Source organism: Amia ocellicauda, chromosome 5 (genome assembly GCF_036373705.1).
Source record: "Amia ocellicauda isolate fAmiCal2 chromosome 5, fAmiCal2.hap1, whole genome shotgun sequence".
Classification (NCBI taxonomy): domain Eukaryota; kingdom Metazoa; phylum Chordata; class Actinopteri; order Amiiformes; family Amiidae; genus Amia; species Amia ocellicauda.
In genome coordinates, this window is record NC_089854.1 from 15,063,741 (window position 1) to 15,124,688 (window position 60,948).

At 39.1% G+C, this 60,948-nt stretch overlaps 3 protein-coding genes and 1 long non-coding RNA gene across 4 annotated transcripts; 2 read left to right on the forward strand and 2 right to left on the reverse strand.

Moving 5' to 3' along the window:
• Positions 1-4,527: 4,527 nt before the first annotated feature.
• LOC136749563 (uncharacterized) lies at positions 4,528-33,213 on the forward strand. Its single transcript, XR_010816764.1, has 3 exons — positions 4,528-4,614; positions 6,872-7,089; positions 32,069-33,213. It is a non-coding gene; the product is annotated as an uncharacterized LOC136749563 (long non-coding RNA).
• Positions 33,214-40,806: 7,593 nt separating this feature from the next.
• med29 (mediator complex subunit 29) lies at positions 40,807-45,478 on the reverse strand. Its single transcript, XM_066703982.1, has 4 exons — positions 45,194-45,478; positions 44,070-44,128; positions 43,845-43,929; positions 40,807-41,715 (listed from the first exon to the last, which is right to left on the reverse strand). The coding sequence occupies exons 1-4, from the start codon at positions 45,404-45,406 to the stop codon at positions 41,488-41,490; spliced, it is 585 nt and encodes a 194-aa protein (XP_066560079.1). The 5' UTR covers positions 45,407-45,478; the 3' UTR covers positions 40,807-41,487.
• A 397-nt stretch (positions 45,479-45,875) lies between these two features.
• Positions 45,876-53,086, forward strand: paf1 (PAF1 homolog, Paf1/RNA polymerase II complex component). The gene is made up of 14 exons (XM_066703983.1): positions 45,876-46,086; positions 46,467-46,496; positions 46,749-46,841; positions 47,180-47,301; positions 47,672-47,738; positions 47,993-48,094; positions 48,925-49,030; positions 49,499-49,567; positions 49,708-49,811; positions 50,168-50,284; positions 50,566-50,694; positions 50,780-50,885; positions 51,010-51,115; positions 51,823-53,086. The coding sequence occupies exons 1-14, from the start codon at positions 46,040-46,042 to the stop codon at positions 52,317-52,319; spliced, it is 1,695 nt and encodes a 564-aa protein (XP_066560080.1). The 5' UTR covers positions 45,876-46,039; the 3' UTR covers positions 52,320-53,086.
• Positions 53,087-54,173: 1,087 nt separating this feature from the next.
• Positions 54,174-59,121, reverse strand: gmfg (glia maturation factor, gamma). The gene is made up of 7 exons (XM_066703984.1): positions 58,992-59,121; positions 57,912-58,008; positions 57,337-57,386; positions 56,861-56,912; positions 55,723-55,803; positions 55,011-55,084; positions 54,174-54,424 (listed from the first exon to the last, which is right to left on the reverse strand). Exons 1-7 carry the CDS (start codon positions 58,992-58,994, stop codon positions 54,353-54,355), a joined length of 429 nt encoding a protein of 142 aa, XP_066560081.1. The 5' UTR covers positions 58,995-59,121; the 3' UTR covers positions 54,174-54,352.
• Between the last annotated feature and the right edge of the window lie 1,827 nt (positions 59,122-60,948).

Below are 60,948 nucleotides of genomic sequence, written 5' to 3' on the forward strand. Positions count from 1 at the left end.
AAGGAATGTGAAGAATCCCGTTCTCTTACTAGCTGAAATTAGGATTTGATCTGCCAGTTAACGAGTGAAGCTTTTCTGAAATACTGTAAAATACACCCCCCCTTTTTAAAATATAAAATAAAGTCCTAGACCAAATCTTTGCGTTACCCCCAAATTACAAACTCCACACTTGTACCCAGTATTTTTGATTACCTATCCTGGGCTGGACAATAATCCTCAGTATGGACAATGCCCCCCCATTTCGAATAAAGACTATCAGACTGCCTACCGGACTTGAACGTCTGCTGTGAGATTTATTCAGGAATCTGGGTAGTGGCCGAACGACAGATAGGGAAATAGAAGCAAAGTGTACTCAATGCCCTTAACTCGTGCTTGGAGTTTATTTTGAGTGGCACAGCCTCCAATCCATGGCGATGGTGTTTGCAGATTGACACGTCCCCAGATTGACACGTACAATGCCCCCGCACTGTGTCACAATATTTATAACTGCTTTTGGAGCTGAACGCTGCCAGTCTGTGGAGGAGTTTGAATAATCTTTCCTATTATTTCACTGAAGCCTTAATTCTATCATGCAGTGTTGTTACTTCTATCCGTCTATTACTGCAAAACCACAGTCAAGTGTAGGAATTAGAAATTAAATCTTGTTAAAGAATGAAGAGGTATGATAAACCCAATGTTACACACCATGAAATATCATGTAAAATTGATAGCTGGTGAGACCATAGAAAACCATCTGAAAACCTGCCAAATACAGTGAGGGAAAAAAGTATTTGATCCCCTGCTGATTATGTACGTTTGCCCACTGACAAAGAAATGATCAGTCTATAATTTTAATGGTAGGTGTATTTTAACAGTGAGAGACAGAATAACAACAAAAAAATCCAGAAAAACGCATTTAAAAAAAGTTATAAATTGATTTGCATGTTAATGAGGGAAATAAGTATTTGATCCCCTATCAATCAGCAATATTTCTGGCTCCCAGGTGTCTTTTATACAGATAACGTGCTGAGATTAGGAGCACTCTCTTAAAGAGAGTGCTCCTAATCTCAGTTCGTTACCTGTATAAAAGACACCTGTCAACAGAAGCAATCAATCAATCAGATTCCAAACTCTCCACCATGGCCAAGACCAAAGAGCTGTCCAAGGATGTCAGGGACAAGATTGTAGACCTACACAAGGCTGGAATGGGCTACAAGGTGACAACAGTTGGTGCGATTATTCACAAATGGATGAAACACAAAATAACTGTCAGTCTCCCTCGGTCTGGGGCTCCATGCAAGATCTCACCTCGTGGAGTTTCAATGATCATGAGAACGGTGAGGAATCAGCCCAGAACTACACGGGAGGATCTTGTTAATGATCTCAAGGCAGCTGGGACCATAGTCACCAAGAAAACAATTGGTAACACACTACGCCGTGAAGGACTGAAATCCTGCAGCGCCCGCAAGGTCCCCCTGCTCAAGAAAGCACATGTACAGGCCCATCTGAAGTTTGCCAACATCTGAATGATTCAGAGGAGAACTGGGTGAAAGTGTTGTGGTCAGATGAGACCAAAATCGAGCTCTTTGGCATCAACACAACTCACCGTGTTTGGAGGAGGAGGAATGACCCCAAGAACACCATCCCCACCGTCAAACATGGAGGTAGAAACATTATGCTTTGGGGGTGTTTTTCTGCTAAGGGGACAGGACAACTGCACCGCATCAAAGGGACGATAGACGGGGCCATGTACCGTCAAATCTTGGGTGAAAACCTCCTTCCCTCAGCCCGGTACATTGAAAATGGGTCGTGGATGGGTATTCCAGCATGACAATGTCCCAAAACACACAGCCAAGGCAACAAAGGAGTGGCTCAAGAAGAAGCACATTAAGGTCCTGGAGTGGCCTAGCCAGTCTCCAGACCTTAATCCCATAGAAAATCTGTGGAGGGAGCTGAAGGTTCGAGTTGCCAAACGTCAGCCTCGAAACCTTAATGACTTGGAGAGGATCTGCAAAGAGGAGTGGGACAAAATCCCTCCTGAGATGTGTGCAAACCTGGTGGCCAACTACAAGAAATGTCTGACCTCTGTGATTGCCAACAAGGGTTTTGCCACCAAGCACTAAGTCGAAGGGGTCAAATACTTATTTCCCCCCTTAACATGCAAATCAATTTATAACTTTTTTGAAATGCGTTTTTCTGGATTTTTTTGTTGTTATTCTGTCTCTCACTGTTAAAATACACCTACCATTAAAATTATAGACTGATCATTTCTTTGTCAGTGGGCAAACGTACAAAATCAGCAGGGGATCAAATACTTTTTTCCCTCACTGTAGCCATGCAAATGTATTGTGTGTACCTTAAGGTTATATAGATTTTAGGCAAAGAGCTCCTCTCTTTGTAACAAGTATAACCACAAAACCAAGCACCACATTTCAGGAAACAAACATTTATCCTAAACTTCACATAGTTGTAGAGAAGCCCTCCTTGCCAAACAAGGCCATCAGATCCCTGCGACTTTTTCACATAGGCGCTTTGAGTAGCATATTTGTCCTGAAAACATTTGGGATATATTGTTTAAATAAAGCCGGGACTTCGCAAGCAATGAGTCAGGCCCGCCATAACTTATTACAGTTTGCTTCCACAAACCTGGTGTCAGAGCAGCAGCTGTTGAAGACCTGAAACTCATAGTATCATAGTTTTGTCGTTCCTCAGCTGCATATCACTCCATAGTGGATGATGATACAGGATGCAGTGAATAGTGCGTCACTGGTTTAAGAACTGTGCTGTATTAAATCAAATCGAATCCAAACTGCATGGTTTCATACACATAATGGATCAGGTACAGTAAATATAAGTCTTATATAAGCTTGTGAGAGTGTTATAGATGATCTCATACAGTCCCTTGAACTCTTTTAAGCACGGTTTTGCTTTGATGAAACTTAAAGTTACTAGCACACATCAAATAAGATATTTTAGGGGTTTGTTTTAGTTATAATTGGCCGCCATTTCCAGTGAAAGATGTCAGCTGATGTTTGCAGCAATACTTCATTGACTAAAACAATTCTGCCATTGACAGAGCAAGGTCCTTAATTTCCATTTACCATTTACCCATAACTGCCAAGAAATGGGAAACGGAGCTAATGTGTGCAGGACTCTGTATTCAGCACCGCTGAGAACATGTTTGAAAATGAGAACAACCCCTCGTTTATAAATATGGACTTTATAGTGTTTATGTTAGTTTCTTACACAACCGATCATAAAAATGTATAATACAAACATTATTTTAAGAACATGGAAGGAAGGAAAATTGATAAAGAAAAGGCAATATGTTAGTCAGACAGCCTTCATCATTTTGAACTGGGCAGATACCTCTGTCTAAGTTGAATTGTATACCTGTCACAGGCAGAAAAAAAGTTTGATTTGAAAAAAACATTGATTTGGTTCAACAACTATAAGAGACGCAGTTCAACCTTTACATCCTCCTCTAAAGAAAGGTCTCTTTCCTCTCTGACTGTGAACCCATGTAATATTCCATGTTTGTGGTGCCGTGGATTTCAGTCAGTGAATCGCACAGCTGTTGAAACAGGTTGTTACATAACATTTGCTGTAGCAGTTCAGCATAGGAACTGCCTGATATTTCAAAAGGATAAAATTGGTCATCCTGTGGGTGTTTCTGTACTCATCTTTCCAAGTGTTGGAAGTGTGCTTGCTGGCACATTGCTTCATAACAATAGCAAAGCAGCAATTTAGAACTATACAGTGAATTGTGTCTCTCGGTTGGCATGCACGACAGTTATCAAGGAACTACAAAATATATGTTTTCACTCACTGAAAATACCGAACTACACGGTGGTTAATTCGAAACAGTGTAAAAGAAAGGAAAGAAAGATGGGTCAAGGGACATGAGATATAATCAGTCTTTTTTAAAGGAATGTTTTCATTTTTGTGTGGAGAAATAAAAAATAGATAGATATGGGTTTGAAGTGAACTTGTTTAATTTTATTAAACAAGGTGGATTTACATGATCTTACTCTTGATGTTAAGTGATAAAAAATGTAATTGTTTTTGTTGGTTTGAGGGAAAAAGGTCATCCAGGGGGTTAGAAATGTACCTTATTCTAATTGCTCCCCCCACCCTCCAAGATTTTTAAATTAAAAATGAACTTTTAAATTAAATGATGTAGCTCACTGTTGGTGGGTTTGTTCATTTGTTTGTTTATTTATTTAATCATAATGACGTAGCTTTCTATATCTGAAAGTCATGCTAAGTTATCTGGTTACATATTGCCGCCCAGGGTCAAAATCAATGGGAACTGCATTTGCGTCACATGAGGAGAGCTGCATCATGCTTGTAGTGAGGAGAGTTTCATGCTAGTTAGTTGTTAACGATGAGTGTTAATGGTCTCGATTGAGAAAGCAGGGAGGTACATTCATGGCCAGGCGGTTAATAATCAACCAGACCTCTATCTCTGTTGGTCCGCCTGATTAAATTGTCTCCTGATAGTAGGCCATGGTAAAGATACACCTGATTTAAAGTCTCTAGTCGCTCTTTCTAGCAAGCATAATGAAGTCGATGGACACAGTGATCGTGCACAGCTTGTAAATGTGTCCTTCACCTGGGGTTGTTTGCCCTGACGTGAGTGCTATCAGTTCCATTTTATTTGCATTGCGTTTATCTGAAAGCACTCTGCTGGTCCTGCTGGGACTCTTGTCTTGCACAGTCGCAAACCTGGCCTGTTGAGCTGTTGTTTACAGTGCAGTGGTGCTGTATGAAATGAAAATAGTGCTTGCTTCATTGATATTGCTTACCAATTACTTCACATCCTGTGCAGCATGTTTTTCCTCTGGGGACTCTTTAAAAAAACAGCAGGTGAATAGAATGATGTTATTAATTCGTTTATCTATTGTGATTGATGTTTTTATTGCCATGGAACACCTTAAACCTAATCTCTAAACCTTAAAGAACCTCAAAAAGTCACAGCAATTAATAACACTTATCTAGTCTCCTTATCTTTTTATCTTAATAACGCAATTCATGGCTGCTTTAACAGGCAGGCCACAAAATATCATAATCTATTTTAATTTTGGAAAGGGGATTTTTTTGGTCTTAATTGGTTGGTCAATCTCCTCTGTGACCTTTAAAGTGAGTCCAGTTGCAGCTACAAACAGAGTAACATGGAGGTAATATCAAAAGTGCAATTAAGTTTCAGCAGTGAATTTGCAAATGAAATAAAGCATAGGTAAAATATTCGACAAGAAAGTTCTTTATCATTCACGGGTTTACAGGAAGTGTATGTGTTTAGACAATGTAAAGGCAGAGCTGCCGTTCAGAATGAACACAGGATGGATATGTTAGGTGTGAAAAGTGCACTGATATGAATCTGTGCAGGTGGGTAAGTGCTGGGACATGTATTCTGCGGATAAAGATGATGGATTATTGTACATTTAAAACTGGTCTATACCACATTCCTGCTGTAGTCTGGTTGAAGATTAGGGCTAGTGTCTCATTCCAGATTATAGTTAAAACTAAGGCCTGGACCAGAATAAAAAAAGTGGATCGATACCTGAATCACAAATTATGAACCTATTCTACTTATGTACCCAATCACAGTTCATTTTATTATGAGAGACCCTGCTGTACAAGTTTGTACAAGGCCAAATCAGTCAACAATATACATCAAGGATAGGACTGCTGTTGTAAATGCACCTAATGAGATTTTTAAGCATTGACTTACATATAATAATCTGTCTCACCGCTCTTATGATATTTGTGCCCGGTATAGGAAACAAATTGTACATTACTTGTTGTTATGATTATTTTCTGCAGGCGTAAAATGGAAACAGGGAAGTATAGTTGCAGCAAATGTAATTTTCTTATGTAATATAAGGAAAATTACACAATCTTATCAGAAGGTGCTGCTTATAGATATTGTGACAGAGTAAATGTAAGAATGTCTTGTCCCGTCAGCTTATTTAGTCAGGCATGTTTTCAAATAAAATCATAGTTATTTATGGATGGATGTCATTATTCAATAGCTATCAAACCAAACAAACAAGACATAGTTGCCTTTTGCTACTAGTAACAAGGGCTCAGTGATCGCCTGCAATGTCTCTTCTCATCTCACGATGGGCTCAAACTGATATTAGTATTTCAGTTGTTAACTAAAGCAAATTACTTTTTTTTTTCTCCTTTCTTCCAATTATAATCATAGGCCACATTTTTTTTTTTTTCCTGTCTCAAAATAGCCCTATCTCTCCGAACCCTGTTCTGGCATTCAAGCTGACAGGCTTGATTGCCAGGCTTTGACAGCCAGAAATGTACTTTAAACAGGATGTTGACAGAATGTTTATCGCTCACATTTTGATCGCTGGGGTGCCGTTTTTTTTTTTTTTTAACTGCAAGACTGGTGTTGATTAGTCCATTATCTCATTCATCTTGTATATTTTCATAGATATACCTTTAATCTTTTGTATGTGTGAAGAAACATATATTAATACTGCTGCTGTTTTTAATGTTTTTAACTTTTTTTTTCTTTTTTTTTTCCTATGCATGGGTCACAAATAAATATACAATGTGGGCAATAGAACTGAACTGAAATAAACCTGGGTGTAATTGTAATGCCACCATACCTCTTCTTATCACTGTTTATTATTAGTTTATTATTATTGCCCACTTCTTCTATTTTGATTGCCTCCTTGACGTCAGTGTCTAGCCCTATCTTCCGAGGGCGTTTATCAATCGCTTGTGCCCTGTTTGAAGTGGCATGGAAGAAATAAGGGGCCGAGTTTCAGCACCTATTGCTTTTTTGATTTATAAGGAACATGTGAAATTATCTGAAAGGTGAACGTAATAATTAACATGTCGTTTTATTATGTTTTTCCACAAATTGCAGGAGGTGGACAACAGTCATCAAGCTTTTGCCCAACACTGCGCTTAGACGTCCTCCATAACAGGCCCACACAGTGTTTTTAACTGACTTACCATGGTGTCTGGAAAATGTGGCGCTGTTGCAAATCTTCAAGATCTCGGTCAAGTCCTTGGGGGGTGGGTGGAAAGATGCCCAAAGCCCTCCTAATACTGTACTCTCCCCCAACTGACTCTCAACTGGTGGTAAGTTTGCTGCACAGTCAAACGGAAAAACACAACATCCTGTCCAAGCTATTTATAATGTCTGAGTGCTGAAACCAACAAGCAGAATAACCCGATATGTATTCGACCACTCAACCTGCCCTCAGTGGGAGTGACATATAAGGAACACAAACAAACAAACAAACATAAAAAGGAACAAAATATCTGATAAACAAACACTTTTTCTCCGCCCTTATGCAACTGAATTGAATGGCAGGAATTTCTACTATGTTTCCGTGATGTTTTTGTTTTCTTTTATGCGTTGATACTCTTGACGTGTATTCTTTTCAGCTTCCTTTTTTACATTCTGAGTTCGAAGTTAGCTACAGAGGACAGCTGTACCACCGTTGAAAGCTTGGAAGGTCCTAATTATGTGCTCACAAGTCTACCATTAAAGAATTCCTTCAGCGAGGAATGTTGATGAGGCGCAGAGAGTGAGAAACGTATTGTGGGCCCAGTTTGATGAGGTCCACCTGGCGCCAGAGAATAAGAGTGGGTCGAATGGGTATTGACATTTAAATACTTCCTTATTGGTTGTGCGTGTGTCTTTTTATATCCTGTGTTGCGTTTGCAAAGCATTGTATTCTAGGATTTATAACCGTGCAAGAGTCTTTACAATCAAATGTCCGTGGCATATCGTCAAACAAGTAGGAATGGCTGTGGAAGTATACATATTTCAACATGTCCCACTGTGTAGCCTTAAGTAGAATGAGCTCCCGTCTGAAAAAGGGTGGATTTTGGATTTTGAGCTGAATTTACACAGCATTCTCAGTACGAGACTTGATTTATGAGTTAGCTTATCAGTTATTGTGAAATGGTGGTGAACACAGTTGGTGGTAGGAATGGATACAGTGTTAATTGGGCTGTGAAGGTGAGCACTTTGCCCCAAGTTCAAACTCAACCCTAGTCTCTGGCAGGCAGGGACAAGTTCACCCTGGCTTCAGAGTTTTATTTCGGGTTGAAAATGACAACGTGAAAGCGTTTGATTTTTGACCTGGGATTGCTCCGTGTTCAACTAACTAACGTGAAAGCAGCTTAGTTTTGGCATGTAAATGACATAAAGGACAATATTACTCTGTGACTGCATTATTTTAAAATTACATCATACTTAAAAGAGGTTAGAGCTATACAAAACAGGGACACTGAGCTGGGGTTGTGCAGCTATTAGGATACTCTTAGGCAGCCTGCTTGTAGCTAATTAGTTCAAGGCAGTAAAGCAACTGATCAGTCTCATGGTTCGTCAGAGCCATGGGTTTGGGTGTGGGTGTGGGTATGGGCCAGTCATCATTCATTGCTCAGCTCGTTGCCAGGATCGGGGACCATTTCCTGTCTCATCTGTCTATCTCTCACCATTCCCATGACCCTTTCCATGGAGGGGCCCGACGACAGCGATGAGGGGAAATCCAGCGCCTGGCTCTGGGATTTGGAAATGGAAAACGGAAAATGGAGGAGGCCGTCTAATTCCCAGCAGGAATACTGTAAAGAGGAGGAAACAGTATAATTATAAAAAAAAACTAAAAACAAATCCAGGCTTTATTTAATGACTGCAGAGCTGAGCTACTATTGAAGTCATCTTTTTTTTTGTAGTTTTTTGTGATTTGGAAACCATTGGCCATTTATTTAAACTATATTTAATAATTAATCATCTTTATAGTTTTATAGTCTGATTCAGTGTTTCACAATCTCAGAACTGAACTTATTAAGCTAAATAAACAGAATAACATTTCAAATGAAAGGGGTGACCACTTTCAACTATATCTGTAGTCTGAAAGCAACATAAAGAAGAATGGGAAGATGTATGCTTGGAATAACTAGAAAAGAAAGAGGAGCAAAGTGCATGGATCCGAGAACAAACAAAATGTGTGACCGCTGAAAGTGAAGATGTTAACCCTTTACACTCCGGCCAATGTTTCCTGTTATGTTCCTGTTTATTTACTTGTGTGTAGCTCCTTGATAGTTTGTGTCAGATGCATTTATCTTGCACCAAATGAAAGAGAAACTGGTTGCCTTTCGTACTATAAGCTGCAAAAACACAAGCATACGCAAATTAGTCCTGTACCCCAACAGTTGGCTGATTGCACGATTGTGCAGCTCAGGCTTGGAAGACCCTACATACGCGAGTAAGACGTTGTATGAAAGCTCCCAGTCATTAGTTCCTAACAAGTCATGGACCACATCTGTCTATTTTGTAGTTTTGATAAAAATACTATGTCTTTCTCAGAAAGCCGATGATCTGAAAATAATGGGGTGGAGTGTAAAGGGTTAATGTGGCAATGGGCCAGAAACATTGCAAGAAGGACAGACCAAAGATGGACAAAGAAGCTATTGAATGGATCCCCAAAGGATGGATAAACACCAGAAAGAAAGACCACATAAAATATGGGAATCTTAAATCACAAGCTTTCCTGGAGTGAAAAGAGGTGCTGTAAATCAAAACAAGTGGGAAACATCTTAGGGAGGCATTCATCCAGTGCTGGATTGACAATGGCTCATGATGCCGATGCAGTATATATACACACACACTAGCACCATATTCAGGAGTTACAGAAAGTCAATGTTTGAAATGTCACTCATAAAAAAAAAACTAAAGTTTTCATCCTATCAAGGGCTGGGAATCAAAGGGAGTCACGGACTTGACATTTCAGATTAATCTTTCAGAATATTTTGGATCCTTATCGGTATGTTAATATTTTTTCCAGCGCCGAAGAAATCTACTGAATCATTAAAGTCCAGTTACGTGCCATTTCAGACCAACAGATTGCTATCCCACCCCAACGTCACGAAATATATCTGACGTTGGAATGTTTTCGGTGGCACGTTTCTCATCTCTCAGCGTCTGGAAATGCTACAACACTAAATGTACAACAAATATTTAGGTTGATTTTATTTTCTAATTAGTGTCCCCCTAGTGACATGTTCTCATTAGACATGCCTCAGACTAAACACAGCTGTATATATGAAGTTGAGAAATTAAGAGGAAATGACTGTGAAAAAACTACGCCATGAAAGAACTGTAACAAAATATTGGACAGACAATATGCCTAACATATTATTATTATTATTATTATTATTATTATTATTATTATTATTATTATTATTATTATTAGTTTTAGTTTTAGTATTGTAGTGGTACTAGTAGTTTTGTAGTTATAATGTATGATAACTCAATTTAAATTGTTTTTCTTGGCAGAAGCCAAAAAAGGGTTAGAATGAATATGACAAAATTGCAGTTTATATGGGTGTGAAGGTCATATTAATGTGTTGTGTATTAAGAACTTCACAGGGTAACTGTAGTACACCCTGTAAAAAAAATAGGAGGTTTAAGATTCCTTCTGTCGTTTTTTTTTTCCACCAGAATAATTTATTAGAGTTCCAACACACATGAATGAGACAAACTCCAGTCCCGTCCTCCACATATCTTTCTGTCTGTGGACTGTGTGTGTGTGTTTGTGTAGCAACATAGCAGATGAGATGAAATATGATCCATCCCTACTCCCCTCTCCCCCTATTGAGAGAGCATCTGTGCTGATGTCACACTTCAGGAATGAAATTCTCTTATCGTGAGGAAAGCAGAGAGAGAGGAGTGGAGTGGGATAGATTGGGAGAGAAGTAAAAAGATCTACCTGACTTTCTTCCTACTTTGGACTTTCCTCTGGACAGACAGGGTCAAACAAGGGAATCCTAACAGCACATGACATCCAGTCCTCCAGGAGCTTGCTTGTGTGTCGGCTATATGGATTTCTGGCAAATTATATAAATTACGTTGATGACAAATGCCTTATTCATCAACAAAATGGAATTTAACATGCTGGAATATGACATTTATCTCGTTTCTAAATGTATTCCTGCCACAAACTGACTTACAGGTGCTTCAGTGTTGTGTTGTCACTGAGGGACTTGCAAAACCATAACCAAATTAAAAACAGAATAATCATTTTGTAAATTAGACAATAACATTGGATTAATTTAAGGTCTGAGTGAAAGTCAAACATTGTGTGTGATGTTTTCACCACTGATGGACTGATTCCTTTCAAAGGGATTGATTTGGGGGTGTTATTTCAGTATTCTGTGAGGTACTTTTTGTTCTTTGGATATATAAGGGAATTGACAATAATGCCAAGATTATTTGTTTGGTTGGTCTGTGTAGCAGCTAAAGACTTGTTACGAGTACATGCTTGTCATTAGACTATCATAACAAATATATGATGAAGGCCTCAGGCTAATCTGGAAAAGGTCCCCCAGTTTGGAAATGAGGTTGAAGTACATACACTAGGAAACTGTATAGAAAGCAGCAGTTGTACCTATGTTTTTTTTTTTTTTTAAGAAACATGTAGGTTACATATCATACCACAGTAGCTGGAGAGTTAAAATAGAAATTACAAATGTCATGCCCACAGCAGAAAGAGGAAACTGATGATAATCACGTTGTGTAGCCAAAGCACCCAAACTCTTTTCAAGATTGGAGGTTTGAGCATTTTTAATTGACCTTCACGTTCCTCTGAGTTCAGCAATTACAGCCTGCGACAGAGCCGCCAATCCGAGAGCCCAGCATTCTCCTCTTTTAAAGGGATGGTCTACGCGTGTTTCCTGTTGTTCTTGAGAGCAGCTTTCCCTTTAAAAACCCTGCGGTCGGAAAGCGAGGATTTGGCCCGTCCCTGCCATTCCCCACATGTGCTGAATCTGTGCTGAATCTAGGCATCGCTGCGGATGCTAAAATAAAAGTTTCCTGAGAAGCAGCTGGAGCTAGATTCAGGAGACGAATGTGGTGTGGCCAAAATCAAGGGATCAATTCTTAAAGGCCTCAGATACAGGAGTACATAATCTCTGTATAAGTGATGCACCTTACATATGACAGGAAGTAGCAGAGACAAGCCAAGATCTGTGCTTATTTGTTCTCAACTTTCTTACACGGTTTTTTGATAGTCTTACACCACAAGTGCACTATTTTAAAAAAAGAGAAGAGAAACTGAAACCTAATCAAAAAGAAACATTTAAGCACCCTGCACTCCTCAGTCAAATTTGAGACAATTTGTCTTTATTTGTGTGGTTTTCCTGATAAAGTAAATAGGTGGAATCTTAGTAGGATGGCAAATGTTTCATACATTTTGGTGTAAGATTATCTACTCAAAGAGCGCCTCTGTCTAAGGAGAGTGAAACCGTTGAAGGACAAGGCGCAGATTTTAAAATTTGAGCAGAAAAAATATACAGCATCAATACATCTCTGAAAGAACCTTTGTGTGAGCAGTAAATATCAGACTGTAAACACTGGAAAATAAAATTAAGTGCAGGGCCTGAAAAACGATGCATAGAGAAATACCCTTAGCTCTGTCCCTGTACAAAATGACATTGAAATTGAGTGGGTTCACTAATTATTTGTTGTTTTACTTATGGTTATTACTGCTTTTGTATAGCTAAACATTAGTCACAATGTAGGCTAATGCAACCTAAAAGTGTTTGCCCATGTGTCATTTGCCATGATTTCATTATATTTCGTTTTTTGGGGCTCTTGCTATACAAAAATACAGTTAAAAAAATGTCAAACCACAATTTCCCTGCTTGACTGAACTGAATGTATTTGCTCCTGGTTTTGGGAAAAAAATGACAAACAAAGAGACAACCTGCTGAACTCTTGCTCTCTGGACTTGATCTGGGTGGCTAAAGGTTTAAAACAGTAAATAAACTGGATCGCTTGGCTTTTCAGGATAAGCTTTGTAAATAGCACTCCTCAGTTTAATATTTAATATGCAAACCATATTGCTGCACATAGTAGCTTCTTATCATCTTTCATCTTTACGTTCGTTGCTGATGTTTCTGATTAGCTAAGAAATAAGCATTGAACCAAATGGCAACTGAAACTGAAATTTTGTCACCCTCCTCCAGGAAAAAGAACTGAAGTAGCTCAAATGTTACGGCTGTTGTAAAACAAATGAAGTGAACCGCAATCCCTCTCTGACTGACTAATTTCACTCGACCTAAGAGTTGGCTTTCACAGACCACAGTGTTCTTGCTCTTGTCTTCTTCAGGGCTGGCAAGACTCGCAACTGATTCATTCTGAGATTATGTGTCAGGAGAGTTAAGCAGACTTTTTACATGCACGTTTCCAAGAGGCAGGGTGGAGTGAGATCGGATAACTCGAAAAACAGCAGACCGTGCTGAGAGTCCTTGTCTGCAGCTGTTCTATCATGGATTGTAATCTTGTTCCGTCCCAAATGTCATGCACTTGGAGATGTTCACAGATAACATTGCAGAGGAAAGAAGCACACACATCTGCAAGATAGGAGCGTTTCCAAATCAACAAAATGCATATTACTAAAACCAGTAAATTTTATATATATATATATATATATATATATATATATATATATATATATATATATATATACCATTAGCAATGCACTGGTGGCTTACAAATTTAAGGGTTAAAATTACTATTTTAAGGGAGCAGAGTCTGGAAAGTTTTAAGCAGGTGTGAAAAAAAGTAAGAATGCTTTCAAAAATAGACATGTTAATAAATTATATTTATCAATTAACTAAATGCAAAGTGAGTGAACAGAAGAAAAATCTAAACGAAATCCATATTTAGTGTGACCACCCTTTGCCTTCAAAACAGATCAATTCTTCTAGGTACACTTGCACACAGTCAGGGATTTTGTAGGCATATAGTCAGGTGTGTGATTAAACAATTATACCAAACAGGTGCTAATGATCATCAATTCAATATGTAGGTTGAAACACAATCATTAACTGAAACAGAAACAGCTGTGTAGGAGGAATAAAACTGGGTGAGGAACAGCCAAACTCAGCTAACAAGGTGAGGTTGCTGAAGACAGTTTACTGTCAAAAGTCATACTCCATGGCAAGACTGAGCACAGCAACAAGACACAAGGTAGTTATACTGCATCAGCAAGGTCTCTCCCAGGCAGACATTTCAAGGCAGGCAGGGGTTTCCAGATGTGCTGTCCAAGCTCTTTTGAAGAAGCACAAAGAAACGGGCAACGTTGAGGACCGTAGACACAGTGGTCGGCCAAGGAAACTTACTGCAGCAGATGAAAGACACATCATGCTTACTTCCCTTCACAATCGGAAGATGTCCAGCAGTGCCATCAGCTCAGAGTTGGCAGAAAACAGTGTGACCCTGGTACACCCATCTACTGTATGGAGAAGTCTGGTCAGAAGTGGTCTTCATGAAAGACTTGCAGCCAAAAAGCCATACCTCTGACATGGCAACAAGGCCAAGCGACCCAACTATGCATGGAAAAACAGGAACTGGGGTGCAGAAAAATGACAGCAGGTGCTCTGGACTGATGAGTCAAAATTTGAAATATTTGGCTGTAGCAGAAGGCAGTTTGTTCGCCGAAGGGCTGGAGAGCGGTACACGAATGAGTGTCTGCAGGCAACAGTGAAGCATGGTGGAGGTTCCTTGCAAGTTTGAGGCTGCATTTCTGCAAATGTAGTTGGGGATTTGGTCAGAATTAAAGGTTTCCTCAATGCTGAGAAGTACAGGCAGATACTTATCCATCATGCAATACCATCAGGGAGGCATCTGATTGGGCCCAAATGTATTCTGCAGCATGAAAACAACCCCAAATTCACAGCAAAAGTCATTAAGAACTATCTTTAGTGTAAAGAAGAACGAGGAGTCCTGGAAGTGATGGTTTGGCCCCTACAGAGCCCTGATCTCAACATTGAGTCTGTCTGGGATTACATGAAGAGAGAGAAGCAACTGAGGCTGCCTAAATCCACAGAGGAACTGTGGTTAGTTCTCCAAGATGTTTGGGCCAACCTACCTGCCGAGTTCCTTCAAAAACTGTGTGCAAGTTTACCTAGAAGAATTGATGCTGTTTTGAAGGTAAAGGGTGGTCACACCAAATATGGATTTGATGTAGATTTTTCTTCTGTTCACTCACTTTGCATTTAGTTATTTGATAAATGTAATCCATTAACATGTCTATTTTTGAAAGCATTCTTACTTTACAGCATTTTTTTACACCTGCCTAAAACTTTTGCACAGTACTATATATGTATATAAAATAACTGATTATAGGATGTTTCGGGCCAAGGCCTTCGTCAGCTGTGTAGAAAGAAATCATGGTTCAGAAAACTTATTTATGTATGTTAAATTCCCAGGGCAAAGCTGGGAAATCATATGTGTGTTTAAGTAAATGTCACAGGCTTGATTCTGCCCTGGACAACTGGTATCTCTTTATTACAGAGTTGAACAAAATCAAAATGGGGTTTAAAGGACAAAATAAAAAAAAATGCTTTCTGAAAATGGCAATTCAGCCCAAACAGGGAGGGGCTGCTGTGATTATGGAGTGATACGAGATGAGTAAAAGGAACAATTACAATGTACTATTTTTTTAAATTACTATTCACCTAAAGTTTCCTTTTCTGACCATTCAGAGCTGTGTACCCAATACATCTTTGAGGGAAACAAAAAGACAAAATGGTGTGAATTCCATCCTGACACTGTACAGACACTGTGATGAAAAGTTCCACCTTCAGTTTATCACTTGCACGCTTGTATGGGAAGTGTATGCCCTTTGCTCACCTCTTCCTGTTAAAATGCAGATTCTTAATATTCTTTTCACTTGACCTTTATATAAATGACAGTATAACACAGTGTACAGTATTCTGATGTTTTGCTCTCACACGTTATGTACATTTTGTACTACTTTCTGGGTTACAGTAGCTAGTTTTTTTTTCTTTTCTTTCTTTTTTTTTTTTTTTTTAAACCAGTGTCTGCAGCTGGGGGCTTGTTTTCAATGCTAAAAATATAACTCTGGTTAACTGTTTCCAAACCAAGAAGCCTTGACACAGGCTCACAGTGCTGTGTGCCCACATCACACAAGTGGAATGTACTGTAACTGTTAATAACCAGACACATACTGGGAAATCAAATGTAAGATGAAGTAAAGTGATTATAAAATGTGCTGGACATTGTTATTGAATCCTGTGGTAAACATTTTCATTTTATGATAGTACATAATTTGAAAAATAAATAGGACATTTATTCTTCATCATTTTCTTCAAAAATACATACACAAAGAGAAACACTTTTGAATTTTGTGGGTCTCATGACTATGTGTAAAAGGAACTGTACCGGAACTGAACTGTAGAAAGAGTGTCGTTTTTAATTGACTAATTAGTCTATAGTACATCCTATGTCACGTGCTTTGGCATTACACTGAAACAAAATGCATGACATTCACAATGATTGTGAAAACATGCTGTGCTGGCTGGTATTAATGATAACTAATGTAGGGGTGTAATGGTTTTATTTGTGGATTTGAGAGCAAGCATATTGTCCAGGTGTTTTACAGCAAAGCACAGTTCTATAAATATAATCAGATGAAAAGGTAAATGATATCTAAATTGATACTGTGAACCAGTTCCATGCAATTCCAATTGCACTTTGTATTGCTCTTGTGTTTTGTAAGTCGCCCTGGACAAGGGCGTCTGCTAAGATAATAATAATAATAATAATAATAATAATAATAATAATAATAATAATAATAATAATAATAATAATAATAATGGCAGACAAAAACTACTTTCAATGTATTGGAATTTGATCTCATGTACTAACATGACCACTTTTTTTGTTTGAAATCAGTATTTAACTCCAAATAGAACAAAAACCTTTAAGTTCTTCAGTTGTCTTTATGTCTGTGTGTATTTATCAATTTTCAAGGCACAGTGATTTGAGAATTAGGGCTTTTGTCGGAAAAGTGAATTTAAAAAAACAATCGACAGGATCCACTTCTTTGAAATCACTGGGCAGTTTCAGTAAGGGTGCTGGTTTTGGTGTTTCTAAAATTAACAGTTAACTAAAATATATATATATATAGCTGGTGTTTTCATTGCTGTCCCTTACTGGAATTTGACCTGAGAGTCAAAAAGCAAAATCCATTTTGGGATTGTTTAGCTTGGAAATGTTGGTAAATGGAAAAATTACATGTAGACACCGACTCCTTTACATACATACACCCACACACACGCAGTATACAGAAAAGACCAGATATTGGTTTCAGTTTGACCCATTGTTTGCAAATGTGTGTGTGTGCCTGTGTGTGTAGGTGTGTAGGTGTGTGTATATGTGTGTGTGTGTGTGTATGTGTATGTGTGTGTATGTGTTTTCACTGTGCTAGAGTGGAAATCTGTTCATGTCGGTGTCATAGGAACGATTACAGTGCTATCTGTACATAGAAGTGACCTGCAGTATTGAAAACAGAACTACATTGTTCTGTGGTAAAACTTACTATCATAGGAAGACACAGCATGAGGTGAAACATTACAGTAAACCAAGATAAAGAATTATGAGTCGAACAAGGAACATTTGAATAAATCTCTATAGGATGGATCAAAGGTAGAAACATTCACCCCCTCCCCCCCCTCATTTTAATCAGTTAAGAATGACTATTGCAAGTGACAATGACTTTCTCATAGATGTCACAGAGCAGGTGATCATTTCCAGTCTGCTTTATAAAACCTTAGTGCTCCGTATTAAAATGCATTCCGTAAGTTTTGATTTATATTAACAATCCATCACAAAGGGATTGAACGGCGTATCTATCACTTTAAGAGTTCCTAGCTACTCACTGATATAAAATATGTTAGGTATACCCCTTATTTTCATGACTGTCCTGTAAGTTGTTTTCCGTGGCAGGCTCAGGGCGAATGCACATATTGCGATTGACTTTGAAAAAAACTAGTTCCCGGAACCGGACTGATTTTTTCAAGAAAAGTATACCATAGGAATGTGAAAGCTGTAGTCCTATTAATTTAGTTGTTTTACAAGAGTGTGGCAAAACCGGAGGGAGAATGTTTCGTTACTAGAGTAATTGACAGACCCCTGGATTTATTTTTCGGGATTGGCATTATGAAATGAGGAAATGTGGTTTAGGCGGGATGCTTGGCCCATATTTGCCTGCCTGGAGCTTGTTTTGCTTGTCTATGCTTCAGAAAATATCACAAACCCAACCTTACACTCACCTTCAGGTTTCAGTACATAAATGAGGCTTTAAACAAAGTCATATGGCACAGGTAAAGCAAACAGTGGAGTGTTTATTTATAAAGGGGGAGGTGAAGTGTGTGCTGTTCTGTACAATTTCAAGCCCTTCACTTGTTCTGTTTTGTTTCCTCAGTGGGACAAGCTAACCCAACCCATTTTGCACTTTTATCTCATATTAAAATAATGAAAGCCCTCAGTGAACTAAGGAGCACTTCACCCACTCTGTGCCTGAGGAGCCGCCGGCCACAGAACACAAGCCTTCCCATCATGCTATGTGACTGGCATTCAGAGAACAAACTCTTTTAATGTAGGTCAGTCCAGTCCCTCATATCCAGCATTTTTCTCTCCTTCACTTCACCCTCTCTCTCTCTCAGAGCGCTCAGTAAGTAAATAAAGAAGGCGTTGCTTGTCAGTGTTGCTTTACTGGAGGAGAAGTACAAAAAGCACTGCCTGTTTCTAATTATTGTAAAAGACTGAAATCCTTGAAAATCCAACCTGTTGCCAGTAACACTTTCAAATAAGAGATTATCCTATTAGACCCTCAGGCTATACACTGTTTTTCTACTTCCTTCTGTACTTCTCTGGAACTGCACTCTGGTGGGCAGTGTACATCCAGTATATGAGATGATGTTGTGAGTGGTTCCCAAAGAGTTGAGCAGAGCTTCTACAGAAGTTACGATCTCGATGATGGTACATATTGAACGAGCTGTCAGCAAAATTGGAAATTATGCAGGTTGCCAACCACAAATATCTGAATATTTGTGACATCTGCAAATTGAAAGCAATAAGTCATTTTTTTCTTTCTTTCAATAAGGGACAGGGTTAGTTTCCTAGTTAGGGTTGGGGTTATGGGATACAATTGGGTTTATAGGTACAGTTTGGCTTAGGTTAGGGTGTGGAGACGTGTGTGGAGACCCCAGGACCTGTTAAGTGGACAAAAACAAAGACCAACTATTGTGATTGCTGAAGTGTGTCTTGCTGTCACAGTGTGTTGTTCTGATGAAGTGACCAAGATGAGAGGTATGTAGAGAGGAAGTCTGAAAAACCTGGACAAAACTCCACACTAGCTTCCAGACATTTCTGTAAAGTGTAGATCGAAAACTGTGAATGGAAAACGACTGAATTTCATTGTGTGTCAAACGCACGCAGAGAGCTGACAGGCAGACAAAATGTCGCATCGGCGAGCGCTGACTTTCCTACAAACCCTGTGACGCCACCAATCTCTCCACGCGCCACATCAAACAAAGCTCATTACCGACAGTCACGAACATTCATGAGTTAGACACTGTGATTCTCCGCTGTCGTGAAGATGTTTTTTTTGAGGGGGGGTTTTGCTTTGTTTATAAAGTTTATGATTTGTTTCCTGTGAGCCAAGTTTTCCAGTTGCACTGCAGTTGAATCTGCATCTCCAGGTGGTCCTGGAATGGTGGATTATTACTGAAATTGAAGTCATGTTACTAATTTGCACATTCCACATTTTGAATGACGTAAACCAAGCTTTAAACAAAAAAAAAAAGCTTTAGGAGGGAAACTTTCTCAAGGTTTTTAGGCTGAAATCCTGTTAACCTTATATTTATGTGACAGGGAACGTAATTAGGTTATGGTATGGCATTTGTTCAGAAGCCATGGTTCTTTTCTGGATCATCCAGCCTATAAATCTGTATAAAACGTCAAATTAGATGTCTAATCCAAGCAGACAATCAATCAATCTGCTCTACCTATCTCTGTTCTGATGAAACAAGTAGCACTTTGAAACATTCCTGTCTTATATTCCAGTCTTGAAAGTTTGCACAACACAAGGCCGCTGTTGCTTTTGCACAGTTCTCCAGACTTCCTGTTAGGTTTTAGTCCCACCTAGAGGCACAACCGCAGCACACACCATTAACCTTTCTATGGCTTGTCTCTGTGTGAGTAAGGAAAAGTCTCTTACATGCTGGCTGGTTTTATGGAGTGCAATGGGGACTCACCACTCATTAGTGTTAAATTACAGGGCTGTAGTCTAACTAAGTTGCCTGGAGCAATGTGGACAAACAATACTCCCTTCTTTCCCGCTAGTAGGGAAAAATTAACTCCACAGCATTTCACATTAATGTTTCTGTCTTATTACTGTCACAGCAATTACAAATAATGCCCCAGCTCGTAGAATGGTATTTCGGTACAGTACTTTGACTGTGATGAAATTCCAGGAAAAGCATGCGTTTAAATATCAGTGATACGGTTGTTGTGTATCATTCTTATATTTGTAAGTTGTTTTATTTGATTATTATAACCCAGTTGCCCTGACAAATTTAAAAATTGAGAAAATCTTTTTGATGTCGGCCTTATGATCTCACAATCACATTTTCTTTTCCATCCAAACCAGAAGTAGGGGTAGTTTTTTGTCATGTGCAGACAGAGCATGTGTATTATCATCATGTCAACTTAATTGTAAATGCAATTTAAACAAATAATAATCTGAAACTCCCCTGAGAATGAGAATGTCCCTTAATTTCTTTTGCTTTTCATATTTCTCTGTTTTTAAATACATACGTGAAGTCATGCACTTTCTGGACCCAGAGTTCTAAATCAAGCAAGGTGAACCTAGACTTTCCCATGTTGCATCTGAAGTTTTATAGTCTACCGAGGAGCACTGCATATTTAGGGTGTGTTGTTACAATTAAGTAAAGTCTGTGGGTATAAATAACTTTTTAATGAAGCTGTAAGAAATGGAAAAAAAACTGTGAAAAGATTAAATCTTTGTCTACATTGTTATTTCTCATAGACTACTAAAAACAAACATTAAGACAAAACCATTTTAAGCACACCAGTCATCTGTATTATCTGATGGAGCAATGTTGACAGTTTTTTGTGAGTGACTGTGAATACTGTCTCGTGCATTTAAATGGTAGACCTACTGCATTATAGTAAACTATCTTAGCAATAATAAGGGGGGAGGGGCAGAAATTAAAAGAGAATCTGAAACTTGCACGATGAAACAAGTTTGTAGATTTTTTTGGTTGTTTTTGTTGAAGATCAACACATGGAAATTTTTACTAAGTATGATCAGTAATCCTGAATCATTGGGATTCCCTTTGTTCTTGCAGGAGACTGTGTGCAGTTCACTGAGATGAAAGGACATGAGTAAATACACAGGGGATAACAGTGCCTTACTCCTCAATAGTGTCAGAGGAAAACATCCAGGAAAAATAAAATTGAATAGAATATTGGACACAATATGTGAGGCAAATGGGAATGATTATGATAGAAATATGATAAAGGGTGTGTCTGTGTATGCATTACTAAGATCCCTGGAGGGATACACACAAAATCTGTTCCATCCGTTCCTACTAGTTGGAAAAAATGAATAGTCCGTTATGTCCATCACACCTTCCGTCATGTCCGTCACACCTTCGTGTTTCTGTTAACGTTACAGCACTTTGACAAAAAATGTACGCCTTCACAGAGCATGGGTGACATACAGTTTTTGAACCTGATGGAAATTACAGAAAAGTATTATTGTTGATCTTAGTGTTTTATTTAGCATTGATACAATTTAGTTTTTTCTATGTTTTTGCCCATTCGATAAACATAGAGTGAGAGGTCTAACTTTATTTTCTGATATTTTGTTCTCTTCAACAAAAAAAAAACATTATTAAGTAATGCCAGTCAACTGCAAAGAGACTTGGATCCTGTTAACATTCATTGTAGACGGCATGATCTCAACAGATGGGATGCTTCTGTGTAAATTGGAATTCTGTTCCTGGAAAGCTTTTTGTTTGTTTGTTTTTGTTTTTTATGCCATGCTGTTATCACACTTGACATGTTACATCATACCATCATAGTTTGATAAATTACACCATTCTGAAGGAAGCTATGGAAAACTGTGTGTGAATGTGTCTAAGAGGTGGTGGTTTGGTGCTCAAATAGCGAGAAGAGTCTGATCAATTTTCATCATCCTGTTGATGATGCCAGTCAGGGTTTATGCAATACATGACTGGGCAGCTTTTTTCTGCTGCTGGTTTGATCTTGCATACAAAAAATAAGCAAAGATTGCAACTGAGACTGAGATTCCCAATCAACCTGACTGACATACGATAAACTGGCATAGCCCAGGGCCACACGCCCTTACCTGTCTACTCACGTTACATAGTTTTCCAGCTGAGATTGAATGCATAGGGGCGAAGTACATCGAAGATGGTCATGTGCCCCGCATGGAACAAGAATGCTATTTTTAATCTAATAAAATAGAATCATATTTTATTTGATTAATTGACTTAAGTTATATTATTTGACATAGCCAATAGATGTGCTGAACCTAATGAATCGTACCTGACTGATATGGGATTCAAGTGGATAAAGTGCACATACATAGGACTTAACTGTATTATGTCTGTACTAAATCTGTGTTAAATCATTGTACTAGAATGTAAGCTTATTGTATTTTGTATTGATTGTATTACAGCACTTTTGTAATGCTTAAAATGCTTCTTGTGTAAACTGTAAGTTGCCTTGAAAGTATACAATGTAATTATATATATATATATATATATATATATATATATATATATATATATATATATATATATATATATATATATATATATATATATATATACTGAATTTTTGTTCCTTTATTTTGAGGGAAATAGCTCACCAACACTAGAATGTAAACTGACATTTATATGTTATGGAATTTTAGTTAGAAACCAATGTTCTGCTCTGAATTATAAGCCATTTCCCTGGTATGCATTGGTCTACTGACAGATTTAGCTAACCGTGAGAACCTGAAAAGACGAAAATGAAAACCACAAGGATCTTTTACGAGCAGAACCATGATAACCAAAACCACTGACTTTTCCCATTTTCATTAACCGAATGTATCACTGTGGGAGCTCCATTTATTTCACTTGTTTTTTCTGCATTTTGGGCAGATACTTGTTGATTAAGTAAACATTTTGAATATATTTTTTGCATTCAATTGTACCATCATTTGAAAGTAAATCTAAAAATAAAAATGTGGTTTCGCTGTCGTGTTTCCAAGCTTTCAGTGTTCAAAAATGTCAAAGAAATGTCAAAAACCATTCCCAAGTCTCATGAGTTCTGAGTCAGTGCTTCTTCAATTACATTTCAGTGCCTGTATTTACTTAAATTTTATTTTTGGTCAAAAACAGATGCAAAACATTAGGACACTCACATACTTCATTACCATTACTACTACTTTTAAAATATTATACATTACTATTATTATTATTATTAAGCAGTCCATTAATATTATCTGCCTGAGATAATTACAAGTACGGATGAGCAGTCTTTTTTAACAGTCTTTTTGTTGTTCATAGTGAATGTAGAGGCTCAGTCAATTAATCAGTGTTTATTTGTATAGCACCTTTCACAAGGAAACAAATATATTCTGGAGTCTGTTATTGATTGTTAAAAGGTTAGTTGATATTATGGACCATAGAAACCATAGAAAACTGGTAAATGTGTATTTATATACTAAATAATATCACCATTCTACACAGCTGCAATATTGTAGGGACATTGAAATGCATGTCATGCTTTTGTCCCTTTAATCTCCTAAAGCCAAGCGAAGAAAGAGGATAGCTCAATAGCAGGGGAAATAAGACCTATATAAAGAAAGATGAATTTCCAGTCAGGTTTTCTCCAATTAGACATACAATGAAGTCAAATGACATGCAACACTGACAAATGGAAGTCACAATGTTCCAGGAATCTGTGGTAGTGACACAACCAACTATTCATGCAGGATGGAGAAAATGTCAAGAGCCTATTTCCTGCCACCTAGCTGTATCAGCTGTTACATAGCTTTGCTCCTACTTCCTGTTCCCCTCTGTAAAAAGCTGCTGGGATGGCATTTTACAAACAAAACAAACTATATGCAGCACTTTCAGATTTTCCTTAAAAGCATGCCAGTATATATATACTCATATATTCAGTGCTAAAATGCCTCCTCATAACAATACCAAATTTCCCTGGGCTTGCCAGAATGTAACTCCTTCCCCAAAACAGGGCATTGAATAAACCATGTATTTCTCTTGGTCATGTTGTTTATTCAGGTCAACTCAGGGAATGCACTGCCATGACAGGAACACCAGTCATACTCTTGCACCAGGATCCATATTGCTATATTGATACAAACCTCATATCCTTGTTTTGCAATAAAAAATGCAAAACAAATCTGACCAATGTTATATATTCCTCAGGTCTGGATCTTGAAGCCATTGCAAGATTGTTTTCTAGGAATATCAAAACCAGTTTGATTATGTTTATGCCCTGAAAGTAACTATAAATATGTATACACATCTTTGTTGTTATAGCAGGGACATATTTTAGGTGTAGCTCAGTAACTTTTATGCTGCCTCCACAAATCTGAATTCAAGAGGTTTGTTTTATTTATTTCTGTATGTTTGTCTGCACAATTCTGAGATGGCTCTTCTCTGTTTCAAAGGGGATCTGTTGCCAATATTAAATATGCTGTATTTAAAGGTAAAAAAGTTGAAAGTTCAATTTAGTTCTGTGTGTTCATTACTACTTCTACACTGAGAAGCAGCTCAATATATCAGCTTTTCGCTTAACAACTGCATTGACTTCATTGTGTTTCTTGTGTAGCACTGTTCATCCAGTAGCAACACTTTAAAGTCTAGGGGAACTTCATGTGACCTGTTGTAACACTACCGGTCACTGCTCCTGCATGAAGGAGCCTGTGTTGTTTTTCAGAGCTCCTATCAGACACATCGTCATGAGCACTTCCAGGAAATGCCTGGGTTGCTTACGATACAATCTGTGTCACGTTTGACTGTGATGCATCATAGCTCACAGCAGATTTACCTCACTGGAAACCAATGAGTGCGGTAATGTAATGTGTGTACTGTACAAAGACAGCACCGGCAAGCACGACTTGGAGCATGTAGAAATACATCTTGTTTGTTACCTCAGCCCTGTTCGGACTGTCATGCAGAAAGCTGATATTAACACCCATGTGCTGATATTAATTTGACTATGCCACTGTTTGGTGGGGCAGATTTTAATGTGGCAAGGCCATATGTCTCTCGTTCACATTTGAGATTTAGGCCAGCCCTGAACTCCTTAATGCCATAACTCATATGTGAACGGGGTCACAGTTTTGAGGCGGCCCTGAGTTGGGTGAAAACTAGTATACCATATAAGAACATAAGAACATAAGAAAGTGTACAAACGAGAGGAGGCCATTCGACCCATCGTGCTCGTTTGGTGTCCATTAATAACTAAGTAATCCAAGGATCCTATCTAGTCTATTTTTAAATGTTCTCAATTTTTTTTAAACATCTGCAAAACGTCTTGTCGTCATGTATTTTTAAATTATATTAGAAAATTTCGGCTGCACAGGGTTAAGATTAATTTCAAAGAACATATAGACGCGATCAATATATATCAATATTAATAAGTTGTGATATCAATACATCGCATACACCTGTAAGCAGACCTAATGTCATGCTTAACTGGTTTGTTTTAGCAGATTTAATTCCCGGCATGCATTTAGTTTAGGACTAATTTGTAGCCGCATATGTGAACGCACTTAGCTCAAATGTGAACGGGGTCAGAAAAAAGAAGGACTCAATTTGAGGTGGCCCATGGCCAGCCTAATAAATGTGAACGGGTCTCTGTCTTTTGTATTCTTCCTTTTATAACGGCAATATTTATAGGACATTGAGCCTCACCATCCATACCATCTTATTAGCACTTCTTATATGTCAAATGTAGGAAGCAACACCTTTTATTTGTTGTTGGAAATTATATTCCCAAGCTCTAAGTAATTAAATAGCTTTATGCGTTGAATTGTGACTCTTTTTTTGTTCTGCAGGCACTATCTCTCTCTGATGAGATTCTTGAATCTGTAGGAGAAGATGGTCACCTTAACTAGTTGAGCCAATGATTATATCCATTAATTCAATTAATTAATAATAAAAAACAAAACAGGATGCTCCAGCCCTCCATAAACCTATGCTGCCTGTAAGGTTTAAAGCAGAAGTGTGGTTATAATTTAAAGATTAGAAGATACTGTACGTGATCCATCTGTGACCAGTTCCCTCGTGTTTGTCATGATACAGCCCAGGCGAACAGAAAGCAAGCGGCGCTGAGGTGTGCTGCCAGTAAGAAGTCTGCCATGGAAACTAGAAACGTGAACGATGACAGATCGGAGTACTGCTTTGAGTAAGCAAAAAGAGTGTATGTAAACACATCCTCGCCTGTAACACCTCTGACAGAAACATGAGTCACCTCTGTGGAAAGGCATCACTGCAGAGTCGTCATTTCGGAGCTGTCATTTCTTTCCAAGTGTGCTAGATATTGCTCGTGTCAAGTGTTCAGCTGTAAACACACTGATCAAATTTAATGCAGAAGGGGGTGTGTGTTGGGGGGGATGTCTTGTTCAGCTACAGGGTCTTTTCCAGCTTTCATTCTCACTCTACTCTCAATTATGCAATTTAACCAATCACTGGCTTAAAGTGACTTTTCAAAAAAGTACAAATACATCTTAAGTTACATATACCTAAACCCAACAACCACAACTAACTCAATTACTGTGAAAAATGCTCATAACCTTTAATACTCTTTTAGTATTTTCTTAACCAATTAGACATTGTACACTGTACTGTGGATCAGCTGTGTATCTCACCCATGACCAGAGTACTTTTTTATTTTTTTATTTACACCTTTCAAATTGTTCACCTTTTGTTACCTTATAGCCTGGAATTAAAATGCATTGAAATCTACACATCCTGTGTGAAAACATATTTTAGAAATGTGGAGAAAATTTTGGTTTGTTTGGCTAAGTGTCCACACCCCCATGTAACAACAATCCTAAATTAGCTCAGGTGTAACCTGTTGCCTACAGAAACCAAGTTAAGTGGCCTCCACCTGTGTTTAATTGCAGTGATTCACAAGACTTTAGGATAAATTCAGCAGCCCCTGTATGTTGCGTCTGGTGGGAGGTGCATTTTAAAGCAAAGTCTCAACCATGAGCACCAAGGAGCTTTCAAAAGGACTCTGGGACTAAGTTGTGGAGGCACAGATCAGGGGATGGGTATAAACAAATATTGTAGGCCTTGATTATTCCTTGGACACGATCAAGAGTATTATTGAGTGGAAGGAGTATGGCACCACCAAGACCCTGCCTAGATCAGGCTGTCCCTCCACACTGGATGACCAGTTATCATACTTAACAATACTGACATCAAAATGGTTGCTATCAATATAACTTGGAAAACAAGAAATCACATCTTGTATTGATGTGTGTGTGTGTGTGTGTGTGTGGAATGACATGTGTGTGAAAACAAATGTGAGGGAGAAAACCCTGGTTGATTAGTTGGCTGGTTGGTAAGTGCTGGTAAGCCTTTGACTGGGATTTCAAGAATGACGTCTTTAAGCAGCTGTGTTTCACAAACAGTGGAAACAGCAGAAAGAGCAGGCATTGTTCCGCATGAAGAGGGAGCTCGCTGTGCCTCAGAGTCGCTTGTTTTGGTTTGTTTTTGAGTTTTGGGTGACAGTTGCGCACTGGGGAAAGTCCTGGTTTTCAGGGTCTTCTAGGGAAACGGGTTGTCCTGAGATCAGCTTGCTCTTTAACCCCCCTGGTTCCACTCAGTGGCGGAAAAGGCAGAGTTGTCTGCCAGTAAGAATTTAAAAGGGATTAGTTTCCTTTTCCAAAAGTACAGCTTGTACTTCTGGTCAAGGAAATGTCAGTGGATGGATCTACTTCCTCTAAAGAGCTTCATTTACCAACTCTTTTTTTATGACACTCTTTTCCTAATATAATACACAAACACACTAATGTTGACACTGTACTGGGAAAATTGACATTTATCTTCATTTTTGAGGGTCATTAATCTACCATAATTGCTGACCAGAAACATATTTCATCCCCAGCTTCCTCCTCACAACACACAAAATATGCACCACCACTACAGTGCTTTACTCCAAACTGTTCAGTCACCTGAATCAATTTCTGATAGTTCAGTGTCTCTGTCAATTGATACAGTACATGGACATGGGAACTGATTTAGGGCTTGTTACAGGAGGAGAGAAGTTGCAAAACAGATACGGGGAAAAAAGGAAAAAGCTGATTTCAGCTCATTTCTGTCAAGTGGGCAAGCAAAGGGAAGGGCACCCGAGAAAATGTTGAAGTGACATTAAAACAAGGCATAGCACGTGTTTCATGTTACATCGGAGGATTGTAGTAGGTGTAGGTATAGTGGATTTTCTGCAGTCCATTTATAAAAGCACACAAAATAATAGAAGCATGCTGATCATTTAATAAATGTCATTACTCATGTAGCTAGCAAGATACATTTTGTTGAATTTTAACAAAACGTATTTCCTTTTCCAGGCTATTCTATTCATGCATATGTACAGTGAATTGGTGCATTGTTAGCTTTGTCTGTTGACTCTCATTCGAAAGATGGACATTTCTGTAGAAATCCGAGTTGTTTCCTGTTTTAGTGCGTCAAAGATGGCAGATCATGTTTCACCAGCTCATGATCGATTTAATTGAATGGCTTGCTTCCACGGCTAAAGGGTAATTTCACTTTCAATCCTGAACACTAATTAACAAATGCAATGCATACAAACACTTTTACTTGAACTGGATGTGTGCAATCTGGCAGGCTTGGTCTTAATAGATATCTAGAGAGGCATTTCATTTTCATGTCAGTTTCAGTTTCTTTCAGCGTGCCAAGAATTCACGTGATTATTACTAGACAAATCATGCCCGACACTTTAAAACACTCAATATAAACATGTTCTCTTGGTACAGCAAGGTATTAAAACACAGTGAGAGATAACTCATTCCTGAAGCTGCGATGGACGCCAGAGTGGGGAAATGTTTAAGACTTTGCTTGACTCAGCAAGTCACCTGACAAGTCACACAAGTTGTGAAAGTCATTAATGTCACCTTGTTATGGGAGGAGACAACTGGTAATGTGTGTGTTTATAAGCATGTCAACATCTTGATTACATTATTTGTTTGTTTTTCTGTCATGTGTTTTGTGAGAAGTATTGGTTGTAATGCAGGAAAGCCCTTCCTTTCAAACTAAAACAAATACTGTTCAGCAGCAATTCTATCAAACACTATTCTGTCTAAACACCCAATACACATTTTTCTTGGTATGTTTGTTTTTCTTTATTTAGAGATTCCAATAATTATTCCCTCTTTTTTGCTAATTACTGAGCTTGACTTACTGCTATGACCTCATATGCTCATTGACCACCATGTAGGCTTGATATGAAACTAATTTCTCCAGCCTTTGGGACACAACTTTACCATTCAGGAGTTTTTTTCTTTTGTTTGATTTTTCTATTTTGGTCTTACTTTTTTACTAGATTGGGATCCTTCTAAAATGTACTGGTTCTCAGGCAAGAATTTCACATTGAATTCCTCTTTATAGAAAATTGGATTCGATTTAAAAAAGAGACCAATTGTGATCATAAGAGTGACATCTGGGTGATTTCATTGTGGCTGTCCTAAATAGCATGTTGCTATTTAATTAGACATATTCACTCCTTCTTTATTTACTGATTCAGAAATGTTATATTTTAAAGTCTTATTTATCAGATTATAATGTGCTTACACTACAATGTGCTCTGGATTAAAACATTTGTAGTATTTTGAAGACCAGCTGCAAAGTTTATTTTATTTTAATCAGCACCTGAATCACCTAGGAAGAAAGAAAAGTAACTCCAGTCTGTGTTTTCCTTGTTTCACTCATTGGCTCAAATCAATTGAAAGTATTGAAGTGCATAACTGGAATAACCCAACAGGAGAATTAATGCTTACGCACATTTAGAAGGAGTCATTCTGATACTAATTTGTACTTGCATTGTCTTTATGAAAAACAGGACGCTGGTCGCAAAATAACTGGAAGATGTTGAGTATTCATATAGTGATGGAAAATATACACGTCTTTCTCTGCCTGTGCAGGATAAGATGAACCTGCAAAGCCTCCAAAATTGCATTTAATAATTTTCACACCAGCTGATGACTCTCTACTACCAGTCAGAGCTCCAGCTTCACTGTCAGTTCAGGCTATTTCTGAGAGACTGTTTTCACAGTGTGTCAGTGTCATATGATATCAGAACTATACTGAAGAGATTAACAAAAACAGAAAAATTCTCCCAGCTCACTCCTTTTAAGATAAGCCACTTACATATCTCATGCAGCGACATGTATTGAAACCAGTGAATAAGTAATATTTACACCTCATTAATAAATCTACCAGCTGCCCTGGGGGTTTTATGACATATACCCCAAATGGGCACAGGCTATTCAGAGGGACTTAGATAATATTCAGTTGTGGGCCGACACCTGGCAGATGAAATTCAATGTGGACAAGTGCAAGGTAATACATGCAGGTAACAAAAATGTCCACTATAATTACACTATGGGAGGAATAGAACTAGATGAAGTAACACATGAGAAAGACCTAGGAGTCTATGTGGACTCCTCACTTTCTCCATCCAAACAGTGTGGGGAAGCAATAAAAAAGGCAAACAATATTGTTAAAAGTGTAGAGTTTAAAACAAGGGCAGTAATGTTCAGACTGTACAATGCACTAGTTAGAGCTCATCTGGATACTGTGTGCAGTTCTGGGCTCCACACTTCAAGAAAGATATCGCTGCTCTAGAGGCAGTTCAGAGGAGAGCAACCAGACTTATTCCAGGTCTGAAGGGAATGTCCTACTGAGAGACTGAGGGAACTGAACCTTTTCACCCTGGAACAGAGGAGACTACGTGGGGACTTGATCCAAGTCTTCAAAATCATGAAAGGCATCGACCACATCAAACCAGAGGAGCTTTTCCAGATCCGCAGGGACACACGCACCCGGGGACACAAATGGAAATTGGACTTCAAGACCTTCAAAACGGAAAACAGGAGACACTTCTTTACACAGAGAGTAGTCACAATCTGAAATAAACTACCCAGCGATGTGGTAGAAGCTGAAAGTTTGGGAACATTTAAAAATAGACTGGATAGGATCACTTAGATATTAATGGACACCAAACGAGCACGATGGGTCGAATGGCCTCCTCTCGTTTGAAAACTTTCTTATGTTCTTATGTTCTTAGTATATATAACAAAAAAATTGCACACACTCAGTTAGGTATATATACTATAATCTAGGAAGCCAAGAAATATATATTTGGTTGTATCTTTTGTTGAATCTTGTTTTGTTTGTTTTGGGGGAGAAGGTTTATTAATTGCAATCTTTGTAAAATATATTTTCATTTTAAAATAGTGCTTCAGCATAACTGTTAAAGTATAGTCACTTAATTTAATATTTTCTGTATCTTGCCATATATTTTGCTGTATTATACAATATACTGTATTATCATGGAATCCTACAATATCTACTCTCTGCATTGTGTACATGCATTTTTTTATCTTGAAAATGAGTCACCTTGGAAAAAAGGTGACTGAAAATCACGTGTGTTCATTTCAGGTAACACAATAAAATAATTTGGTTAATTCACTCCTTTCGAACAAAAGCATTCTCCTGAACTATTTAAGGCTGTAGAAAGTAGGGAGATATACTGTAATAATATGGGCAGGGAATTTGTAAATACACTCACTGAAATAAATAATTTTATTTGTATGATATTATAGCTATATATAAGTTGTGTAGCGCCACGTACAATAACTCCACATGCAGTAAGATCTATGCAAAGGCCTGACAATGAAACAAATCTCAAACACCTACTAAAGATGAGAAATTACTGGAATGGAAGCTAGGGGTTACTGGAATAGGGGTTTCCACTCTAGCCATCCTCAGAACCGAAAACTCATGCTAAAATGCATTATTTAAAAATGATATACATTCATCTATCATGACACATTTCTGTGGTTTACGAGATTATTGTGCTTCTGTTGTTTCTTCTTTTTGTACTCAGTGTACCCTATCTCTCTAATGACTCAACTAGAAATCCACTGAAAGAGGAAGCTGGGCGTCTTTTACTGGCAGCGGATCCTGTGAATTTGGCTCCAGTGAGAGACTCTGCGATACCACACTGTGTCTAAACAGTGGAAGCACAGAAACACTTCGGGTTCTGGGTACTCAGCATGATCAAATAAAGATAACTCTTCAAGGGCTTCAAGGAAAAAGAGCGCCCGGGAGGCCTCGTGTTCCATAGTTTTGCAGTGGAAAGTCTGGGGGCTGAGGTCCTGCCCTTTTCAACCAGAATCTTCTCAGTTTTAAGGTTTATATCGTCCCTAGAATCCTGGAAACCAGGTTAGACTTTGGGCTTGAAAGGAATATTTATTTATGTATGTATGTATTTATTTATACTGGCAGGCACTGACATATAAACCACATTATATATACTGCTTCAAGAACCCTAATACTGAAAATAATGATAATAATAAGCATTATTATAATAGTCATAATCATTATAATATCATTAGTATTAGTCAGTAAATCAGTAAAGTAAATCTGAATTAATTTTCAAAACTTAGATATAATAAATGAATGAATGAATCAGTAACCCATCATAGACTAAATTAAAGCATACAAAACCTTCATTCAGAAAGAAATTCCTGAGAAATCTTTCAACAATGTGTACTACAGGAGAGTACCAACTACCTTGGGAAAGGATGCCTAATTAGCAGGATAGAGTATTTCCTGTATAATTTGATCCAAACAATGTTTTTATTTAAGTACTGTTCTGTTTCCTTTCATGTATTTTTAATGTTCTATTTGATACCTTATAAGGAAGATGAATCCTAAAAAGATTAAAAGATGGAAAACAAACGTAAGACACCCACTTATTAGGGAGTTTTTGTTTTTTTATATTAGGGAAAATTTAATATCAAAGTTGTGTGAATATGGGCCTGGATGTGTGAATATTCTTCTTCATCTTCATAGCAGCCACACCCATAACACAAAAGTGAAACTGAAGTGAGAGATTGGTGTGTTTTGTGTTTTGTGCTGTGAACTCTCCAGGGTGCCGTAGTCTGACACTGGGCAATAAGGAAAGAGTAGAAACCTGAAAAGATACCATGTAGTTGGGGCCATATTTATGTAACATTGTTTGTTGTGTTATGTAAATAAAAGTTGGGCCTTGTTTTACCTTGGTGTGTTCCTGGACTTCCTCCTTGTGTATAACCCACGTAAACATATAAATTGTTAGAAGATATAACAGAGTTAAACAGAGAGGGAGAGAGAGATACTAAATGTGGCAGGAGGAGAGATGTGGCCCCACAAAGAGTTTCAGTGGGGCCACAGTGCCAGCCAGTGTCTCTAAACCCTCACTCTCCATTAAAGCTGCACTTCACAATCTGCAATTGCCCGGAATGTGTGGCCTGCACTGTGTTTAGGCTGTGCCTGGGTTATTACAGTTCAGACAGTGCTATGTGGGCCCAGTGTACGTTCAGCTGTTTCCGGCCCCTCTGTCTTTCTCTTCATATCTGATGCCTGTTTCCTGCTTTTAGTTAGCACACTCACACACCACTTCTCCTTTTTATTCTGAGCCTGGCAGAATAGTGCAAGGCCTTTTCCTGACGTTCTCTCGCTCTTCCCCTTCACTCATGGGACCTCTATGTCCACCACATTTTAAATAGATGATTGAGATAACTGTATTTCAGTGCTTCTATATTGTAGGCTGTACCGTGTAGTAATGTATTTGGATCTGAACCGTTTGACTCGTTCAGGGAGGGATTTGTATTTGCGTGTGTGTGATTGTGCTAATGCCCTAAAGAGAATACTCCACAATTCCTGCTTTGCATATGATGTCTGCAGTGAAGTGTGTGCATATGTCCACCCTGCAGGAAATGTCTTTTGTCAAAGTGAAGGGAGCAAAAAAACATAGTCCTATTTCAAACTTTAAGAACTTAAAATATTGACTACAACTCTAAACCAGATTGGTTTCTGAAAAGTCAATGAGGGGGCATTATTATTTGTTCTGTTATTTTTATTAAGTTATGTAGCTGATAGCATGATCCATTGTCACTTACATGGTTTAACAATCACCAACATATAATGTTACACTATATTGGAAGAATAACAACTCCTGTAAACATTCACCTCCATATTATAGTAATTCACATTGAGGAGAAGATTAGAATGGTCTACAGGTGTAATCCAAACAGATGTGTAGGGTTGAGATCCCTGTTATGATAAACACATGGTGTGATCCTTGCCCTACCAATCACATTGACTCTGATTATGAATAGAAGCAAATCATGAATAAGAACGGAAGTGGACTGAGGCTGTCATTACAGCAGGCATTCGTGTAGAAACCATCATACACACAAGTGAACACGGCGGACCCTTTGAGAGACACGTAGGCTTTATGGCTCAGAGACATTTCGCAAGGAGGACAGGAGACTCAGCACCGTGGCCTTTTGGAATTTCTGGCTTAATTAAATTGTTTGCTCATAGTGTGGTCTCTATGAGTGTTAGTCTGACAACCTGTGCTGACGTTTGTATGTTACGTGTCCTGTATTAATACCCTATGCATCTAGTATTTGGTGTATGCTGTTTCCCCCTTCCCCCGTGGTGTAGTGTGTATGCGTGTACTACCAGTAATAGGGACCATTCTGTACATTAAGTGTAATGGCAGCGTAGGTGGAAGGCTCCTTGTGACTCACAGTAGTGTAAAAGTTGGTCAACAGCTCTCTGAACTCTGCCTTTCTAAGCATACTGATAACCATTAAAGGCAGCCAACAACGTCATGTACAGCTGATACATTCTGCTACATGTTCCTATAGAGGTTAGAGGGCAGTATCTTCTCGTGTACTTTTCAGTTGTACCATTCATTCATAGATTTGTGTGTGTGTGCATTAGTAATCTGAACACACACAAGAACATCAGATATGAGTATTGGTCTGCCCAGGCCAGAAACCAGTTTCAGACCTGCTTTCTCATACAAGTTGCTAAGAGAAACTCTACATTTAGAGAATTTTAGGTTTATAAATTAATGTAAAAGACCGCATTGCTCCAGATATTGTGTGATAGCACTGCTATGTCTACCTTGAACCACTTTCTGTATCATAGTCACTATCACAGTTTAAAAAACACAAACATGGGACACCTGACACATAGTAAAGGTATTTCTGCAGGGTCAACCGTCACTTATCAAGACACCTTAACAATATTCAGTTCCTCCACTTCTCACTAAACATCACCACAAGGCAGCCCACAGACTCATTTTACCTGAAATTAATGCAATACTAAACGGGCCTGTGCTTGGCCTCGTTAACGTGAGTGGCACATTACAGTCAACAATACTTGAAAAATTGTGTGCATATTGGAACAATTTAGACTTAATTTACAGTGTAATCCCTGCAAATACAAACATGCAAACAAATCCACTGGAAATAGTATATATTGTGTGATTAATTTGCTCATAAACAACACCATATTTCAGTACACAACACTCAAAAGAATATGGAGATTCATGTCCGTGCATTTCTTTTTGAAATATTTCAGTTCAGAGCAGTACAGTACACTCAACATTCTCTTTCGTTTAACCACAATACCTTCACTGCTATACTGCTTCCCTACTGTCACATTACCACTTCCTGAAAAGCATGTTATTTGCTCTCCCTCTCTGTCTCTTTCTCCCTCATTGAACACCAAGTTAATTATTTCTTGATCAAGTACATGTAACCACAAGCACAGCAGACAGGCATATATCATCAACACACAGTCATTCCACAGCAACGCTTCTCATGCTCTAGAAATTATCTTTCACACGTCTGCTGTATGATTTGCATCACTCTGCCAATGGCCCTAAATAGCATTTTCGATGCAATGTGCACGCTGTCATATAGTCACAAATCATATGCATCTTTGATCTCTGCATTAGTAGGTAAAAAGTAATATGCATATGTAATTATGAACACATCAGAAATAAGTGCAGAAAAGAAACATGCATTTAATTAGGCCAAATATTTATAAACTGTATTCATTTAACAGAAAAAAAAACAATTAAATGTAAATCCCTTATATGCGAGCCAATGCAGAATTAAATATCCTGCACCGTACAATCACTTTTTACATTTACAACTTGTGCTTTGTAAAACAAGATATGGTCCAGATTGCAGGTTCTTTATTGCCATGTGTTTAAACAATAACCAGGTGTTCTCTCCTTCGTGTAGCTCTCTTTCTGTATATATGGCAGTTTTTTCAGGAATATACTTGGGCTAGGGAGTCAAACAGACCTTCTGTTTTATATAGTCTTGGTGTCTGATTCACAGCTGATGAAGGAAAATGGTTTCCATAAAGATTTTTTTATCATTATACCTGGCACCAAATCTGGCATAAAGTTTAATGTTTGACCTACAGCAGATTGATACATTAATGATCAACATTACAAGAGGTTTTTGGAAGGGTACAAGCTCCCTCTGCTGCCATGTCTGACACATTACATTCAGACAATACAAATCATACGTTGTTGTTTCGTGTAAGTTTGACGTCTTACTCTTTAAGACCCACCCTTTAAAGTTAAGATAGCAGTTTAGAAAGAAAATCGGAAAGGTTGTCGAACAACATGTTTGAAAACCATAATAATGATCCACAAGCATGATTTTCTTATTGAGCTTGAGTGCTTTGATAGAGAGGGAAGGCAAGTGATTTCCAATGTAGCTACTAAGGTTTTGTGGACTATGGGGATGAGATTTAATCCTCAGGGAAGCTTGCCTCTAAACACCACGTCCCTGCCAAAGACGAGCAATGTTCCAATGACAGTTCTTCTGTTGTCTTGCAAGTGCCCAATTGACAGCCTCACTTAAGAAGACATACAGTATCAGCTTCTTTATATCACACTCAACCTGGCCCACGTGGATCTTACTTTCAATTCTGTCAAGATTTCAGAGACACGGGGTGGTGTCTCAGCACCCTGTACACACAGGCAAGCACTGTTTAAACTGTGGACAAAGAGAACAATGTGTGGAACAACTTAACATTCTGTGCTAGAGATGTGGGATCCATGGGGAACTTCCAAGGAACTGGCTTGACGATATACATCCTGGAATGAATAAGCTACCAAATGAGAACACCGTGTTTTGGCGGGCTTGCCTCATTACTAACCTTTCAAATGTACTTACTGTTTCACCGGCAACAAAATAAATATTCAGAAGGTTGATTTATTCTTTCCATGGTTTCTGCAGTTGGAAAGATGGCATAGCATATGTAATGTTTTTGCCAGGCTAGTCACAGATAGCCACAGTTATGTAGTGTTTACTGCAGTTTGCCTTGACTCTTGGTGTTGGTCTCTCGCTGTTACAGGGCCTATGCTGTGATGAACCTTCCTCAAGGCTGCCTCCTGGTATAAGTGGCTTTAGTTGCGTCATCATTCTCAGGATTTGTTTTTTTCGGTGTTGTAATTTTTCACCCAGAACTTGCTATAATGTCATTTTAGTCTCCAGAGCTTTTCTAATTGTGTGAAAGTTTTTGTGACAGCTTCAGATTACATTTTAGGAATCTGTTGTATCCTTCATATAACCAATAACACGTACCCCCATGAAAACACTTCTTACCTCTTCACAGTCATACCATACTCTAAAAGCGTGTAACAAATAACCCTCCAGAGCCATCCCTGCTAAAATTGATGTCATAAATCTATATTGGAATCAGAGATGTAGTTAATTAGCTGTACATGAAAGCTTATAAAGACTGATTCTGTATCTTTTTATTTGAAGCAGAGTATTGCTCTTTGCTCAAGTGTAATTCCATTATAATCCTTGGAGAGCCCTCTTTGTTACAATTTTCAAATTCATGTCACATGCTTCCGCGCTGTTCTTTGATATCATTCATATACTCTGTGTAAATTACATAGGAAAATGGATGGCTGACTATCCATAACAAGTCTCTCTTACTATCAAGAGAAGTTAATCCAGGAGAGAGACACTCTGAGTGAAGGATTGTCAAACATCTGACATGTATTATAGTGCAATAGTAGACTTTAATTTAAGCAGAAGTGAAAAAACAATCAATAAATCCTGTACTTTATGTTAAGCAGAAGTGAAAAGTAAATAAACAGTCATTGACTTTGACATAACCATACTGTCCAGAATGTCCCGTGACCAATCTGAGCCAGAGTATGAAAAATCTCCATGTGCATTTTATTTTTTGACACATTTTGTTAACCACCCCCAAGAAAACCCACCAGTGACCATAACCACAGTATGATGTGTATTGCAATCAGTCCACAAGAATGTCTAGCCTCCCACTTTATATTTAGACTTAACCATAGCACTTGTTAACGGTGACGAGAACAGCTGCAGCAGCTGTCTAATATGGAACAGAACCTCCTGCAGCCTCCCTAGCTGGAAGGAGCCACTGTCTGTCAGCCAAGTAAGACTGTGTTTGCCAAGGCACAGGAAGTGATGATGTCATTTCACAGCCTAGAACACCATGTTCTATATGTGGCGATGGGTGATACGTGCTAAGGCTGTTCTGTACCTAGAAACCCTGCCACCCCCCTCCTTCTATCACAGCTTATCTTTTTCACTTTAAGCCAAGGCCTCTGAACTCAGTAACCTTTTATAGAGGTGTATGTGTCCTTGCTCTTCACTGTATCACTTATCATATCTCCCTCTTCTCTTCTCCTGTCAGACATATCTAGAGAGTATGTGGTTACCTTAACTTCTCCCACCAAGGTTTCCTTACAGTAGAAGCAGTTTGTTGCTCACAGAATGATCAAAACTATATATATTACATTGTTTTCGATGTACTTCATCCATTTGATGTTTTCTTCTTTAAAAAGTTAGCAAATGTAAAATACAAGCAATCAGTGTTGTGAGTCTTCATGCAGTCTGTTCTCAACACCAGTACAGCATGTACACATGAACTACAGATGTCATTCTCGGTTTCTGTGCAGGGGTGCCTATCCTCCTCTTTGCAGATAACTAACTGAAACTTGCCGTAAAATATTACATCAAATGTGACTCACATCTGTGACCAAACACTAAGCAAGTGCTCAATTCAGAATAGTGGGTGTGATCTTTTTCTTCTGACTAGTGTAAACAAATTACCACAGAAGGAACTGGGGTCATACATTTCCCCAACAATTCACATTCTGCAATATTTAACTATTGACGTTGTTTCGGTTGAGAAAGGGGGCCTACCTACCTTAAAACATGTACATGAACTCCTGATACACAAGCATTATAAAGGTTAGGGTTGGGCTAGGATCTAAAGCTGATGCAAATCAAATGGAAAGAAATTAAATGAGACTTCAAGACTGAAGTTGACAACCTTTTAAAAATGAAACTGCTTTGAATATACAAATACATATGTAGCTGAAAGTATTTGTACCAATTCCCATGGAGTGGCAGTCAAATGTTTTCATAGTACCTGACTAAACTGAGTATACTCAATTCCCTATGGCAGAAAATCCCCATATCTACAGTATATATATATATATATACATACACACACTCAGCAAAAAAAGAAACGTCCCTTTTTCAGGACACTGTATTTTAAAGATAATATTGTAAAAATCCAAATAACTTTACAGATCTTTATTGTAAACGGTTTAAACAATGTTTTCTTGCTTGTTCAATGAACCATAAACAATTAATGAACATGCACCTGTGGAACGGTCGTTAAGAAATTAACAGCTTACAGACAGTAGGCAATTAAGGTCACAGTTATAAAAACTAAGGACACTAAAGAGACCTTTCTATGCCCAGGGTCCCTGCTCATCTTTGTGAACGTGCCTTAGGCATGTTGCAAGGAGGCATGAGCACTGCAGATGTGGCCAGGGCAATACATTGCAATGTCCATACTGTGAGACACCTAAGACAGCGCTACAGGGAGACAGGAAGGACAGCTGATCGTCCTCACAGTGGCAGACCACGTGTAACAACACCTGCACAGGATCGGTACATCCGAATATCACACCTGCGGGACAGGTACAGGATGGCAACAACAACTGCCCGAGTTACACCAGGAACGCACAATCCCTCCATCAGTGCTCAGACTGTCCACAATAGGCTGAGAGAGGCTGGACTGAGGGCTTGTAGGCCTGTTGTAAGGCAGGTCCTTACCAGACATCACCGGCAATAACATCGCCTATGGGCACAAACCCACCGTCGCTGGACGTGATTTCCTGCAAGACAGGGAGGTCAGTGTTCTGCCATGGCCAGCGAAGAGCCTGGATCTCAATCCCATTGAGCACGTCTGGGACCTGTTGGATCGGAGAGTGAGGGCTAGGGCCATTCCCCCCAGAAATGTCCGGGAACGTGCAAGTGCCTTGGTGGAAGAGTGGGGTAACCTTTCTCAGCAAGAACTGGCAAATCTGGTGCAGTCCATGAGGAGGAGATGCACTGCAGTACTTGCTAAAATGCAGCTGGTGGCCACACCAGATACTGACTGTTACTTTTGATTCTGACCCCTCCTTTGTTCAGGAACACATTATTCCATTTGTTAGTCACATGTCTGAAACTTGTTCAGTTTATGTCTTAGTTGTTGAATCTTTTTATGTTCATACAAATATTTACACGTTAAGTTTGCTGAAAATAAAAGCAGTTGAAAGGGAGAGGACGTTTCTTTTTTTGCCGAGTATATATATATATATGTATATGTTTTTCCACCCAATGAAAACATTTGGGCATATTATATATATATATATATATATATATATATATAAAGTTTTGTTTAAGGTATGTTGTGTGAACAATATTTAGATGTAAATTACTTCCATAACATGCTGAATTTTATTTATTTTCATTTATTCTTCTACTCAATTCCTCAGACATTTTATTTTTCTCCTTGAAAACAAATCTATAAACATTAACCTGAAACAATTTTTCCACACATCATCTTGATGCATAGTTTTTGGTTTCTTATGTTGTTCCACAACCCCTTTGCAAAGCAGGTGCTTTTACCAAGTCTAAAAAAATAATAATTTCTTCCATCTAGTGGCCAGTCGATGCAAGTGCTGAATTTGTGAAGCACTAGAACAGGGTCGGCCAAAAACTTCAATTCCAAAAGACTCATGTAACAGTTTCATTTGGACTAGTTAAGGGAGTATTTTATTTGATTAACTACTTAAAAGATGATTGAGAGGGGGCATTAGCATAAAAAACCATTAACATCTGCAGCCTCCCAGGACCACAAATGCCTATTATTTACTTCAAACATAAATTTAAACATATATTTATTTCAAGACTTCAGCAATTAATTCAGAGCTGTAAAACCTGAAGTTTAGGTTCTCCAGGGCTGTGGTTGTCCAACACTAATTATCTGCTCCAAGAAGAACACTGATCTCGCATTAAACAGGCTGTTGATCCCAGACTACATGTACAGCTTGTATTTCAAAATAGGCATTAACACAGATCAGTAGAAAAGCGATAGAAAAACAGACAGGACAGATGGCTGTGGTGGGCAAGGGGTTCAGAGGATGCCCTGGGCTTGCCCCTTGCCTGCAATCTTCTTAGAGCATTCCAGCAGGGCATTGTGGATGTCCTTGGCACAGGAGATCTGGGACTTGATCATGCTGAGATACTGCGAGTAGGACAGGCTCTCCGTCTGCACTGTGTCTGGCTTGGTGGCGGTGGGGACTAGGTTGGGCGAGTGCTTGGCGCTGTCGATGCTCTGGGAAAGGCACTCATAGGCCAACCGCTGGAAGAGAGTGAGAGCAGGGTGTGTTGAAGAACAGGAGAAAACAAAATCGTAAAAGAATAAACAATGTCCAGTTCACCCATTTCTGATTTAACTATAGGGGTGACCTACTCTTGTCCTGAACCAGTGTCTTCAGGTTTTCATTCCACCCTGAGCTTTTAACATAAGTTCTAGTCTTTACTGGACCATTTCAACAATATTTCCCAAGTCTTGAGTCACTGATCAAAGACCTGCTATACACAGTAGCAGCTTTTCACGAATCTAACAAGACAGCCTTCAGCATGTTTACTAGTTAAAAAATAGTTCAGGAAGACAACCCCAATCTCACACCTGACGTCTTCTATATACAGTGAGGGGAAAAAAGTATTTAATCCCCTGATGATTTTGTACGTTTGCCCACTGACAAAGAAATGATCAGTCTATAATTTTAATGGTAGGTGTATTTTAACAGTGAGAGACAGAATGACAACAAAAAAATCCAGAAAAATGCATTTAAAAAAAGTTATAAATTGATTTGCATGTTAATGAGGGAAATAAGCATTTGATCCCCTATCAAACAGCAAGATTTCTGGCTCCCAGGTGTCTTTTATACAGGTAACGAGCTGAGATTAGGAGCACTCTCTTAAAGGGAGTGCTCCTAATCTCAGCTCATTACCTGTATAAAAGACACATGTCCACAGAAGCAATCAATCAATCAGATTCCAAACTCTCCACCATGGCCAAGACCAAAGAGCTGTCCAAGGATGTCAGGGACAAGATTGTAGACCTACACAAGGCTGGAATGGGCTACAAGACCATCGCCAAGCAGCTTGGTGAGAAGGTGACAACAGTTGGTGCGATTATTCGCAAATGGAAGAAACACAAAATAACTGTCAGTCTCCCTCGGTCTGGGGCTCCATGCAAGATCTCACCTCGTGGAGTTTCAATGATCATGAGAACAGTGAAGAATCAGCCCAGAACTACACGGGAGGATCTGGTTAATGATCTCAAGGCAGCTGGGACCATAGTCACCAAGAAAACAATTGGTAACACACTACGCCGTGAAGGACTGAAATCCTGCAGCGCCCGCACGGTCCCCCTGCTCAAGAAAGCACATGTACAGGCCCGTCTGAAGTTTGCCAATGAACATCTGAATGATTCAGAGGAGAACTGGGTGAAAGTGTTGTGGTCAGATGAGACCAAAATCAAGCTCTTTGGCATCAACTCATCTCGCCATGTTTGGAGGAGGAGGAATGCTGCCTATGACACCAAGAACACCATCCCCACCATCAAACATGGAGGTGGAAACATTATGCTTTGGGGGTGTTTTTCTGCTAAGGGGACAGGACAACTGCACCGCATCAAAAAGACGATGGACAGGGCCATGTACCATCAAATCTTGGGTGAGAACCTCCTTCCCTCAGCCAGGGCATTGAAAATGGGTCGTGGATGGGTATTCCAGCATGACAATGACCCAAAACACACAGCCAAGGCAACAAAGGAGTGGCTCAAGAAGAAGCACATTAAGGTCCTGGAGTGGCCTAGCCAGTCTCCAGACCTTAATCCCATAGAAAATCTGTGGAGGGAGCTGAAGGTTCGAGTTGCCAAACGTCAGCCTCGAAACCTTAATGACTTGGAGAGGATCTGCAAAGAGGAGTGGGACAAAATCCCTCCTGAGATGTGTACAAACCTGGTGGCCAACTACAAGAAACGTCTGACCTCTGTGATTGCCAACAAGGGTTTTGCCACCAAGTACTAAGTCGAAGGGGTCAAATACTTATTTCCCTCATTAACATGCAAATCAATTTATAACTTTTTTGAAATGCGTTTTTCTGGATTGTTTTGTTGTTATTCTGTCTCTCACCGTTAAAATACACCTACCATTAAAATGATAGACTTATCATTTGTTTGTCAGGGGGCAAACGTAAAAAATCAGCAGGGGATCAAATACTTTTTTCCCTCACTGTACCTCTATTCGGGTTGTCCAAATTCCTGAAACGCACATTTAGATGGCTTATCATATGCTGCTAGATTGAATTATCTGAGTGAATCAGTTATATGTGAAGTTCAACATATTTGGGATTTGTACTAACACTAGCCTAGCCCTAACACAAACGGGAGAGCAGCATGGAAAACAAACATGAACTTACTAGGCACAGCTCCAGCTGGTCACACAGGGCATAGAACTCCTCCAGGCTTTTGTCAAATCTCTGGACAGTGGCATCACTGCTCTTACTGAAGAAGAAAGAATTCAAGAAAAACAAAACATGTTGAACTGTACTACATACTTACAAGCTGTATCTTACATCTTGAACCCATGTGGATATTCCATGAATAAGTTTTTAAAAGGCTGAATATGGATATGGGTCACTTACACTCCATTGTCAATTGCCGTATTGTGCCCTAAATTTAGAGATGCGATCTTCATGACGTTCTAAGAGACAGGAACAAAAGTGTTATGAGTATCAGTCTTCAAATTGCAGTGATTAGCTATTTACACTGAACAAAAATATAAAAGCAATATGCAACAATTGCAAAGATTTTACTGAGTTACTGTTCATATAAGGAAATCAGTCAATCAAAATAAATTCATTCGGCCCTAATCTATGGATTTCAAGTCAAGTTTTGAGGGAACATGCAACTGGCCTGCTGACTGCAGGAATGTCCACCAGAGCTTCAGTCCGGTCAAGACCCTGGTGAGGATGATAAGCATGCAGATGAGCTTCCCCGACACGGTCTCTGACAGTTTGTGTAGAAATTCAGCAGTTGTGCAAACCCAGATTCATCAGCTGTCCGGGTGGCTGGTCTCAGACGATCCCGCAGGTGGAGAAGTCGGATGTGGAGGTCCTGGGCTGGCGTGGTTACATGTGATCTGCAGTTGTAAGACCAGTTGGACATACTGCCAAAATCACTAAAACTACATTGGAGGCAGCTTATGGTAAAGAAATGAACATTCAATTCTCTGGCAACAGCTCAGGTGGACATTCCTGCAGTCAACATGCCAATTGCACCCTTCCTCAAAACTTTATAGACATAGACATCTGTGGCCTTTTATTGTCCCCAGCACAAGGTGCACCCGTGTAATGATCATGCTGTTTAATCAGCTTCTTGATATGCCACACCCGTGGATGGATTATCTTGGCAAAATAAAAATGCTCACTTACTGGGATCTAAACAAATGTGTGCACACATTGTTTGAGAAATAAGCTTTTTGTGCATATGGTCTTTTTAGGGAATCTTTAATTTCTACTCATGAAACACGGGAACAAACCGTTACATGTTGCATGTATATTTTGTTCAGTTTACATATACAGACAGACCTCTTGAAATGCTGTTTTAATGTGCCTGGCTGTCATTCATATAGCGCTACACACTCCACAGCAGTGTACTGGATCCCACTCCCTTAGCTACTGCACAACTAGGAGATTTGACGCCGGTAACTTACATAGAGCATTTATTACATCTAGTGTGTGTTGATGTTGCATGTATGTCTAGTCACCTGAAGGCTCTCTTTGAGTTGGGGAATGAGCATCTTGAAGCGATGAACCGGGTCAAAATCTTGCTGTTGGCTCAATTGCTGTTGCTGTTGATATTGTTGTTGCTGCTGCTGCTGCTGCATTTGCTGCTGCTGTTGCTGTTGCAGTGTAGTCGCCTTCAACCCCGGTTGGACTCCGGCTCCTCCAGCTTGATTCATATTTTGTTGCGATGCCATTTTTGCTGAGCGATTTCGTTTCCTGTGCAATGCACATGAACCCTGTTTGTGTTTCCTTCTGTACGCCTCGCATCCTAATTGGTCTTTCGTTTGCAAAGCATTGTGGTTATAGTAGTCTCTTAACTAGCTTGTTAAAACATACATTGTATTACTATTTTTTAAATGTAATTTCTAAAACACTGAAAATTTATATATTTAAACTCCATTGATTGATATAGAAATTCATAAATATATCGCAAGGTCGTATAGATATATTACATTTTTGAAAATGATGTATACCTATAGCCCTATATTAAAAACAGTCGTTAAAACATAAAAGTCACATTAACAAACAACATATATCGACATAGAAAATACAATTATTATTATTATTATTATTATTAATTATTTGAATAGATTTATTTTTAATGTCATTTTGCAATGTCGTGGATTTCATTCAGGCGCTGGTATGACCTACCAAACTGGAAGCGGCTAGGGTCCTAGCAGACGGCGAGGTTGGGAAGTAGAAAGTGAATTTCGTTTTTCCCTGTCTTGCCTGGTATATTTCTTTTTATAAGCTTTATTAATATTTCTTTCTAAGGAGGATATTTAACAGAGTGCGTCTTCGTGTGGTATTGTGAATTCGCCGCAAAGATGGCCCCAACCATCCAAACTCAAACCCAACGCGAAGATGGGCACAGGTAAGAAACCGTAAAGTACACTAAGTTACCTCGCCATAACAAAGTGCTGGCATAGTTTTCATCAGTATATATATATATATATATATATAAAAAACCAACTTTATTATTTGTGCATGTAATCACCATAACGTAGAGCTGATCATTTGATGCGTGATAACGTGGAGGATCTTGATCGTAAACAAGTGGTCCATTTAAGTTAACATTAAAAATATAGATAAGTAAGGTTGTGACTTAGTTGCATCAGATGTTTGTTTTTACCATAGTAGCTTTCTCCCAATGATATGGAAACCTATGCGGGACATCTTATTGAATCTGTTTGAGTTAATCTGTTAACAGTGATGAGTTGATCTGTGAAACTGTCAATGTGTTTCCTATCACAGGAGTAGCTCCCACAGAACTGTCCCAGAAAGGTAAGAGCTCTTTTTAACTTATAAGTTAATATTATTAACTTCTAAAATAATATTGATTTAGATATATATTTTCATAGTTATGCAGCAGGTTCATATTGTTTGTTTATTTTTAATTTTTTTGAATGAAAGCAGTAAGTGAGTCTTACCTCCAGTCCCTGTGGACTATTAACCATCACCGCACTTAATTTGTACAGAAAACCTAATCTTTCTGTTTGGATTGGCATTGATCTGTGTCTGTTTTGCATTTGTCAGGTCTGGAGTCGTCTGCCGTGTGAAATACTGCAACAGCCTCCCTGACATCCCATTCGATCCCAAGTTCATCACCTACCCTTTCGATCAACACAGGTAGGAGTGCTTGTTTTTTAGCAGCTTCTCGTGAAACTCCTTTGAGACATTGTCATGAAATAGTGGGTATGTAACTTGTAATTGGAAGCTAATTGAAAGTTCAGATTTAATCCCGGCTTCAGAATGTGGGATCAGAGAAATTGTATTGAGAACAGAACATCACAGACTGGCTTTTAAATTTAAAGTCCTGTTTGTTATCTAGAACTATTATTTAAAAAAGAAAACATGGTTGTCTGATTGTGATGTTTCCAGAATCTTGTGGTCATTTTCTAACTAGCAGCAAGAGCAGTTGCTCCTGATGATTTCTTGTTGGTGATAAAGATGTTTGGTCTGTGCAGGTTTGTGCAGTACAAGGCCACGTCACTGGAGAAGCAACACAAACATGAACTGCTCACTGAGCCTGACCTGGGGGTCACCATTGACCTCATCAACCCAGACACCTACCGGATAGACCCTAGCAGTAAGACTAGCTCTGCCTTTCTCTTATGTTTGTTTCAGAAGAGTGTAGACCTCTCGATTGGGCACTTCCGCCTTCTGTAAATGTATATGCCAAAAAATGCATGGGTTTTGTGGATTAAATGGGGACAAATGTTTTATTTATGCACTCATCTTCTCTTTATTATGAGCACCTTCTGTTATCAAGGTGTACATCTGAATAGAGTTTGGCATTCATGGTATGTTATTTGTAGTTGTTCCTGACATAGGGACTAGCATAGTGTTTCCAGAGATGTGGAGCCCTGTTTTAATCGTATTGTAGGAGTGGTCATGTATTTGAAAATTGTACATTATACCTTTAAGATATTTCAGTAACTAAATGTTGTTTCGTTTAGTTATGTTGGACCCAGCAGATGAAAAATTACTAGAAGAAGATATCCAGGCTCCGTCCAGCTCAAAACGGTAAAACCACTTTTATTTTTTGTGAAATATTTTCTAAACATCCAAACTGGCAGTTAATACAGAGACTGCAATTATTTTATATTGTGGCTAAATAATATTCAGAGGGATGCAGTTGCAATCTTTCTTTTCGTGCACCATATGTGATCATATTGTCTACTGACATGAATGATCTATCTTACTGAGCATCAGCTGTGTTATTTGTCCTGGGTCGTGAACTGTGATCTTCATCCATTAATTTGTTTTTCCCATTGCAGATCCCAGCAACATGCTAAGGTGGTTCCTTGGATGAGGAAGACTGAGTATATCTCCACAGAATTCAACAGATATGGTGTATCAAATGAGAAAGTGGAAGTCAAGTAAGTAGATTGAGGTCTGCTTGGGACCTGTTTACAGAGGTCTGTTTGGGGAGTGCTGTAAGTGCAGTGACACAGTGTCCTGAACTATGCCAGAACTGATGATTACAGTACACTTATCAAGCATTGCTCTTATGTCATCGTCACTATTCTCTTTTGCAACTGGATTGTGACAGACTGTTGTGCAGCTTCAATATTCAAGGAGTCTTTAGCAGTTTGTCTGATGTAATTTCACTGACGCATCATGTGGCAGTTTTAAGAGTAATGCTTAAGGGGTATGATAGTGCAAGTATCAGAAAATTACCTCCAAAGTATATATTTTTCTACATTATATTTAAATAGCAAGCACAGATTTTCAGTTACTGTGAACTGGGATGGGTCTTGTTTTAAAGAAGTGTCCACCATGGGTTTTTTTTTGTATTATTGCGTAATTGACTGGCAAAGACTGTTTTATGCAACAGTTTTAACTGAGTGTCTATGGGTAGTTTGACTTATAATGTACTAATACAAAAACGTAGTCTGTATATGCATCCCAGATGTAATTTTAGTTAAGTGACTGGCTTGTAATGAGTCCTGAACTCCCCAGCACAACATCCTGAGGGGTTTTCAAATGAAAACTCAATCCTCCCAGTTCTCAGCCTCTCTCAAGTTATCTGACACAGAATCATTAAGATTCATTGAGAGTGCTTATTACAACACAGAAATATATTAATGGAGCACCACAGACTTGCAACATTGTTGTTGCAATACTTGATTGTAAAAATGAGAAGTGAGTAGAAGGCACTTTGGCTTGTGTATGAGTCCTGTGTTTTATACCCTCTGTCTCTTTCCAGGATCGGGGTGTCTGTCAAGCAGCAGTTCACCGAGGAAGAGATCTATAAGGACCGAGACAGCCAGATCGCCGCCATTGAGAAGACCTTTGAGGATGCACAGAAACCGGTCAGTCACCAGAAATCATGATAGAGGCAGCACTGTGGAGTAGTGGTTGGGGCTCTGGATTCATGACTGGAAGGTTGTGGGTTCAAATCCTGGGTGGGGCAGTGCTGTTGTACCCTTGAGCAAGGTACTTCACTTAGATTGCTCCACTATAGTCGCCCTGGATAAGAGCGTCAGCTAAATGACAAAAATAATAATAATAATAATAATAATATTCATATTAATAAAATGCAATTTTCCATGGCTGGAAACATTGAGGGGTTTTCAAGGTAGCAGAAAATCTAAATCCCAAAACTAATCTACAACATTGTCTTGGTGACTAGAGAAAATATCTTTTGATCCAAACCTTGATTTTATATAAGTACTACAGACTCGTTTTTAAAATTATGCTAGGTTTTGCTTATATTATGAAGGGTGACATGGGGTTACAGTTGGTCAGTGTTGTTCATTTGTAGTTTGGTTTCTTTTCAGATTGCCCAGCATTACAGCAAACCCAGGGTCACACCAGTGGAGATCCTACCTGTGTTTCCTGACTTCAAGGTAATGACTGAGAGAGAACATCGCAGACTTGCCTTATATAGATTCTGGATGACGCTCTCTCCTCAGAAATGTAAAAATGTGTGTAATTATTCTGGGTTTGACACTCTAACCTAGTGAGGTTGTTTCTTCTCCCTGCCTAGATGTGGATTAACCCCTGCGCTCAAGTCATCTTTGACTCGGACCCAGCTCCCAAAGATATCTCTGGTCCTGCTGGTGTGGAAATGATGTCCCAGGCTATGATCAGGTTTGCAGATATGCCTCTTCTTACAGTAGACAGGACAGGGTCCAAACCAGTTGCCTTTTCCCTCTTACGGAGGATTTCTTTTTAAAAATTGTTTTATAATAGTTTGAGGAGTATTTCAATCCAGATCCAACCTATTTGTTTTGCTGAGCTCATCAAAGTGCTGTTTATTTAATTGCATCCAGGTTAATTTTGATAGATGTATTGATATGTATGTATTTGTGGAATACAAATAACACAAGTGCTTAATACCCATGCTTAATAAAAAATAAATTGATTAAGCTAATAAACCCCAACTGTTTTGAAACTCTGCCATTGTGTTATGGCTAGAGTGTGATGCAGTTCTCTTTTCTTTGCAGGGGTATGATGGATGAGGAGGGCAATCAGTTTGTGGCCTACTTCCTGCCCAACGAGGACACCATGGGAAAACGCAAGAGAGACTTTGAGGAGGAATTGGATTACAGACCTGAGGAAGTGTAAGAAACTGCCGCAACCTGTTTTCATGTATTTGAATTGCATGAATACCTATGGGCTTGGCCATTGAATGAACCTACTGTGACTTTACAATTCACCTTATTAGTATTTGTATTAAGAGTTTGCATACATTTTAAAGGAAGCTTTTAGTCCAGTACTTATGGCATTGATTGCAGTTGATACCTCTCAGTATTTATCAGTTTATCTCCATGATTGAACATGTCCTATGCACATGTGGTTAAGCTGAAGGTTCTATAATGGCTGCATTTTTTTGGGCTGGCAGGTACGATTACAAGATAGCAAGGGAGTACAACTGGAACGTGAAGAACAAGGCCAGCAAAGGCTACGAGGAGAACTACTTCTTCATCTTCAGGGATGGAGATGGAGTCTATTACAACGAGCTGGAGACCAGGTTTGTGTATTCCGTCGTATAGTTGGTGTTGGTGGGGAGCAGTTTGTTCCGTGTCCGTTTCCTGACTGAAGCTGTTGTATTCCAGAGTGCGGCTGAGTAAGAGGAGAGCCAAGGCCGGAGCCCAGTCTACTACCAACGCTGTGCTGGTGGTCAAGCACAGAGACATGAACGAGAAGGAGCTGGAGGCTCAGGTGAGACTAGGGCAACGCTTTGGAGCTCAGTCACCTCAGTCACAATTGTCCCGCCAGTTTGGGTATTGGTGTTTAACCGAGTGAAGTGTGTTCAGTTTTTGTCTGTGTTCTCTGTCCCCCACAGGAAGCCCGCAAAGCTCAGCTGGAGAACCATGAACCAGAAGATGAGGAAGACATCGATCTGGACAAGGACATGGACATGGACATGGACATGGACATGCCCGACTCTGGTGAGCTCCCCATCCCGCTCCTCTCCAGAACGGTTGTGCGGACCATGTGCCTTGATAGAGGGAGACTTGATGTGTCGAAATGTTTACTACACGCTAAACTAGCATTGTCTTCAAAGTTGCCCTCGTGTGATATGATGAGTTTGTGTAAATGTTTGTTTGGCTTTAATGATTTGCTGAAGGTTTTGTTTTCCAGTGCGAGCAATCCCCTGTACTAGTCCTCTCTTCAGGAATCTCATTTCCATTTTTAAACTGAAGTGCCACACATTTGATGACATTCGGCTTACATTTTGTGCACTTCTGCCAGGATCATTGATTTCAAAATTGCTATCAAGTTAATCTCTTCTATCTAAGTGAAAAACTCTCCAATCTGCATTATACATCACAGTGCTGTTGACACTTCTTACCAAGAGGACTTTCAACATGGGCAGCTCCACCACTTGAGTGTTTATATGATTTGACTTTTAAAACTAATATCATGAAGGAATCTCTTTATATATTTTTAAATCCAACATAATGAGGTTTAAGTAACAATAAAATAATCTGTCCACGCTGTCTATTCTCATTTTTTTAAAGTTGCTTTGTGAAAACTGGGAGAAAATTTGACAGCTTTTGAATTTGAAAAACAATAATTTGACATCAGTGCGTGACTTTATAATGCAGCCTGTGGGACTCTGTCTGTAAATGCCCATTTGTCTTTCTGTGCACAGGCGATGACAAGGAGAAGGGCAGCGAGAGCGAGGGAGAGCACTCAGGCAGCGAGAGTGACCGTGACGATGAGGAGGAGGAGGAAGAGGAGGAGGAGGACGCAAGGGAAGGAAGGAAGAGGAGGAGGCAGGCGGAGGAGGAGGAAGAGGAAGAAGCAGCGAAGCCACGGAAGAGGAAGGCCAGCGGCAGCGGCAGCGACAGCGACAGCGGGGACGACCGGCAGGCCAGGGAAGCCAGGGACGAGGAGGAGATCTTCGGCAGCGACGACGACAGTGACGAGGACGACGACGAGGCGGACACCAAGAATGACAACCGGAGCAGCGGCAGCGAGGAGGAGGAGGAGGAAGACGACGAGGAGGAGGAAGGAGGGGCAGGAGGGCGCAGGAGCCGCAGTCCCTCCCCAGCCCACAGCAGCAGCGAGCACTCGGAGGGGGAGCAGCACAGCGGCAGCGGGAGTGAGCAGGCCTCGGACTCCAGCGAGGGCAGTGACAGCGACTGAGCGCACGCGTGTGGCCCCGCAGGCCCCGCTGCCACACCGGGGCCCTAGACCGCGCCCGCCCTGCAGTGCTGCTACTCAGGCAGTGAACCGCTCCCTGGGATGTGCAGTCTTGTTTTTCGAAGGTCCAGCACGGAGGCTCGTCTGTGATCAGTGCAAATGTCAGGAAGATAATCTGTCTTCATATGTATATACCTTTTTTTTGTTTTTGTCTTCTGTTGGTAGCAAGTGGTACATACTAGACAGCGTTCTCAGAATCAGTTCCCAGTGGCTGTTAGTTTTTTATGGGGGGGGGGGGTTTAACTGAATAGTGAGACGTTATCCCTCATTGCCATCTCTCTCCGTCCAGTGTTGGATTAAAAAAAACTTTGTTATACGTTTTCTATTATTCCATTTAGTTTTTGGGCAGAAATGCAGAAACTGCCAGTGTAATTAACAGCTGGGAATTGTTCAGAAATGCCAGAGACAATCTGACAGTTCTTTGACTCGCAATACGTGATACATTTCAGTAAAACCCAATCTTTTTTTATTTAGGAGTTTGGTTGATTTTATATAGCATCTATAGAAGTAAATGCTTTTCAGTAGGCTTCAAACTAAAGAGGTAGTTTGTTTAGCAAAAAAGCAGTATACTTGATTTAAACTTGTAAATATGCTGTTACATAAACTTTGTGAATAAAGGGTCAATTTATACCCTATTTGGGGTGCAATTCCCCAGGTGTAATGTGTAATTGAGATCTTCTGATGCTTAAATAATAAAAGTAGACCCGTCATCTTTTGTCACACCTACATAATTTATTGATTCTTACTTTTATTTTCTATTTTCGTTGAATGGAGAAACCTCTACACCCTAGGAGAAGTTGGAATTTTCTGCATGCAAATAGCATATTGAATGCTCTGTTAACCCATCTGCAAACATGTATTCAAATAAATATTCCTTAGTCCTGGTATTTGCACTGGGAAATATTTGAGAACAATTTTTGGATGATTGAATGTAGCAATTATTCATAACCTTAATTCTGTAACAACAGATTTTCCTTTGATGTTTTACCAAATGAGGACTTTTTTATTTTTATTTTTCTTGGTGGGTCTTCGGTCAAGTTTCCTGAAATCAACAAAGGAGAACAAAAACGGTCTTCATAGTGTTCCTAACCTTTAGACATGCCTGTTTAGGAATGTGTTTGTGTTGGCTGCTGGAAGAAAGAAGTTGCAGTCTAAGCATAATTCTTCGCAGTGTCGAAAACCAAGATGGTTTTCTTTCCCCCACACTCAGCACTGTAGGATTAAAAATGTCTCAAAGCTTCTTAAAAAAATAATTGCAGTTGCAGCAAGTGATCTGGATTGCATTGGACAATTTGCGAATAGCCGTTTTTGTTTCATGGGAAATGGTTTTAAACATGATGTTATAATGATGGCAATTGGTTGGACAGATTGCAAGAAGAACAGATAAAAGCTAGACAAAATAAGCTATAGAATGGACCCCATGATATGAAACGAGCTTGAAGACCACAGAAAAGATGGGAAGGTGAAAAGAAACAAATGCTGTACATCAAAATAACTGGAAACATCTGGCAAAGGCTGTCATCCAGCAGTGGATTGATAAAGGTTGATGATGATCTATTTATGGGTTGTTTTTTCTTTCAGATTGGTCTTGCTCAGAGTTGTAATTAACTCTTGTTGGCAAAGTCACACGTCATATAAGTGACATTTGAATTGCATTGACAAGATTTGTACATGTAATCATTTTTTTATTAATGTGTTATTCAAGTTTTTCTTCTTGCTCTTTTAAAGATCAGCTATGTTTACATGTCTTATTCTATCATCAAGGTGAAGGTGTATTATATCCAAATACAGGATTAATTACAGATCAAACCCACATGTTGTTTATTGAATCTTTTCTGTGATTGCTTACACGTATCAAAACAATGCTTATACTAACAGAACAATATATACTATGAAGTTCAACTTATCGTACTTATTTATCAATTCTTTCTGTAACATAAAAAATAAGCTTGCCCTTTAAAAACAAGTGAAGACCTTTAGCGGAAGAAGGCGAGTTTTTCTTTCAGCCATTCCTCTGACAAGTCCTCTGCATTTCGGGTCTCGAAAACCTGCGGGGCAGAGTGAAAATTAAGATCGGATCGACCAGTTTTCAAGCAATGCATTAAAAGCTATTGTAGCGGAATCCTGATTTGCTCAGTTAATGGTCAAATAGTCTGCTTTAAAATGTCTGCAGATTGTTTATTTTTTGTAATAATTTATCGTCTGTTAACCTACACAAGCTGTAGGTTTGCTCATTTCTCATTTTGTTGTTTGAAACACACCTGGTTACCTGATCTTTCCTGTTCTCTAGACTGCCAATGGAAATGTGGAGGTGAAATTGGTGTGCTTCTACAGAAGGAGGAAACTTATCGTGCTTGCGGACAAGCATGCAAATGAGTCTCCCATTTCTCTTATGGCCGGACTCCTGGGGCTCAATGTGAGAACGGCATCATGCGACACGTGTACAATTGTGCAATGTCCCTGTTAAATACAATAAAATAAAGTATGACACTCATCCACAACTCTGTGGAAAAAGCATCCCCTGATTCTTGTTCTGAATGCCTTTGAACTCCACTGCACTGCAACAGTTAAGCCAACCAGATATGGGATGTGAGTGTGGGAGCATTAGATGTCTGAAGGCATGCGTGTTATTACCTTGGTGAGTTCTGCAGCCTGGACCAGTCTGTTCTTGCTGCCGGCGTACATCATCTGCTGTTCCGGCTTACAGCCTGGCGACAGAGAATACAGCGTCACTGCCATAGCATTACACACACAGGATCCTCGCTTGTTTTCCCTTCGGGTCCTGAGGAGCTGCTCTGAACATATGGACAAGGACCTGCACTATAGACCTTTTCCAGATGTTTAAATCGGCAACCACCAACACTGGAATCAAATTAGACCCTTGGAGATCAACATATTAGCCCTTACATAAATCTATTATCCTCTTTCAAATACTGTGAACAACTTTACCCCTTCAGTAACTTTGTATCTTTATTGAAATTGTGGGAAATGGTTGAAAATCGCCCCTTGCTTTTTAATTCTAATTTATTTTATGCTTGTTTACTTTTAACGGACAGTTAAGAGTTTGGCTCGGTTAATGAGCAACAGTGAGAGGAAAAAAAAAGCTAAATAATGTGGATCCCCCATAGTCCACTGACATCGGATGGGAATTTATTGAATATTTTTTCTTTATTTGATCTCAATTTGCACATCACAATCCTTGGCCACTTCAATCATAGGGATCATCATTTGAATGATTCTGAAATACTACGATCCACAGAAAGAACCCTGAACTTGTTGGCAGTCTGATAGTGTTGGGCAGTTCCATGAAACCTTTTGTCTCAATACAATGCATCAATATACTCACCCACAGGGCTGCAGAAGATGAAACACAGTGGATAGGACACTCTGCCATCTCCGTGGACATACTTATAGCTGTAGACTATGAATGTGCATCCTGGTCAAGGATCAACATCGCTTTGAAGGTAATTCAGAAATAAATCATCACTTTAAAATAAATTGAGCCAAAGCTGCCATCCAAAAATGTAGTGGGATTTTGGAAGTTGTGGCAAACCGAATTATTGGCCCTATATATATATAACTTTGTAATGCAAACCTCATTAGGCATTAGGTTATGATTTAAATATTCACTGAACCCTCCCAAACTTAATTGAGTGTAATAGGTGATGTTGCATTCTTTCAGTATTGTTACTCTGTTCTTACACAAATGATACCTTCCCCATATTACAATATATATGTAAATGTCTATTCTGCTAACACTTGAAAATATGTTTCAACATATGTCAGCAAAAGAAAAGTATTTATACAATTGTGTGCTGGTGTTTGTGTGACTTGTTTTGTTTTATTTTTTTGTTGCAGAAATATCTTTCAGGCTGGTTCAGGGCCATATGAAACTGACTAACTATTTCTGTGTTACAGGTGGCTGGACACAAAGACAGTACATAAGAAACCCCTTTTACTCTGTAAATGATTTAAGTGCAATGTCAGCTTTTTTTATCACAGGAGAAATAGACAACTGACTGTCCTGTGAGGACTGCGATGTCCAGAGATGACAGCTCTGTAGTTCTGTAGCTCAACCATCCACCATGGAAATCTGGCTTTATACAAGTAATCAGGATTGCTCCGCACATCAGAACATCTTTTATATTCAGGTGCAAATGTATATCTTGTGTAAATATTCTATTCATTGTTTGAACAATAAATAATGTTTTGTATTGTAATGATTTATGAAAGAAAGGAGCAGGGATTGGAAAAACTCAACATTATAAACCTCCAATAACAAAATAGCACGCCTCTAATTTATATGTTTATGTTTCCCACCCTGATAGGTTTTCTTTTTTCTTTTTTATCGACCAAGCAGGGCTGTTTCCAAGCTTAACAGAATTAAAACAATCGAGAGATGTACACTACTATTTCTCAAAACCCTGCTACCTATCAGAGCAAGCTTTACTTGCAGAGATAATACAGTGCACAGCCAAAAGGATATCTTGGTTGCCTTTCAGGAAGTTCACTCCTCAAGTCGTCCAGAGAAATGTCCTGCAATGAGAAGGAGTTTGGTTTGGAGTCAGTTTTAAAGACGTCAGGCTCCTTGGAGTCTTTAAAACATGTTGCAGCACAGAACTGAGACCCCAATGGAAATCACACTGCGCCACACGGTGAAGGTGTGTGGCTGGCTGTGCTCCAGTACCGTGCAGCTATCCATGTCTCTTGCCTGTGTGTATTACACTCCAGCACAAAGGGACAGGCAATTAAACCCTCTCAAGGTCCCAAAAAGGTCCTACCACATAACTGGCTATTTAAGTCTAATTGGTAAATGAATTATAAACCTTACAGTAAATTATGCACTATCCTGTACTATTGCAAGTGCAAGTATATTATAGAACAGTACAGGGCTAGAAGGCATGTTTTAAAAAAAAAGCACATTTAATGCTGCGGGAGCTTAACATAAAACAACACCTACTTCGAATTCTTCCTCCAGGATCACCAACTGCTTATCTTTGTCGATTTTCACTGAAGAAAAACACAAGCTTGTGTAGAGTGAAACAAAACAAGTCCATTCCGGCATGTGACTAAACCCAAACTCAAAATGAAACTCTGCTCAGTGACCTTCAGTGGGATCTTTCACAATGGGGAAAGTGTCCTTCTAGTTCAGGGTTTCCCAATCCTCAGCTGGAACAAAAACCAGCAGGGTAGGTTGTCCTCCAAGACCAGGTTTGGGAACCACTGCTCTAGATATCCAGACTGACCAAGAAATGAGAGCATGGAAGGCATAGGGGAAAGTCTGTTGAAATTTGGATGGATTTTTGTATTCTTTTAATCTGGATAGCACATGTCAAATATCGAAAGAAAGAATGCAAAACAAAACAACTGTTGCATAGTTAGGTTGCTCTGCACAAATCAACCAACCCCTTTATTCATGATTATTTTATCAAGTGTTTAAGATCAATTTACGTGTTGATTTGCAAGTATTCAAGGGCATTTTTTCTGTCTCAAATTATTCCAGACTTAGGGAGCTAGACTGTAGCTGGTACTCACTGAGGATGGCTGCATTGTTGGTTTCTTTGCGGAAGCGGAATTTCTTCAGCTTGTCCTTCAGGCTCTCATCTACTTCACACACCACCAGGGAGTCCGACTAGACACAACACACAGGCAGACAAAAATCACAATTCGAGCACTGGAGAAAAAATGCAAAACAAGCACATACTCGCTCATCTTCCTTACACTGTAACATTGTGTTAAACTTAGTGCATGGGAAATAGTGTTATAAATATGGCCCACTGTGTCTTCCAATTTTCTGTACTCCAACTGTGCTCTGGGGTATTTATCTGCACTAGCTAATTTTGTCCTTTTTATTATCGTCTCAGTGGTGGCCAGCTCTGATCCTGGAGAGCCGCAGTTTCATACATCCGTTAGCTGCCCACATCCTGGAAACAATGTTTAACTGGTTCAAGTCAATGATTGAGACTTGAGGTGGCACCTCATGGACCAGGGTTGACCACCAGATTTTGGTAGAACGTCTAGAAAAGCAGGACAAAGTGAAGTCATTTGTAATTCTTAAAAGGAAACTTGAAATCAGAGCAGAGACGATTGATGAGCGTTTAATTGAGCTGATCCTTAGCTCAATTAAGCAAATCACACACCATTCGGGAGACAGACAAACCCAACATGGTATTCAATCTCAACGGCTGCGTTTTAACCTGCAAAGAATGTGTTTACTGCATCTCCCCAATTTCAAGACTTGATTTATGTGATTCTGATGCACACAGGAAGAGCTCATGTCAAGACGCCTCTGGTTTGGCTGAGTGGTGTCAAAAAAGAAACAAGAAAAACAAGTGTGCTGTGGGTGGGAGCAGACTTCTTGCGCCTATGCTTGAGCAGTTTTCAGTGAATTATTAGCCTTAAAAAGCCTTAAGTGACAGATTGAGGCCGGGTTGTTAAGCCAGTTGTGCTGAAGTGTTGGGTAGTCTTGCCTTGCACACTTTCCTAAGAGGGAGCGTGTTAAAATGTACCTGCACTTGCTCTTAAACCAGCACCCAGTTCTTAGTTTTTAAAAGCCTCTCCAGTTTCTGAAAAAAGGCACACAACTAAATAACATACATAAAACAAGTTGCTTACCATTTTCTGCAAGGGAGATGTGGGTTTCCTCTTTTTTTTAGTTTTTCCGGTGCTATAAGCAGTTTCTAGTTGCAGCAAGCTTACCTTCTGACAAAGCCCTTGTGACAGGATGCTTCTGGGTTCTCCAGTTCCTTTTCTAATGTAACTGCTGCTAAAAAAAAGGGGGCTGGGCCATAATGCCTGGCAGGAAATAGGCAGTGAATGTTTTGGGTAATACAAAAGTAATAAAAAAATTTAATCAGATGAGACTGAAGGAAATATACTTAATCCTAAACTGATGCACTATGATCTATTGACTTTAAATTGCTTAAAGGGAGAGGGGAATCACTGCCATAGGTCACTTGATTGTGTGAAATTTGCTTTTTAATGGTCTCTCTTATAATTGATGATGAGTAAAAATCATTAGACATCCCTAAATATAGACATGTAAATGGTTATTGATCAATAGACACATTTAAGCAAAGGAACTGTTAAAACAATAAAATGCAACTGTCAGTCAGCTGACCATCACATTTTTTGGGACAGAACAGGAGAGATGAAGACAACATGCAAGTGTCCTCTGAAACTGGTGACAAGCCATATGTTTCTTTTCACACTACAGGCCCAGTGCATTTGTGACTAAAGCTTCTTGTGAAGACCAACAGAAATCTAAAGCCCCCAAGCATGGGTGATATACTCATTATACTATATGATCTATACTGACAAAAGCACCTGTGGCAACCTGATCAAGAATGTTTGACTTTTTTTTATATGTATTTTTGTAGAATTTTATTAATCACAAAACAGGTACATTTTTTTAAATCTCTTTTACTTAAAAGTGAACTTGAATGTGCAGTAAAATCTAAAGGAAATCCCCAGATGCCAGTCCTCCCTTTGAAATCTCTGCAACTCAAGAGCGGTAATAGTGAAAGATTCAATTTGAGGATCACAAGATTGTTTCATTTATATCGGCCTTGCTGAGATCATTTATACCCTGTATAAATACCCTGTAACCTAACATTTGGCAGGCTTTCTTCTGTAATGTAGTGTTGCTGTTTGCGGAAATGAATGGTATTGAGCCTCTAATCCCAGTGTAAGAAAAAAAAATACTGTTTCTTTTCAGACAGCTTGCACACTTAAAGACCCCTGGCGATCTGTGGGCAGGGCAGATGGCAGCCTGTTATTGCTCACTGTCAACAGCTTGGTTTCCTAGAGAACTGCGTTTTGCCTTCCTCAGGATCTGACCTTGGAGTTTATGGACCAAAACAAAGTTAAAAATACTCCCCTCCGTAGTCTATTTTGAGATTTCCTTCTGATGCAGTGCATGCAAGTTGAAGAGAGCCTTGCATTGTAAGGTGGTTTGTTGAGGTGCAGGTAGGCTGCTGTGGTGACTCCTATATGAAAGCAAACACTTTTTTGGAGATTGAAGACATAAACAAGAGCTTGTAAAATTGATTCAGTCCTTAGATTGAGCTTAACACAGACAACATAGTTTAGTAATGTAATTATTTATGTATTAATGTACTGAGGAAAATAATCACAAATTTACATTGCATAAAACTACAAATAGGCTAAAATGTAATTCTTAATACATTATGTGCAACCGTCCTTCAAAAATATAATATAGGCTTATAATATAGGCTTGTACAGCAATATGAGGGGAGCATGCAGTCAAGTCAAGCTTCCATGCTAGTTTTAATTATCTTTAAAAAAAGATTTGTATTTATTGTTATGCACAATTCATTTCAAAGCTGAAGATGTACAGGAAATGAAAATACAGTATTTTGCAAACTTTTTAGGCATGTGTGAAAAAAATGCTATAAAGTAAGAATGCTTTCAAAAATAGACATGTTAATAGTTATATTTATCAATTAACAAAATGCAAAGTGAGTGAACAGAAGAAAAACCCAAATGAAATCCATATTTGGTGTGACCACCCTTTGCCTTCAAAACAGCATCAATTCTTCTAGGTACACTT

Excerpts from the sequence above, each read along its gene's own strand:
- med29 (XM_066703982.1), bottom strand. The coding sequence starts at position 45,406 with ATGGCATCGCAACAAAATATGAATCAAGCTGGAGGAGCCGGAGTCCAA. Across the intron at positions 44,129-45,193 it reads AACTCAAAGAGAGCCTTCAG|AACGTCATGAAGATCGCATC; the intron begins GTGACTAGACAT and ends CCTGTCTCTTAG. Across the intron at positions 43,930-44,069 it reads ACGGCAATTGACAATGGAGT|TAAGAGCAGTGATGCCACTG; the intron begins GTAAGTGACCCA and ends TTTCTTCTTCAG.
- paf1 (XM_066703983.1), top strand. The coding sequence starts at position 46,040 with ATGGCCCCAACCATCCAAACTCAAACCCAACGCGAAGATGGGCACAG. Across the intron at positions 47,739-47,992 it reads GCTCCGTCCAGCTCAAAACG|ATCCCAGCAACATGCTAAGG; the intron begins GTAAAACCACTT and ends TTCCCATTGCAG. Across the intron at positions 49,031-49,498 it reads TTGAGGATGCACAGAAACCG|ATTGCCCAGCATTACAGCAA; the intron begins GTCAGTCACCAG and ends GTTTCTTTTCAG.
- gmfg (XM_066703984.1), bottom strand. Across the intron at positions 57,387-57,911 it reads CAACAATGCAGCCATCCTCA|TGAAAATCGACAAAGATAAG; the intron begins GTGAGTACCAGC and ends GTTTTTCTTCAG. Across the intron at positions 55,085-55,722 it reads CATCTTCTGCAGCCCTGTGG|GCTGTAAGCCGGAACAGCAG; the intron begins GTGAGTATATTG and ends CTCTGTCGCCAG.